This window comes from Bos indicus, chromosome 14 (assembly GCF_029378745.1).
Source record: "Bos indicus isolate NIAB-ARS_2022 breed Sahiwal x Tharparkar chromosome 14, NIAB-ARS_B.indTharparkar_mat_pri_1.0, whole genome shotgun sequence".
Classification (NCBI taxonomy): Eukaryota; Metazoa; Chordata; class Mammalia; order Artiodactyla; family Bovidae; genus Bos; species Bos indicus.
The window spans coordinates 120,356-192,444 of NC_091773.1; the positions used below are offsets into that span (position 1 = coordinate 120,356).

A 72,089-nucleotide genomic window follows, 5' to 3' on the forward strand; every position below is an offset into this window, starting at 1 on the left:
CAGACCACTGACTCAAAAATGATAACCACCCATTGGTTTCAGCAGCTCTGTGGGTGCCTAAGGCTAGAAGAACATGTTCAAGCACTCAGAGGAAAAATGGTGTGGCTTTTAATGGCACAGCAACACTGAGAGCTGACTTTTCAAGAACAAGGAAGTCAGAAAATAATGGACTGGCATCTGTAAAATGCTGAAAAACAAATAACCACCAACCTGGAATTCTATACCCAAGAAAAACACTCTTCGAAAATGAAAGCAAAATAAAGACTTTTAGGGCAAGTGGAAATGAGACAACTCATCACCCACACACATGCACTAAAAGAATATTCAGGCAGTGCTTTGGGAAAAAGAAAAGTAGTCTCTGATGGAAATATAAAAAACAAGTAGAGACCAACAATGAGGTAACTGTGAGGGTAAATACTAACTTTACAAAACAATGATGTTAACGCCAAATATACATCTAACAGTTTAAAGTGTAACAGTGACAAGGAGGAAACAGTCGTGTCAGGGAGGCAGTAAAAGTACTAAGTTAGACTTGAATGTAAAACACACGCTGTGTCTCTGAATGTGCACCCAACAACCTGACAGAGGAGCACAGAACTAGAGAAACACTTCAAACTTCTAAAAGAAGGCAAGAGCAAAGAACACAGACTAGGTGGGACAAACAGAAAACACACAGCAACATGGTGTCTACACACTGAATATCAACATTATAAACAGAGCAAACACTCTCATTAAAAGATAAAGTGTCAAACTGATTCCAGTGAAAACTGTACACTATTCACAGAGCTACATGTTAAGATGGAATATCTTTTAGACAGGTGAACCTAAAAGATACCCAGGCCAACAAGGACAGAAAACCGATGTGGCAATATCACTGTCAGATAGTCTCTAAAAAAGAAGCATTTCTAGCAATAAAAAGGAGCATCTCATACTGATACAAGTTCAATCTAGCAAGAAGATGAGGATTCTAAACTTGAATGTACCTAATGACATAACTTCAAAATATCAATACATAAAAACCAACAGAAATAGAAAAGGAGTAACAGCCAAGTTCATAATCCCAGTGGGAGACGTTAAAGACACATCTCTCGTGGAACTGGGCCCTGGTATGTAGTCACCTGCAGCCATGAAGTACCTGAAATGCGGCTGGCTCTACAATCAGATGCGCTGCAAGCATGAAACTCACACTGGATTTTAAAAACTTAGCATGAAAAAAAGAACATGAACTATTTCATTAGGTTTTATCATGTTGATTACACACTGAAATGATAATATTTGGGGTGTGTTAAAATAAAATATATTACAGGTAATTTCACCTACTTCTGCTTTTATTCAACGTGGCTACCGGAATCTGAATTACATGAGTGACAAGCCTGATCTGACTGATACACATGGAACACTGCATTCCCACTGATACATATTCAAGAGCCCAAGGAACATATAACAGAAAGAATATGTATTGAGCCATTAGGAAAGCTTGAATTATTTCAAAGGACTGAAATAATGCAGAGGATACTTAGGGATTGCAATGGGCTGACAGTTTATGGGCCCTCAAACTTCACCCAGCACGTGGTGATGATCCGAGGAGGCAGGCACCCTGCGAAGGGTCAGGCCAGGAGGGAATGGGCTCCTGTGCTGTGAGGACAGGGAGAAGCAGGAGGCAGTCTAGGAACCAGGAAACAGGCCTCACCAGATGTGGCACCTGCTGGTGATCTTGGGACTCCCCAGCCTCAAGACTACAAGAAACAACTTTCTGTTGTTTATCAGCTAGTCTACGGGATTTATAACAGTAACCCCAAAAGCCTACAATGGGGCTCTTCATGGAATTAAGCTAGAAATCAAAAAAGGGTCACTGGAAAAAGCTCCCCAAACATTGCGAAGTTAAATGACACACTGCTTGAAGAATTTCATGAATAATAATTTTAAAAAACACAATGAAAATTAGAAAATACTTTTCCATAAAAGATAATGAAAATCTGGCTTATTCAAACCTGTGGGACACAGCGACTGTGTTTAGAGGGTAACTTAAAGTCTTAAACACATACACTGGAAAAAAAGGAAGGCTAAAAATCAATTAAGCCTCTCTCCCAAGAAACCAGGAAAAAAACATAGCAAACGAAACACAAGGTAGATGGGGGAAAAAAAAAAAAAAGGAGCAGAAAACAAGCAAACAGAAAGCAAATATGAAGTTTTTTAAAAACAAAGCCAAAAGTTTGCTCTTTGAAAGAACTGATAAACCCCTAGAGAGACTTATTAAGACAAAGAGACAAAGCTCAAATCACCAGCATCAGGGGTTTTTAAAAGGGGAGACAACACATCTTGCAGATAAGAAAGATACTATGAACCACAGTTCACTTACTAACTGGAGAGTCTGCTCGCTTCAATAACTTTCTAGCAGGAGGGAAATGCTTTACTGAAATAGACCCAAGAAGACATACAAAATCAGAAAATTTTATTTGCATGAAAAAAATTACATCTGAAATTAAAAGCCTCCCCACAATAAAACCAACTGGTTTTGCCAATCAATTCTTCCAAAATTCTAGGGAAGAAAACAGTAATCTCACAGGAATTCTTGCAGTAAACAAGGAACACTCTCCAACCTTGTTTTATAAGACTAGCATAACCTTGATACTAAATCCAACCAGGAAGAAGTACAAGAAAGTAAAATTACAGACTCTGAGTATAGATGAAATAACCCTAAATAAAACACTAAGAAATAAAGTCCAACTGAAAGAGAATACATTGAGATCAGGTTGGGGTCGTTTTAGAATCACAAAAATTTTTTAAAGTTAAATCACATAAAAGAAAAATAATCACATAAAAGAAAAATTACCTGTTTCAAAATCTGCAGAAAATAAACAAGAAAATGTAATGTAATAATTTTAGTTCACAACTAAGAAAAAACTCTTAGTAAACTAACAGAGAAGAATTTACATATTTTGATTAAACTATCTACAAAAAAGCTAATATCATGTGTGATGGTGAAATACTGAAAGCTTTTCCTCTGATAATGTGAAAGAGACAAGGATACTTATTCTTACTACTTCTGTTCACCAATGTACTCAGGACTGGAGATCCTAGTCCATACAATAAGGCAAGAAAAAGTAAAGGGTTATCACAGTTTCAAAGGGGAAAAAAGAACTGATTTGCAGACATAATTGTGTGTACATAAATAAATACAATTAGAATGATTTGAAATATATGGATTTACCAAGTGAATATAGAAAAGTAAATTCTGTATCTATTAGGAATTTATAATGGCACTGAAAATATCAAGATATCTAATCAAACATGTGCAAGACATACGGCAAACTATAAACTTCTAAGATAAATTAAAGAAGATCTTAAAAAATGGAGAGCTATCTATATTGTGTTCACGGATTATAAGAACAACATAAAAGACACACACACACACAGAGTTAACCGTGTGAGGTGATGCGTATGTAAGGCAATCATTCCATGATATCTATGGGCATCAAGTCATCGCAATGTAGACTTGAAATACACACAAACTGTATCTGTCAATGACTCCTTAGTGAAGCTGGGGGTCTAAAATCAGGGCCTGGCACCTGGTAGCTGGCAGGTGTGGGAACCCAGGTTCACATGCAGGCTGTACACACTCTTAATCACAGGTGAGACCTGAAGCAACCCAGCAACTCTCTATTTTTCTTTTTCTGTTTTGCTCTGTTCCCCTTGCCATTTGTGTTTAACAGATTCCCAGTATCGAGTGAGCAGTGTCAATGCAGCAATAACGTTTCCCCATCTAAGGCAGGAGCATGTAACACCAACAGACTTCCCATCACCCCGAGATAACTGGAGTGCCCCATCACAACAGAAAGCAAAGAAACACGACAGTCCCCGAGAGAGAGCTGCCCCACGGCAGGGGGAACTAGGTCCACCAGACGTCCCAAGGGGACCCCCAGGGGTTTGGAGCCCAGGCTGGGCCCCTCAGCTTGAGGCCACACTTGCCTTTCCACCATTCTGGGGGTCCTGGCAGAAGAAAGCCAGGCCAAGGAAGGGGCATGGTGTGGCCGGCCCGTGGGACTCAGGGCAGGACTGACTTGGGTCTGTGCTGGGCTCCATGTCCAAGTCACCACCCTTGGAGTGTACAAAGCTCTTGGGATCATTGTAGGTTTTTGGCAAAAAGCAATGGAGCTGAAGTCACTTATGATGGTTTTTTAAAAAAAAAATCCTCACTGAGGATTCCCTCAGCGCCAGCCTCGGCCCCTAGTGAGATGCAGACTCCTTGTCATCCATGGCTCTGCCCACAGCCTGCCATGGCAAGGGGAGGCTACCGGACACTGGGTGCCACATGGGGTTCTTCCCCCACTTTGAGTGAAGGGCTGCACCCCCCCAGGATGAACCCGGATCAACCCTCCACCTCTGATGCTGAGGCGCCCATGCCTCCCACGACCGGAGGATCCAGCCTCTCCCGGGGTCTCCGTGTCACTGCACAAGCCTTCTCCATGCGGCCCCAGCAGGCAGGGTGAGCCCTGTGTGGAGCCTCCCAGCTCGCTGGCCTCACTGCCCGCATCAGGGCCTTGTATGTCCACTGAATGAGTGGATGAGGGCCCCTCACAATGACGGTGATGGTGACGAGGAGGAGGAAGTGAAGCGGGCTGAGATCCAAATGTCAGTCCCTGATTCAGCCATCTGTGTGTATGAACTCATTTAACCTCATGACAAGATTGTGTGTTGGGGTTGGGGGGTAGGGGGTGGGTCCTGCCACTGTTCTCACCTTGGAGCCAGCAAGTTCACTCTCAGTGTCCAGGGGTGGCTGCAGCCACTGGCCACAGACTGGACAGCTTTAACACAAATTCATCCCCCCCCCCCCCGCCAGTTCTGGAGTCAGAAACCTGTGATCAAGGTGTGGGCAGGGCTGAGCTCCCTCCAGAGGCTCCAGCGGAGGGTCCCTCTGGCCTGGTCCAGTCCTTGGGGGACGCCAGGCCACCCTGGGCTTCTGGCCACATCACCCCGACCTGTGCGTCCATCTGCACAAACCTTCTCCCCTGGGTGGCTCTGTGCCTCAGATCACCCCCTCTTTTCTTCCAAGGACATCTGTCGTTGGATTTAGGGTCCACATGCATCCCGGGTGATCTGGTGCAGAGGTCAGGAACTTACTTCCATCTGCCAAGACCTTTCATCGGAATAAGGCCACCTCTGGAGGCTGCAGAAGGATGGATGGCTTTCGGAGCCACTACTCAGCCCACCATACTTGTCATGAAGCCACAGGGCAGAGCCTCACTGGGCTTGGTGAAGGGAGCTTCGAAGAAGCAGGGCTCAGTCCTGGGGCTGCCTCAAGAAAACAGTTAGGATCAGGACACTCGGGCACAGAGACCAGATGGGCAGGGCTCGGAGGTGTGCTGGTGGGCGTGGGGCTCACCTGCAGGGAGCCTGGAGCCTGATATGACGGCCCAGGGCTGGGGGACACAGTGCATGGTTGGGAATGGACACATCCCAGCGCAGACAAGGGGAGGCAGGCCCGGGGGCTCAGGCCAGGGGAGCCCAGATCTTCCTGCTGCCCTCAAGGGGCAGGTCAGATGGGCACAGGAGGGAGCTGTGGTTTCAGCGACCTGGGTCGGAGTCCTGGTCTGCTGCTGTGTTGTCTCTGGTGAGTGACTCAGCCTCTCTGAGCCCACCGGAGAAGTGCTCGCTGGTGCCCGGGAAACAACGCATGCATTTTGGAACTGGGAGAAGAATCCTCGTCACTTATTGGTACAGCTCAATCTTTTCTGGAGGCCATAACCAATGTCTTTATATTTGATGTTCATTTCAAAGTCAGAAGTTTTTAAAAAGATATGTGTGGCAAAGGATTTAATTGGACTTGGAAAGGCTCTTCTTTCTCCTTTATGAGCATGGCCATTTCATTATCATATGAGCAATAATGATATATGACTGAATATTCACATCACCAGTGAGAATTTCCCGAGTGCCAGACTCCAAGTTAAGTACTTTAGGATAACCCAGTTATGTAATGACTTGTTTCCCAGGTGGTTCAGCAGAAAAGAACCCGACAGCCAATGTAGGAGATGCAGGAGACCTGGGTTCAATTCCTGGGTTGGGAAGATCCCCTGGAGGAGGAAATGGCAACCCATTTCAGTATTCTTGCCTGAAAAATTCCACAGAGAGAGGATCTTAGGGGCTACAGGGCTGCAAGAGTTTGACACGTATGAGCCACTGAACATGCACACAGTCGTGTAAATACTGTTGTTATCTCTGACAAATGGTGAAGCTTCGGTGTTGTTGATTAGTCATCAGATTTTGTCCGATTCTTTGTGACCCCACGGAGTATACACTCCATGGAATTCTCTAGGCCAGAATACTGGAGTGGGTGGTGTTTCCCTTCTCCAGGGGATTTTTCTGACTCCCCACATATTGTAAGACTAAACTTGAGAATTCGTGTTTTTATTTCATTTCAAATAGCCTTTGGGAATCTGAAAGGACAGTGTAGGTACTTTCAAGATGTCTTCTGCAAAACAAAGCCCTTTCGGCAAATGTGGTCATTATATCCAGGTAGGTGTTGCTGTTGTAAGTGTCACATATCAGCCAGAGGCAAATTCTGAGCTCTTCCTCTGGCAGAAACAAATTGACAAAATAAGGCAAGAAAGAGAGCTAGGAAAACAAACCACATCAACAAGTGGAAAAGCGTTCCTCATGAGACAAAGCTAGAGAAAAACCCAACATCCTTGTGGCCCAAAAACCCTCTTAGAAATGAATGTTCCATAGGGAAGAGACGAAACATGTCAAGTTCCAAGGAGAGGCAATGCCCATGGCCAGTGTAGCTTAGAGACGGCCTGACCACTCGATGAAGACACACACCAACGTAAACCCTTTGCAGACAGCAGTGACGGTCATCACCATAGTAAGTGTTTAGTCTGGGGACAACCTGCCCTGGGCTCCAATAAGCGAGCAAACCTGGTTCTCTTCCTCTGCCCCCACACCATTCACTCATAATGGCAGCTCAGGTGCTTTCGTGCCCTGCCTGCCTGTCTGGCTCATCCATGAGCTTTGACCACCTCCAGGAAAGGACTCTGCCTTCTCTTCTCTATGCACCATGAATCTGCACACAGTGGGCCTTCAGAACCTCAGGAGACTCACCCCACCCCCACTATAGCCAGACCCTCCCCAGGCATTAAAACAGCTGTGGAGTCACTTTGGCCCAAGTCCTACTTACGGATCCCTGGAGCCCACTACAGCCTCTACAGCATGATTAATCAGGCCCTTTACACACAGATTCCTGCCTGTCAGATCTGAGCTTTGGATTCATGGTCAGCTCTGTCCCTCCGTGGCAGCCAGGTGGGTCACAATGCAGACAAAGGAGCTCAGGAGCTGAGTGTCAAAGGAAGCATTGAAAGGACAGTGATGGATGCAATCTGTTGCAAACTGAAGGAGGGTCCCTGCATGTCTCAGAAACGGCCTCTGGTGTGCAGGTGTTGAGAAAGGCCCCCACAGTGCAAAGGAAAGAGGGGTACTCGGGGGCAAAGGCACTTGGCCTCTCCAGTAGCAGCTCCAGGTGGTAGCTCGTGAACAGTGGACAGCCAATGTGGTCACATGAGCGTGACGCTTATTCCCTCACAAAGAAAGAGAAAGGGGGCAGGGTGTGGGAGTACCTGGAGGATGTGGTGGGTTGGATGGAGGGATGTATCCTTCCTCTCTCCAGTGAAAATCGCTTTTTTGAGTCTCAGAGCTGCAAGAAGGCAGTTACCAAGTTAGGTCCCCACAGTATCCGTTGTGGGCTGGGTGTCTTAGCCCCCATCACATGGACAAGCCACACCATATGGCTTCCCTGAGTTCTAACAGCAGGATCTGGGGGTTTTGTTTAGGTACACACTTCCTTGCTCTAGCTGTGTTACCCCCTTCTTTGAGCCCCAGTTTTGTCCTGTAGAAAAAGGACATCGATTGCTACCTTAGCAGGTTGCTACCTTAATCCCATGAAGACTAATTAGGGTGATACTACAATGAATAGCTGGCCTTAAGAGATACTGGGCTTCCCTGACAGCTCAGCTGGTAAAGGATTCTCCTGCCATGCAGGAGACCCCGGTTTGGTTCCTGGGTCGGGAATGCTGATCCGCTACAGAAGGGACAGACTACCCACTGCAGTATTCTTGGGCTTCTCTTGTGGCTCAGCTGGTAAAGAATCTGCCCACAATGCGGGAAACCTGGGTTCAATCCCTGGACTGGGAAGATCCCCTGGAGAAGGGAAAGGCTACCCACTCCAGTATTCTGGCCTGGAGAATTCCATGGACTGTATAGCCCACAGGGTTGCCAAGAAGTGGACACGACTGAGGGACTTTCACTCCACTTTCAAGAGATATGACCTGAATCCAGATTAAACTGGAGTCTCCCAGTGTCATCTAGCATTTCTTCCCTGAAGCCAGCCAAAACCCACACAGGTGCATTTCCAGGGTCTTCACGTAGCCAGCTGGACAGAAAACCCAGCGTAGTCCAAACAAGCTGACAGTCAAGCAGGAGAGGACTCACGGGCAGACGGCTTCCCTCCGGTCTCAGGTGGAGCTCCAGGACCACAGCAGGAACTGGCGCTCTCAACCCCTGGGCTCAGCAGCACCCTCCTTATCAGGCCAGCGGCTCTGCCCTAACGGGCGCAAGAAGGTCACCAACTGCCCCAGGTGAACTCACGCCCCCTCCCACTGCTGCAGCCTGACCTCACAGGGCCCCACCCCTTCCGGCAGAGCCAGCCCTCCTCTTCCTTTGAATCCCCCTTGAGGCCTGGTCCTGGGTCCCGATTGGTCAGTGCCAATCATGGTGGCCAGGGATGGAGCACACTGATTGGCCAGGTCCAGGTCATGTGACCATACTCTCCAAGACACGTGTGAGCTGCTCACGCTCTGGCAGGGATGGAGAGAGTGCAATGCCCCCAGAGCAGGGCTGAGAGTCCGGTCACTCTGTCCGTGTGCTCAGTGTCCTGGGACATGCCTGCACATCATCTCTACACACCACTTTGTCTCCTCTGCAGACCAAATATTCATGACATACCTTTTCCCTTCCCAAGCGCTGTTTCACGCACTGACATTCAAGGGAGCACGACCTCCTTTTGGGAGGTAGGTTTGGAGATCCTCTCTTAAACTCTGGGCTTGTTCCTTGTATCATGTTAGAATAGTTTATTCAGTCTAAAAACCCTCACTGAGCACCACCATATGCTGCTTTGCCTATTCAGGATTCTTAGCTGTTCTGAGTAGAGGGGCATGGCCTAGGGGCCTCCCAAAGGGAATGAATTTTTTCCAAGGAAGTACCTGAGAGGCTGAATCACTGAATCACTTTGCTGTAAACCTTAAACAAATTATTGTAAATCAACAATACCTCAATTTAAAGAAAAGATATTCCCTCATCAAAAATGGTTCGAAATTTTGTAAAGCTTTTCCTTCAATTGTTTGTTTTTAGTATGTGTCTAATTGATTTGGTGCTGTCTTTTGAGGAAGGGATCCAACTTACTTTCCCACATGGATACCAAATTGTCCCAATGGGACGATTCCTTTGTCCTTTCTCCTGGAAATATCCTTTCTGCGTTTACACATTAAGAAGCTTCTTTTAACAATGCCAAGTATCAAGAACTTCAGATCTTTGGAAATTTGTACAGCACCCCAGAAGCATGTTTCCATTTCTGTGTCTTCTCTTCACACTTCACCATTGCCTGTTTCTAGTATACACAAGTACCCTCAGAGGGTTCTCTGTAGTGAACCATGTATGTTTCTGTGAGGACAGAGGATGTGAGCACAGAGGAGGGACTGAGTGACCCTAGTGACCACGTAACCATGCTCAGCAACCTCAATATTAAGTCTGGCTGAGACTTCCTAAGGCAAGGTCTGTGTTTCTCCCTCTTGCTGTCTGGATATGCAAAAGGATGTTGGTGGATTGGGACATGGGTCCCTGGGTCCAGCAGTGTAGAGATATACCCATAGCCTGCTTTTCCATTATATTTTCCTCCTGTGGGCTCTGCTGAGCTGCTGTGGAGATATTTCTGCTAAAGGCTTGAGAGGTAGTCAATCCTTCTGCTTCTCATCCCCTGCCCTGTCTGTACTTCTGTCATTTTTTTAAATATAGCTAATTTTCAATGTTGTTAGTCCTTGTGTCATTCTGACTCTCAGGCACCTGTGGTTTAATAGACCTCCAAGTCCCAAGAGCTCTTTGCCTGGTGGAGACCTGGAGAACTCAGGGAGCAGCCCCACATCACACTGGAGCCCGGACCAGAGAGAAGGTTCTTGCCAGGAAGGCTCCATCCCTGCTGGGGGTGGGGTGGGGTCGGGGTTCACATCTGATTGTGCATCCCCCGGGCCTTCGGTGCAGGCCCCACTCTGAGATCTGGAAAGGAGGTGGCTTCCCTCCCTGACACAGAACTAGTATTTTTTTTGTCCTTGTCATTGTCTAGTCCCATTTGGCTCCCAGGCTCTACACTTGACCCTCACCCACAGGATCAGGAGAGCCCAGTTCTAGAAGAGTTTCATACAGGGAGAGGCTCCAGGAGACACTCCAATGCCCGGGCCTAAATAAGCATTTCCTTGGAGTTTCACAGCCCTGGGAGGAGATACTGGGTTTGTGTCCATTTTACAGTTGAATATGTTGAGCCTCAGATCATTGTGTGATTTGCCCTGGGTCACTCTGCAGGTCAGTGTAAGGTGGGATTTGAATCCAGACTCTATGTCTTGGAGCCTGTGACTGTACAGGTGTTTCTGCTCATCGGTAAATTTTATTTCATGGTTGTTGTTGTTGTTGTTGTTGTTTGATGCATTTGTATATGGTACTGTTCTGTTCTCTCTCTGATGGCTCATTTTCCTGCTACATTGCTGAGTTTATTAGTTTTAATACTTGTTACTTGGTGGAGTTTTTATGGTTTCATATAAATCCTGTCATAATCGAATAATGGCAGTGTAACTTCATTTGTTCCAATGGGGATGCTTTTATTTCCTTTTCTTGCCTAGTTATTCTGGGTAGGACACTTCCACTACTATGTTGAACAAGATTGGGGAGAGTGGGCATCCTTGTACTATTCCTGATCTTTTAGGAAAATCTTTCACCTCTTTACCACTGACTTGGATGTTAGCTGTGGGCTTGTCTTATATACCCTTTAGGATGTTCCATGTTTAACCACTGTATTGAGAGATTGTACCAAAATTGATGTTACACTTTGTTGAAAGCTTTTTCTGCAATTATTGAGATGATCACATGATTTCATTCTTAATTTTGCTCATATTGTGTATCACAGTGATTGATGTGCAAATAATAAATCATGCTTGCAGGCACAGAATAAATTCCATTTGATCATAGTGTATGATTCTTTTTAATGTGTCTTCAATTTGGTTTGCTAATATTCTTTTGAGGAGTTTTACATCCGTGTACACCAGGGTTAGGGTTCTCTGGTGGTTCATATGGTAAAGAATCTGCCTGCAATGCGGGAGACCAGGGTTTGACCCCTGGGTCAGGAAGAGCCCCTTGAGAAAGGAATGGCTACACACTCCAATATTCTTGCCTGGAAAATTCTGTGGACAGAGGACCTGGTGGGCTACAGTCCATGGGTCACGAATAACTGGACATGACTGAGTGACTCACACTTACAAGAGTGCTTCTTGACATTCTTAATATCTAAATTTAAGATTTTATCTCAGTCAAAAATTACAGCCTAAGGCAAAAATGTCAAAAGTCCAAGAGTCCTTAGAAGTAAATGAGAATATGGCATAACAGATGAAAGCAAGAAGGACTCGACATAATGTACTTTTCATAAGAATTTTAGATCTTCAGAGGAATTCTCACTGAACTGAATTAAAATGCAAGCTTTAGTTTAAAATGCAAACCTTTTTTGGTATTATGTTTCTATGTTGAGACTGAAATGTTATTATGTATGTGTGAGATATTAAGCAATACTGTGTAGCTATTAAAATCATATTTTAAAATCATATTTTCAAAACCTTTAATGACATTTATAAGCACTTATAGTGGAAAAATAGCTAGGAATAGAAGATGATCCCATATAGCTTTAGATGACAGTACAAATGTGTTGAATGATAGTTTTTAGATTGTATTTATTAATTTTTAATTGAAGGATAACTGCTTTACATTGTTTGGTTTGTTTTCCTCATACAACAACATGAATAGGCCATAAGTATATTATCCACTCTTTGGTGAGCCTGCCTCCCACTTCCCGCCATCCCACCCTCTAGGTCATCACAGAGGACAGTGCTGGGCTCCCCATGTTATATAGCAACTTCCCACTAGCTAGCTATTTTACATATGGTAGTAGGTGATGTTTCAGTGCTACTCTCTCAATTCATCCCACCCTCTCCTTCTCCAGCTGAGTTCACAAGTCCTTCCTCTACATCTGTGTATCTGTTTCTGCCCTTCAAATATTCACCAGTACCATTTTACAAGATTCCATGTGTATGCGTTCATTTACTATATTTATTTTTCTCTTTCTGACTTACTTCACTCTGTATCACAGTTTCTAGGTTCATCTACCTCAGTTAAACTGACTCGTATTGTTCCTTTTCGTGGTTGAGTAATATTCCATTGTGTATATGTTCCACGACTTCTTTATACATTGTTCTCTTGATAGACATTAGGTTGCTTCCATGCCCTGGCTATTTTAAATAGTGCTGCAGTGGACATTGGGGTATATGTGTCTTTTTAGAGGTATGGTTTTCTCCGGGTATATGGCCAGTAGGGGATTGTTGCATCATATGGTAGCTTTATTCCTACTTTTTAAAGAAACCTACATTCCTTCTCCATAGTGGCTGTATCCATTTACATGTCTACCAACAGTGCAAGAGGGTTCCCTTTCTTCCATGTCCTGTCCAGCATTTATTATTTGTAGAATTGTTGATGATGGCCATTCTGACTGGTGTGAGGTGATACCTCACGTAGTTTTGATTAGCGTTTCATTAATAATGAGTGATGTGGCGCATCTTTGCATGTGTTTGGTGGCCTTCTTAATGTCGTCTTTGGATAAATTTGTTCATGTCTTCTGGTCACTTTTCAGTTGGTTGCTTTTTATCTGATATTAGGCTCGATGATCTACTTGTGTACTTTGTAGATAATCCTTTGTCAATTGCTTCATTTACAATTGCTTTCTCCTATTCTGAGGGTTGTCTTTTCATCTTGTTTATAGTTTTCTTTGCTGCTTATATACTTTGAAGTTTCTCTAGATGCCATTTATTTTTATTTTTATTTCAGTCATTCTTGGAGGTCTTGCTGTGATAAATGGCAAAGAGTGTTCTGCCTGTGTTTTCCTCTAAGAATTTTATAGTTTCTGGCCTTACTTTTGGTCTTTAATCCATTGTGAATTATTTTTGTGTATAGTATGAAGAAGTGTTCTAATTTCATTCGTTTACATGTAGTTGTCCAGTTTCCCAGCACCACTTACTGAAGAGGCTCTCTTTTCTGTCCTTTCTCCATTGTAGCTTCTTGCCTCCCTTGTCAAAGAAAAGATGCCTATAGGAGTGTGGGTTCATCTCTCAGCTTTGTGTCTTGTTCCTTTGCTCTCTGTTTCTGCTTTTGTGTCTGTACCATAGTGTCTTGGTAGTATAGTCTGAAGTCAGAAGGTTGATTCGTCCAGTTCCACCTTTCTTTCCAAGATTGCTTTGGCCCTTCTGGGTCTTTTTTCCCCCCATATAAATTGTAAAATTATTAGTCCTAGTTCTTTAAAAAAATGTCATTGGTTGTTTGATAGGGAGGAATTGAATCTTCAGATTGCTTTGGGTAGTATAGACATTTTCACAACATTGATTTCTTTCAAGTCAAGAACAAGGCATATCTTTCTATCTGTTTATTTCAACTTGGCTATCTTTCATCATACAGCCTGTCTTTCTGCATACATGTGTTTTGTCTGTTTAGATAACTTTATTCCTAGCTATTGGAGAAGAAAAATGGAAACCCACTCCAGTACTCTTGCCTGGAAAATCCCATGTACAAGGAGCCTGATAGGCTACAGTCCATGAGGTCCCAAAGAGTCGGACACGACTGAGCGACTTCACTTTCACATTTCACTTTCATGCATTGGAGAAGGAAATAGCAACCCACTCCAGTGTTCTTGCCTGGAGAATCCCGGGGATGGGGGAGCCTGGTGGGCTCCCATCTATGGGGTCGCACAGAGTCGGACGTGACTGACGTGACTTAGCAGCAGCAGCATTCCTAGCTATGCTATTCTTCTTGTTGCAGTGGGGAATGGCACTTTTTTCTTAGTTTCTCTTTCTGATTTTTCTTGTTGTGCTGTAAGTCTGCAAAGGATTTCTGTGTATTAATTTTGTATCCTGGGCTTTACTAAATTCATTGATTAGCTCTAGTAATTTTCTGGTTCTATCTATAGGGTCTTCTATGAATAGAAACAGGTCATCTGCAATCAATGACAGATGGACTTCTTCTTTTCCAATATGTGTTCTTTCTCATTTTCTTCTCTGATTGCTATGTCTATGACTTAAAAAAAAAAAAACTATATTGATTAATAGGAATAGAGTGGGCCCCATGATCTTGATGCTGATCTTAGAGGAAATGCTTACATTTTGACACCATTGAAAATAATGTTTGCTGAGAGATTTTCCTATATGACCTTTCTTATGTTAAGGTAGGTATCTTCCATGCCCATTTATGGAGTGCTTTTTAAACTGGTATTTAGTTTTGTCAAAACCTTTCTCTGCATTGATCAAGATTATCATATGCTTTTTATCTTTCAGTTTGTTAATATAGTGTATCACATTGATTGATTTGCAGATAGCGAAGAATCTTTGAATCCCTGGGATAAACCCCACTTCAACTTGGTGTATGATCCTTTTCATGTGTTTTTGTTTGGTTTTTGCTACAATTTTCCCCAGGATTTTTGCATTGATGTTCATCAGTGATGTTAGCCTGTAATTTTCTTTTCTGTGTGGCATTTCTGTTTCCTTTTGGTTCATGGTGATGGTGGCCTCGCAGAATGAGTTGGGAATGCTCCTCCCTCCACATTTTTCTGGAACAGTTTGACCAGCATAGGTATTATCACATCTCTACCATTTGAAAGCATTCATCTGTGAAGTCCCGGGCATTTCTTTGTTGGAGACTTTTGATCCCAGTTAGTAGTGCTTGTGATTGATCTGTTCATAGTTAGAGCTTGTGACTGGTGTTGGTGCTTGACTTATTCATATTTTCTATTTCTTCCTGGTTCAGCCTTAGAAGATTGTACTTTTCTAAGAATTTGTCCTTTTGTTCCAGGTTATCCATTTTATTGTCATGCAGTTGTTTCTAGTTGTCTCTTATGATCCTTTCTCTTTCTGTGTTGTCTGTTGAAACGTCTCCTTTTTCATTTCAAGTTCATTTGAGTGGGCTGCCTTCTATGGGGTCACATAGAGTTGGACATGAATGAAGCGACTTAGCAGCAGCAGCAGCATATAAGGCTCAGCAACCCCGAGCTTTCCCAGATGTGGGATTTTTAGTGCTAAAACCAGGACAGCTCTGGGCAAACCAGGATCCTGGTCACCTTAGTTCTGTGTATCATCTTCCTCAATCCTGAATGCTCCCCCTTGTCGGTCCCATCCCGTGTTTACTCTCCAATACTCCTCATCCTCCGTTTCTGCTTGCACATCACTTCTGCTGCCCCCAGGGAGTGGTTTATTCATCCTATCTAGGCGCTCTGGGGCTTCCCAGGAGGCACTGAACAGAAAGTGAAAGTGTTAGTCGCTCAGTCATGTCCTGACTCTTTTGCAACCCCATGGACTGCAGCCCGCCAGGCTCCTCTGTCCATGGAAATCCCAGGCGAGAATACTGGTACCTATGCCCTCCTCCAGGAGATGTTCCTGACCTGGGGATAGAACCCAGGTCTCCCGCATTGCAGGTGAAATCTTTACCATCTGAGTCACCAGGGGTGCTAGTGGAAAAGACCCCGCTGCCAGTTCAGGAGACCCAAGAGACATGGGTTCGATCCCTGGGTCTGGAGAAGGAAATGGCAACCGACTCCAGTATTCTTGCCTGGAGAATCCCATTGATAGAGGAGCCTGGCGGGCTACAGTCCAAGGGGTCTCAAAGAGCTGAACATGACCAAGTGACTTAGCACAAATGCTCAGGCTCTCCTGGCAGTGACCACTGTGTTCTAACAGCTTCTCTGTCTCTCTTCAAGTTATAAACTCATTAAAGACTGAGGCAGTTTTTTTTTCCCTTCTACCTATAATCTCAGAGCCTAGCAGAGATTCTGGTGCACAGTAGGTGTGCAATGAAGTTTTATTGATTTAATGACTATCAGTATCAACATATCAAGTGTCATCTATTTCATATGACTACATGGGATGTTATGGACTGAATGTTTGGGTCCCCTCCAAAACTCATATGTTGAAGTCTTAACCCCCAGAGCGGCTGTATTTGGACGTGGATCCTTTAGGGAAATGCATGAGTGTGTGCTAAGTCGCTCAGTCGTCTCCAACTCTCTGCGACCACATGGACTGTAGCCTGCCAGGCTCCTCTGTCCATGGGATTTTCCAGACAAGGATACTGGAGTGGGTTGCCATTTCCTCCTCCAGGGGATCTTCCTGAGTCAGGGATCAAGCCTGTGTCCCAATGCAGGGGGCCTGGGTTTGATCCCTGGTCAGCAAACTAGACTGTACATGCCGCAACTAAGCCCTGGTGTGATTAAATAAATTTTTTTAAAAATTGAAGTAACCCTAAATTCAACACTATACTTTAAAAACAGCATGTGCAGATTGAGCCTATTCCTGTTACAGTCACTCTATCTATGTAGCTCTCTATTCATCCTTCTATCTGTATTTGTTATAACAGTGTTCACCAACTGTGGATATTTATAGTATTTCTGTGATCATAAAGTCAGGATGATTTGAACTTAGGTAAAAAAAAAAGAAGTGGAGAAGGAAATGGCAACCCACCCAGTGTTTTTACCTGGAGAATCTCAGGGACGGGGGAGCCTGGTGGGCTACCGTCTATGGGGTCGCCCAGAGTCGGACACAACTGAAGCGACTTAGCAGCAGCAGCAGCAAAAAAAAAAAAAGGGACACCAAGAGATCGCTCTTTCTCCCCCTCCCTCCATCCCCCTCACTTTTTCCCCCTGCAGAGTCACCTAGGAAAGACCGTGTGAGCACACACTGAAAAGGAGCTCCCAAAGGGAGCTCTCAGCAGACATCCACCCTGTCAACATTGGGTCTCAGGCTTCCAGCCTCCAGAGTGGTGAGAAAACAAATTTCTGTAGTCAAAGCCACCAGCCTATGGTATTTTGTTATGGCACACCCAGCGCGATAACACAGGGCTCATACCGAGTTCATATAACCATGCTGTGACGATTGATGGGTGTGGTCACACAGGTACCCTCCTGAGTCAGAGAGCTGCTTTCTATTCCAAAACCCTTCCAATAATACTTCCCATCCCATTTTAAGAACATAAGTGTTCAACATGTCAAGATTGACAAACCTATTTTTCTATCATTCTGCTTTACTTCTGCAAACAAGTATCTTAGAATAGTAACTTCTGGGACTGGAAATGGTTACATGAATACGTGGTTCAGTTTCAAATGTATGACTAATATTTTTTGCAGCTAAGTAGCATTTTCTGTTTTCCAATGATACTTTAAAGCCCATTTGTGTTACTGAGTATGCATAATTAATTCCTCCTTTGGAAATGTCTTTGTTTTCTCCACTGAGCTGGTGATTCTTCATCGTCCCACTCAAATCCTACCACTCCCCTCCCACCCCTGGCCACACTTGTCATCCTGTTCCCTGCCTCAAAGCCTGACATCTACAAGCTGCAGCCCCCAGGCCTCGCTGTTCTCAGCGCCTCTTTCTAGGCTCTTGACCAAAGGGAAGCACTATTAGAGTGTGAAGAGAGGAGTGTGAAGGGCGGGGAGAGAGAGGGGTGGGTCTTCTCCCTCCCTCCCTCCCTGCCAGAGCCTGGTCTCCACCATGGGTGCCTTCCTCTGTCATATAGCACCCATGCCGGGTGGCCCCTCTCCTATGACCACAGCTCTGGATGGGTTCTAGGAATAGCACACCCTTTCTCTTTTGTTTCTCCAGGCCCAAGGATGATGGAAGCTTCTGCTGTTAATAGTTCCCAGTGGCTTCTCCATTCATCTTGATTCTTTTTACCTTGCCCACAGTGTGAGTTAAGGGTTAAGTTGTAACCCCTGCCCCCAATTCCTATGTTGAAGTTCTAACCCCCAAGACCTATGTTGAAGTTCTAACCCCCTAAGTGACTGTCTTAGGAGAGTGTCTCCAAAAAGGTAATTAAAGTTAAACAAAGTCATACAGGTGGACCCTAATCCAATCTGACTTGTGTCCATATAATGAGGCCCAGGTGGCACTAGTGGTAAAGAACCCGCTTGCCAATGCAGGAGACATAAGAGATGTGGGTTCGATCCCTGGGTCTGGAAGATCACCTTGGAGGAGGGCATAGGAACCCACTCAAGTATTCTTGCCTGGAGAATCCCATGGACAGAGGAGCCTGGCGGGCTACAGTCCATGGGGTGCCAAAGAGTCGGACATGACTGAGCAACTTAGCATATACACAGTAAGAGAAGATTAGGACATCGACAAGCAGAGAAGGAAGACAGTCTGTGGGCGAGGCAGCCGTCTGCAAGCCAGAGAGAGAGGCCTCAAAAGAAACCAACCCTGCCCACATCTTAATCTTGGACTTCCCAGCCTCCAGAAAATAAATGTCTGTTGTTTTTAAGCCACTCATCAATTGTGGTGGTAGCTTAGTCACTCAGTCGTGTCCAACTCTTTGTGAACCTGTGGGCTGTAGCCCACCAGGCTCCTCTGTCCATGGGATTTCCCAGGCAAGAATACTGGAGTGGGTTTCCATTTCCTTCTCCAGGGCATCTTCCTAACCCAGGGATCAAACCCAAGTCTCCTGCATTGCATGCTGTTTCTTTACCTCTGAGACATCAGGGAAGCCCACTTATCAATGGTACTTTTGTTACAGCAGCCTAAACGGACTAAGGATTTGCTACAGCAGCCCCAGCAAACTATGACACCATGGTCAATCGTCCCATCACTAAACCACTTGTGGAGCCCTGGGGATGTGCTGGTTATATCCTTCTCGGACCTGGTCTCACACAGCCAACCTCACCAAGGACACTTATCATATGTCCCTTTATCCACTCCACGGTATCTATCATCACATTCCTAAGTTTATAAATATGTCAACGTTTGTGTTGTGAATACCTGTTCCTGAAATACTGCAGGACTTACTTTCACAGTAAGGTTCCTAAGCTGTTTCTAAGCGAGGAGCCAAGTGACATCCAAGTCTCTGTGTGGAGCATCTTGTCGTTTTAGGAAAAATCTTTTCACATTTTTTACATCAGCTGCTGCTGGAAGGCCTGGGGTGATGACTGAAGTCCAGAGAGCTTTTGGAGATGCTGTGTGAGAGTTTTTGCTGCTGCTTCAGTGGCTGGGAGACCCAGTGGCTGGTGAGCTGGAACATGTAGGGAGGCCCTGGGTTCTGCATTTAAGGAGATCTAGGGAGGAAAAAAAGATACCGCTACAGTGAGTTGTTAGAACAGCAGAAAAAGCTATTTAATTCAACTTATTGAAGGAATATAAAGGGCTTCCCTAGTGGCTCAGTGGTAAAGGATCCACCTGCCAAGCAGGAGATGTGGGTTTAATTCCTGGGTTGGGAAAATCCCTGGGAGAAAGGAATGGCATTGCACTCCAGTATTCTTGCCCGGAGAAATCCATGGACAGAGAGGCTGGTTGGCCAAAGGCGGACAGAACCTAGTTACTGACCAACGACAAAGTAGTGTAAAACAATTTTATAAAATCATAGGATGGGATGGGATTTATTGAGATGTCCCAGTTTTACCACCTTCCGCCTCATTCACCCCTCAAGTATTGAGTTACTCCTAATAAATACATTTCTTTGTCTCCAAAGCACTTTCACAACCATATTTCATTTGAGCCTCAAGGAAATTGTGTGAGGTAGATAGGGAGGTATTAATGTCTCCATTTTACAAATAAATGAAACTGAAGAGCAGGTAGTTGAAATGCCAGCATTCAAGGAGCTAAAAAGTGTTAGACCTGGGCCCGGAGACTCGTGATCCTCAGACCAGGTGGGTATTGATAGAGTTCCCATCGTTTACCCTCCCTGCTAATCTGGGCATGTGCACTAAAGACTGATGTCACACGTGGACATTCCATCCAAAACTCACAGTGAGGAAGGACTTCTCAACATCTGGCCGTGAGCAGAAAATGCAGAGGAAGGGAGAGAGTGAGAGAAAGACCTAATACGAGCTGAGTTTACGGGGACCAGGAAGGGGCACATGCACTCTTATCTCAGCCCTGACTGGGCAGAGCAACACAGGAGAGCAAGCAGATGTACAGAGGCTGAGCCTCTCCAAACATTGTCCCCCTCCTGACTCCATATTCAGCTGGCAGGCCCCAGGAGTCAGGTCATCCATTACCTCCCTCTAATGCTCTGATGGATATGTTTGCAACACACAGGGTTTCCATTAATCTAGGGAAAGTCCTACTTTAGGCTTTCACTGAATCTGAAATTGCTTCAGCCATGACTGCTGTCTCCAGTGAACTGGGTCCCTCTCCTTCCACAGAGATGCCCCACACAGGCTGCTCTCACCTGCACCCTCCACCTGCCTCTCTCTCTTTATATATATCTTTAAATTGGAGGGTAATTGCCTTACAATGGTGTGGTGCTCTCTGCCATACATCAATATTAATCAGTCATAATGATATATATGTATATATCCCCTTACCCTCTTGAGCCTCCCTCGGCCCGCATTCCACCTCTTTAGGTCATCACAGACTCCAGGTTGGGCTCCCTGTGCTATATAGCAGCCTCCCACAAGTTATGAGCATACATGGGGCTTCCTTGGTGGTTCAAATGGTAAAGAATCTGCCTGCAATGAAGGAGACTCAGGTTTGATCCCTGGATTAGGAAGATCTCCTGGAGATGGGAATGGCAACCCACTCCAGTATTTTTGCCTGGGAAATCCCATGGACAGAGGAGCCTGGCGGGCTGCAGTCCATGGGCTCTCAAAGAGTCAGACACATCTGAGTGACTTTGAGAGTGAGTGAGTGTATATACATCAATGCTACCTTCTCAATTTGTCCTAGCCTCTCCTTCCCCCGCCGTGTCCACAAGTCCATTCCCTACATCTGCATCTCCATTTCTTCTCTGTAAATAGGTTCATCAGTACTGTTTTCCTAGATTCTGTATATATGTGTGGTGCATGCATGCTGAGTCACTTTGGTTGTGACTTTGGTCATATAGACCCCATAGACTGTAGCCTGCCATAATGCATATCATACATGCATTAATATACAATATTTGTTTTGCTCTTTCTGACTTTCTCACCTGCTCTCTTTACTCCTTCTCTACATCTATCCTTGGAGGCCCACCTTCTCCAAGAAGCTTGAGTGTTTCAACCCTCAGGGATTTTTGTCTCAGCTGCATTCCTGAAGCCATTATCATACAGACCCCCAAACTCAGCACTGAACATATGCTCTTCAGGACTAGTTCTCTGATGAGATGTCAGCCCCTGGAGAATCAAGCTGGAATCCCACATCCTACTGAATCTATGCTCCTGCTAGTAGATCCATGCATGCTAGCTGTGACTTTTCTGGGAAAGAGTAGGCAAAACTAGGGTTAAACACAGCCAGTCATTGGAATCCAAGAGGAAAGGGGGAAGGAGTGGGAATTAATTGTCTTCCCGTGTTGGAAGTTTTCACTGTTGTTTCAAGATCCGTGTACAGTAGCATATTCATGTTGCTCTAGGATTAGCACAAGGTACAAGAACAAACAGAAGCCTTCCTTTGTGCTATTTTAGGAACAAGGAAAATAAAATAATACCTTCCAAATGGAGGAACAGCCTAGCTTTCTGTGACACAAGAATGGGCTCATAACACCTCGGCTGTAACTGTTTCAAATGGAATCCTATTACAGTGTAGAGGATATTTATCAGTGTATTTGAGGAACCCTTTCTTCTAAGTCCCCCCAGGGGGAGATCCACAGGCTCAGGCAGGCTCCTCTCAAACTCTCCTATTCCACCCTGGCAGGTCCCAGGGACTCCCCCACCCCACCACCTCTCCTCTTGGTAATTGTCACCACCACCCCAAGCTATCAAGTTTCTCACCCCTTCCTGAGGGGCTCTGGAAACTGGTCTCTTTATGCCCACCTGTTGGACTGCACCTCACAGGCCTACAAAGCCTATATTTGCCCAGCTTCAAGACTGACGAAAGCCTGGATTGAGCAACAGAGGGCTTCCCCGGTGGCTCAGCGGTGAAGAATCCACTAGCAATGCAGGAGACACAGGAGATGGGGGTTCGATCCCTGCACCAGGAAGATCCCCTGGAGAAGGGAATGGCAAACCCACTCCAGTATTCTTGACCAGAGAATCCCATGAACAGAGGGACCTGCCGGGCTACAACCCATAAAGTTGCAAAGAGTCAGGCCTGACTGAAGTGCCTTAGCCTGCACACGTGGATCAGGCAACAGAGACTTCAGTGGTTTGACAGATGGGGAGCTTCTGTGTCTGAAGCAAAGTCCTGGAGCGACCTCCCACCCTGTGCAGCATACACCTTCAGGACGTGGCAGCAGTCTTTGCTCCTGGTGGAGGGGGAGATTGCCAGTTACAGGGGAGTTGATGTCAGATGGGCTCATCGATTACCAGGGAAACCAACAGAAAGGCACACACCTCACCGTCCCTTTGATAAGAACAATCACTAGCTGGCGCCCAAGGCAAGTATGTAGGAAGGCCAGAGTAAGTGTAAATGAAGCAGGCACTGGTCGGGCAAGGGACAGACAGAGAGCAAGGGAACAGCCATCTTGAGTGGGCTAGTCAGCCACCACCATTCCTGGTTGTCCCTGAAAAAAAGCTTCCAGACCCTGATTTTAAGACTTTAATGCCCATGATGACAAGAGGAAAGACAAAAATGGGGAATTACATGCGTGTGTGTGTGTGTCCAGTGGCTAAGCTGTGTCTGACTCTTTGCAACCCCGTGGGTTGTAGCCTGCCAGGCTCCTCTGTCCATGGAACTTTCCAGACAAGAATACTGGAGTGGGTTGTCATTTCCTCCTCCAGGGGATCTTCCTGACCCAGGGATCAAACCTGTATCTCCTGCATTGGTAGGTGGATTTTTTACCACTTGAGCCACCTGGGAAGCCTGAGGAAATATACAGAGTACAAATCTAACAGTCTTGAATTTGGTCCAGAGCACCTGATGATCTGGTTGAAATAACTGGAAATTTCCTTTATGTCAACATTGGGTGTTGTAAGCAGATAGGGGAGGGGGTCCCTGGAGAAAGATAATCAAGCTTGACCTCATTTTGGTCCAAGAGATTTTGTGATCTAAACCTGGCCACAATGCTTGCCCTTAAACAGGTCTCAGTAATTAATGATCTTAAGGGGAGAAAGGACTGCAGGCACGAAGGGAAAGCAGTCAAGAAACAATGGGTCTAGGACTCCCTTGGTGGTCCAGTGGCTAAGACTCCGAGCTCCCAATGCAAAGGGGCTGGGGTTCCATCCCTGGTCAGGGAACTAGATCCTGCATGCCACAACTAAGAGTTTGCACGCCCCAACTAAAGATCCTGCATGCTGTATGATGTGGCCATTGAAAAAGATTGGTCCACATTAAAAAATATATACCTTAAAAATTTTTTTTAATAGAGAAATAGAGGTGAGCAAGAAATAATCAACACAGCAACAGGCCTGTTTTTGTTCTTCATTTGTCTTTAGCTCTGGGGTAAAACCATCAGTTGTGGGGGGAAGGCTAAGCAGAAAATTCTAGCCAGGGTTTTGGAATTTAAGTCCAAGATTATATATATATATATATAAAATATACCATTCAGCCTCCCAAATAGGTAGTATAATGTCGGGTTGTGCCGCCAAATGTGCAAAGAACATAGAATTCCTATGGTTCTTTTTTAGTAGGGACTATGAATTTACATTTCAAAGCATCCATGTCTAAAAAAATTGGCTTCTAATGTAGTTTGCTGTAAAAAGCCAAACTATTTAGTACAAAGAGTTATACTCATGCACATACATATAGACTACATATGCACATGTGTATATTTTTTAAGAATTTTTTTGATGTGGACCATTTTTAAAGTTGTTTATTGAATTTGTTACAATATTGCTTCTGTTTTTCGTTTTGGTTTTTGAGCAGTGAGGCATGTGGGATCGTGGTCCCCCCCATCAGGGGTTGAACCTGCAGCCCCTGCATTGGAAGGCACAGTCTTAACCACGGCACCACCAGGGAAGTCCCTTTTGTTTAACTCTTAAGTAAAAACAAGAAGCCATTTGGCCACAGTCTAAATATTCAGGGAAAGAAGTAAGTAGAATTACTCCTGTTGGAAATGCCACATTAATTTATTATGCATAGCATGATCAAACAAGAGGCCACAAGACAGAACAAGCAGACTATGCTCTTTCAGAGGTAAAAGAGAAATGCAAAGATGCTAAGTCGTGGTCCTTCCTGAGAATTAATTTTGCCCCCAGGATTCTTAGCAATTAGGTCTTTTCATCTTGGAGGTATCAGAGGCAAAGGAGGGCGCACAGCACCAAATCCATGGCACAGAGTTCAACACACAGTATTCTACCTGGGGACGTGGAATCAAAAACCCAGCACTGAGAAGGAGTCATACACAGACATAAGATTTATGGAGGCCATGCAGGGAAAGAAAATATATGGGTTACATATCATACCACTCTGGATGCAACCATTTTTCACACAGCAGAAACTGAGAGAGAAGATAAAGGAGAAAGACAAAGAAAAGTGGGGAGGGGCTTTCCCTGGTGGTCCAGTGGTTAAAAATCTGCCTTCCAATGCAGGCGATGAGGGTTTGATCCCTGGTGGGGGAACTAAGATGCCACAAGCCACAGGGCAATTAAGTTTGCAAGTCACAACTACTGAGCCCGGGAGCCACATGTAGAGAGAAGCCCACACCCCACAATGTAAGATCCCACATGCTGCAATTGAGACCCACCAAGGCGATGGAAAGCTGGAATCAAGATTGTCAGGAGAAATATCAATAACCTCAGATATGCAGATGACACCACCCTTATGGCAGAAAGTGAAGAGGAACTCAAAAGCCTCTTGATGAAAGAGAAAGAGGAGAGTGAAAAAGTTGGCTTAAAGCTCAACATTCAGAAAACTAAGATCATCGCATCTGGTCCCATCACTTCATGGGAAATAGATGGGGAAACAATGGAAACAGTGTCAGACTTTATTTTTGGGGGCTCCAGAATCATTGCAGATGGTGACTGCAGCCATGAAATTAAAAGAGGCTTACTCCTTGGAAGAAAAGTTATGACCAACCTAGATAGCATATTGAAAAGCAGAGACATTACTTTGCCAACAAAGGTCTGTCTAGTCAAGGCTATGGTTTTTCCAGTGGTCATGTATGGATGTGAGAGTTGGACTGTGAAGAAAGCTGAGCGCTGAAGAATTGATGCTTTTGAACTGTGCTGTTGGAGAAGACTCCTGAGAGTCCCTTGGACTGCAAGGAGATCCAACCAGTCCATTCTAAAGGAGATCAGTCCTGGGTGTTCTTTGGAAGGAATGATGCTAAAGCTGAAACTCCAGTACTTTGGCCACCTCATGTGAAGAGTTGACTCATTGGGAGAAACTCTGATGCTGGGAGGGATTAGGGGCAGGAGGAAAAGGGGACAACAGAATGAGATGGCTGGATGGCATCACTGACTCGATGGATGTGAGTTTGAGTGAACTCCAGGAGTTGGTGATGGACAGGGAGGTCTGGCGTGCTCTGATTCATGGGGCCGCAAAGAGTCGGACACAACTGAGCGACTGAACTGAAGTGAACTGAACTGAACTGAAAGGCGATGGCACCCCACTCCAGTACTCTTGCCTGGAAAATCCCATGGGTAGAGGAGCCTGGTGGGCTGCAGTCCATGGGGTCGCAAAGAGTCAGACACGTCTGAGCGACTTCACTTTCAATTTTCACTTTCGTGCATTGGAGAAGGAAATGGCAACCCACTCCAGTGTTCTTGCCTGGAGAATCCCAGGGACGAGGAGACCTGGTGGGCTGCCATCTATGGGGTCGCACAGAGTCGGACATGACTGAAGCGACTTAGCAGCAGCAGCAGCAGCATAGCCATAAAAGAATTTAAAATATTAAAAAAAAAAGAAAAGTGGGGCAAGTAAAGGTAAAATCAAGAAAGAGAAGGATGGAGCCTCCTCCTGGCCACCTGGCTGACCCCTCGTCAGCAACTCAGCAGCCACTCAACATCAGCACTCTCTCAGTATCCCTGCTGTCTCCATGGTGATTTAATGTGATTCTGATGGATGTGACTAGTTCGTGAACGCTTCCTGGAGCTGGGCACTGTTGGTGCTAACTCCATTTTCCAGATGAGAAAACAGTGCTTCCGAGATTGTTAACAACTTGTCCCAAATCACCGAGTTGCTAAAATTGTGGGATCAGGCCATTGAACCTAGGCTGTTTCAGGCCCAAACGTGTGCTCTTGGTGAGCAAAGTAAAAAATAAGATGGTGTTTAATGGAGGAGAACATGAACATGTATTGAGTACTTAATATATACGTGGCATGTGATCCTCACAACAGTCCTGCAAGGGAGGTATCATTCCCATTTCATAGATGAAGAAATTGAGGCTCAGTGCTCACTTTGGCAGCACATATACTTAAATTGGAATGATACAAAGAAGATTAGCATGGCCCCTGCTCAAGGATGACATGCAAATTGGTGAAGCATTTCATGTTTTTATGGCAGAAACCATCACAACATTGTAAAGCGATTTTCCTCCAATTAAAAAATAAAGTTAAAAAAGTATGAATAAAACAGGGAAATGTCTTTAAAAGTTGAGGCTCAGAGAGGTTACATAACTTATCTAAAGTTGCACTGCAAAGCCCCGGTCTGGGGCACTTCACCTCCTCTGTGTCTATGCTGAGAGTTTTGTACTTTCTCTCTGAAATAAATCCTGTTTGCTTGCTACCATGAAAAAGAAAAAGGCCAGGTCTCTCAGACTGCAAAGCCCATATTCTATTTGTTAAAAATATATATTGTTGTTTTGCTCCTAAATTTTCTTTATTTATCATTATTTATTTGGCTTCTTCAGGTCTTCACTGTGGCATGTGGAATCTAGTTTCCTGACCAGGGATCAAACCCAGGCTCCCTACATTGGGACTAGTGTCTTAGCCACTGGAACACCAGGGAAGTCCCCCATATTCTTTCTTATTCTTTCTTCCAGATAGAATTCGCAGGAATTTCACAGATTGAACTAAGTAATTAAAAATCTCTCCTTTAGATATTTTTAGTTCTGCATATCCAAACCAAACACCTAGTGTATTTGTCAGAATTTGAAAGAAGTCTATTAAAGACTGCTTGCAAGAAAACCACTGTATAAACTATGTTTTATAAGTTCTTCTGTTTTAATTATTTAGGTTTTCTAAAGTTTGAAGGAAAAAAAAAAGGAGACAGAAACCAGTTTTTAATGATTTGGAATTAGGATTCATGAATACACCAGATTCTTTCTTGGTACTGGGGGAAAGCAGAGAATAAATGTGGTGGGAAACTATGAGGGTCCAGAGATTCAGACTTGAGCCTGGAATAGACATTAAAGAGGTATTTCAAGGACTTCCCATGTGGTCCAGTGGCTAAGACTCTGTGCTCCCAATGCAGTGGTGTGGGCTCGATCCCTGGTCAGGGAACTAGATCCCACATGCCACAAGGAAGATTGATCTTATGTGCTGCAACTAAGACCCGGTGCAGTGAAATAAATACTCAATAAATTAAATATTTAAAAGAAACCTCAATTATTAAAAAAAAAAAGATGCAATTCTAATTTATTTTAGAAATAGCTTGTGTGTCTGCTAGTCAACAGTAGAGCTAAGGCCAGAACCTGGGGTTTCCCAATTCTTAAACCATTGTTTTTTCTTAGACATGAACCATGAATTGCTTTAGAGAATAATCCTTTCTCTTCCTCTCTTAATCCAGAATGGGGGGGGGGGGGGGCGGGGAGTGAGAAAGATTAAAGACTTAAAAAAACAATCAGGACATCAAGAATCAAGTTATCCTGGAAGGAGGTCAAGACAGTAACCACAGAGGCTGGAGTTAAGGGGAGGAGAACCAGGCAAGATAAGGTCTTAATCTAAAGCAATTAGAGTAAGCAGGCAAGCTTTTGTTACTTGTTTTTAGCTGAACGCTGTGAACAGAAAGTTTTTTGAAATCCTTGGCTAAATCAAAACCTGCAAAGTGAGGACTTCTAACCTTCAAGAAAAAAAAGCTGAGCGTGAGACAAAAAGGTATTTGTTTTTATACTTAACTTGGTAGGGAAAAGGAAAGAAAAATAAGATGTCAGTTCAGCTGGGTCCCAATTCCAGCCCTGGGAAGCCCAAAGCCCACCCCTCTTGGTTTTATTTTTAAGAATAGCATTTTTCCCTCCCTTGGCCAAGTTCAGTGTGTAGGATCTTAGTTCCCTTACCAAGGATCAAACCTTCACCCCCTGAAAGCGTGAAGTCTTAACCACTGGATTGCCAGGGAAGTTCTACCCTCCCCACCTTGGTTTTTGTAAATAGTCCTGAAGGGCTTTCTTGGTTTCTAGACTACTGAGATCTTGCTTCCGTGTGTAAAGAGATGGAAGTCAGGCTTTACATCCCAGTAATAGGGAACAAATTTGATTGGGAATGGCTGGGTTACCATCTAACACTGACATGTCATTTTCCCCTGACCGGGCTCAGCTTCCATCCATCCGGCTGGCTTTTCTTTCATGGTCTTATTTCTTTCCTTTCTGCCCTCTGCCCCTACTCCCCTCTCCTTGCAGGAGCAGAAACAAGAAACTCTTCCTCTAATCTCCAGCCTGGCAGGTTTTCCCTCCCCTGGAGTCCAGGTGCCTGTAGCATTAGCTCCTCAGTGGCTTTCCCCAAGGAGACAGCTCCCTCCTTCCTCTTCCCAAAAAGGAATCATGGGGCCAGCTGTTAAGATTTCAAACAATTATTTTTTTCACGTCTTTACTCAACATGGGAAAATCTCTGAAGTTTAAGGTGGCACCTGGCTGTCCTGTAGTGCTTGTATTTCTTTCAAGGCTTTGTTCTGTCTGGAATTTTATTATAATAACTAATGATGGGATTTCTTTAATGGTCCAGTGGTTAAGATTCTGAGCTTCCAATGCAGGGGGGTCACAGGTTCAATCCATGGTCAGGAAATTAAGATCCCACATGCCACATAGTGTGGCCAAAAAGCAAAACAAACAAACAACCACTACAACAAAAAACTAATGGGAATGAACATACCTTGATGTTTACATAATTTTAATAAATCAACTTCAAAATGATAAAACATTAGTAATCAAATAGAGATTCACTCAGTCATATCCAACTCTTTGGGACCCCACAGACTGTAGCCCTCGAGGCTCCTCTGTCCATAGGATTTTCCCAGGCAAGAATATTGGAATGTGTGGTCATTTCCTCTCCCAGGGGAATCTTCGTGACCCAGGGATCAAACCCGTGTCTCCAGTATTGGCAGGTGGATTCTTTACCACTGAGCCACATGGAAAGGCTAGCTTCTATCAATGATTCACACCAAAAGGTGGTTCAATGAAGCAGCTATGATGAGGCAGTACTAGAATTCAAAGGGGAATCAGGTACCCTTGAAACTCAAACCTAATAATAGTAGAAAACACCACCCACTTACTTACCCAATATACACAGATTTGAAACTGTTTCTTTGAGAATGTTTCTGTTTGGGGGGATAATTCTCTTATTTGAAGGCTCTAAGTAATGACAGGCAGAGAAGATGCCTCAGTGACCTGATAGCCATGCCCTGGAGAGACAGCTGAGAGAGGGGTCCCCAACCTCCGGGATCTAATACCTGATGATCTGAGGTGGAGCTGATGTAATAATAATAGAAATAAAGTACACAATAAATGTAATGCACTTGAATCATCCTGAAACCTTCCCCACTTCTCCAATTCATGGGGAAAATCCCCTTTCATAAAACTGGTCCCTGGTGCCAAAAAGTTTAGGGATATTCAAAGGAATGTTCTTTGTCCTTCACACCCACGCTGTTTGTCTAACTGCCCCATCTCACAAAGCTTTAACCTCCCCTAGCATCACACGCCTCTTCCCACTTTGAGGGGCAGGGTGCACACCAGTGTTCAGGCCTCAGGTCCTCCCTGGGCGCTGGTGATCTGTCCTTCTCATCCTGGCTCTGTAAGGCACTCCCCTAAGTTTTTCCTGCTCCCCTGTTTCTCTAGTTCCTCCTGAATCTTCCTAGATAAACCTGTCTAAATGATGCAAGAACTTTCTATCTAATGAATCTGTGATTTTCTCCACTTTAATCACACCTGGGCTGTGTCTACCACACTCTCTCCACAGCTGCACTTGTCGTTTCTGTTTCGTTTTCAGCTTTCTATTTTACACTGGAGTACAGCCGATTAACAATGTTGTGATGGCTTCAGGTGGACAGCAAAGGGACTCAGATGTATGTATTCATGTGTCCATTCTCCCCCAAGCCCCTCTCCCACCCAGGCTGCCACATAACATTAAGCAGAGTTCCCTGTGCTGTACAGTAGGTCCTTCATTATCCATTTTATTGTCAGATTTTATTTACTCCTTATTTTCTTTATGTCCCCTAAATGAATTTCCTCAAAACCCAGTTCCTCTCCTCTCAGGCCCCATAGCTAGTATTTCATTTTCACAATCACCTTGCCTCATGTAGGAGTGTGGTGGGCGGGGGGCGTGGCAAACTGGCGCAGTGGAGGGAGGGGGCCTTAGCCACCTGCAGTCTGCGGCCTGAACAGCCACAAGGCTCCCCCAGTGGCAGAGTGGTACAGACTCTGCCTGCCAAGGCAGGAGATGCAGTAGACTCGGGTTCGATCCCTGGGTCTGAAAGATCACCTGGAGTAGGAAATGGCAACCCACTGCAGTATTCTTGCCTGGAAAATTCCATGGAAAGGAGGAGCCTGGCAGGCTACAGTCCATGGGGTTGCAAAGAGTCAGACAAGACTGAGCATGCACGCATATCATAGACACCAATGTTGAGTCAAACATCCCAGCTCACTTTTGGAGGGTTTAATTATGCCTTAATGCTCCTTATCATAATTAAGCAGAAATAGTGATTCTAATTAGCATATTTACAGAAACCACACAAGTATGCTTCCCTGGTGGCTCAGATGGTAAAGAACCCACCTGCAATGCAGGAGACCCAGGTTCAATCCCTGGGTCAGAAGATCCCCTGGAGGAGGAAATGGCAACCCACTCCAGTATTCTTGCCTGGAGAATTCCATGGACAGAGAAGCCTGGCAGGCTACAGTCCACAGGGTCGCAAAGAGTCAGACATGACTGAGCAAATAACACACACAAGTAGGTCTATATAATCGCACACTTCACCTACTCGTAGCTTAATGGTGTTCCATCTGTGTTTACTTTGCCCTGGTTTCCCTTTCAGCTTGAATGAGCACAACTTTTGAAGTCTTTAATTTATGACTGTTTTAACTTAAGCAAGCCCTGCTAGAGGGTGACAGATGGTAAATGTCAAAAACCCAGAGAGAGGGTTTCTGTTTAGCCTTTGATTTTTGTTTTGTTTTTTAAGCCAGAGAAATGTCCGATTGTGCTCATAGTTTGTCGGAGAAGGCAATGGCAACCCACTCCAGTGTTCTTGCCTGGAGAACCCCAGGGACAGGGGAGCCTGGTAGGCTGCTGTCTATGGGGTCGCACAGAGTCAGACACGACTGAAGAGACTTAGCAGCAGCAGCAGCAGAAGGAGAAAATTATTTCTGTTCTCAAAACACTATAATAATAACAAAAGTAAAACAAAGAACATGGACTTCCCTGGTGGTCTAGTGATTAAGAATCTGCCTGCCAATGCATGGGACGCTGGGTCAATCCCTGGTCCAGGAAGATTCCATATGCCCGTGTGCCACAACCACTGAGCCAGAGCTCTAGAGTCTGTGCTCTGCAACAAGAGAAGCCATCGCAATAAGAATCCTGAGCACAGAAGGTAAAGAATAGCCCCTGTTCACTGCAACTACAGAATGCCCAAGGGCAGTAACGAAGACCCTTTGTAACCAAAAATAAATAAATAAATAAATAAATCCTTCAAAAAAATCATCATCACCATGATGGCACTGATAATGGTGGCAGTGATTATAGCAGCCACCAACCCAGAGGTACTTGTATGTGCCAGGCACTGTCTCAGGAAGTATTCCTACCTTATTATTTTTTGAGGGGGGTTATACAGTGAGGCATGTGGGATCTTAGTTCCCCCTACCGGGATCGAACCTGCACCACTTACATTGGAAGCACAGAGTCTTAACCACTGGACCACCAGGAAAGTCCCGTTCCTACATTACTTTATTTAACCTTCATAATAAATTTAAAAGGTAATCGTAACTGCTTCAATTTTATAGAAGAGAAAACTGAAGGTAAGATAAACTGATAAAATTTCCCACTACTACTGTGAAGACATAAGCAGTAAGACCCAGGGTCAGAATTTGAATCCAGGACTCTCCAGCTTCAGGCCACACAGTGAGCTTCTCTATCCTGTCTCGCCACCTCTCCTGCCATATCATTATACAGTTATTCCACAACTGCAGTTAGTTTGTTCATAACAATATATGTTCTTAAAAACAGTACCCTGTTCTACCTATCTAAAACACAGAAATAATTTCCATTATGTAGGGGTAAACTATAGATTTTATCAATTATCAAAACTTCAGCCATTCCTAAAGAATTGGGAAATGAAAGTCTTTTTTTTTTTTTTTTTGAAAAGTCTATTTTTTAATTGCCCAAAATGAAAGTCTTGTTTTTTTGTATGTAAAATTCGTAAGGGTTTTTATGTGGTTGTAGCCTAAGGGAAGAGATACTGCTACGTTGAGAAGCCATTAAAGGTTTAATTTTTTTTTCCTTAAGAGATTAGGGAAGCTTTGCTCAGTAAATTGGTTTGCTTAAATTGTTTGTGAAAATTTAAAAATTCCCCAAGTTCCTCCAAGCAGAATCAGTTAGTTTCTTATCCTTGTTTCAACTGCTCTTTCTTTGTGCATGTTTCTCTTACAGGATAGTACTTCGTATTCAGTGTGGTAACTATCTGTTTCTGTCCTGGGCCATAGACTAGACTCCCAGAAAGTGGGGTTAAGACCATTGTACCCTTAGCAGCTAGCACATAACAGTATTTAATACATATTTACTGATTTAGTGAGTGATTGTAAGTAGAGTAAGAAGACATTTTACTTTTATATAATAGATGGCTCATTACAAGATTAGTGTTCAGTGTTTTGTGTGAATCCTGGCAACCCACTCCAGTACTCTTGCCTGGAGAATCCCCATGGTCAGAGGAGCCTGGTGAGCTACAGGCCATGGGGCTGAAAAGAGTTGGACACGACTCAGCAACTAAGCACAGCACAGTGCGGATCTCACTTAAAATGGACATTCAAGGAATTCCCTGGTGGTCCAGTGGTGAGGACTCCACACTTTCACTGCCAAGAGCAGGAGTTCAGTCCCTGGTCAGGGAACTAAAAGCCCAAGTCACACGGGGTGGCCAAAAAAATAAAATAAATAAGATGGACATTCATTTCATTTTTCTGAGTTTATATGGAATGAAATCTATTTTTGCTGGAAGAGATCTTGTTTAACACCACTGGTAATAAAGAATACATGATAATAAAAAAGCATTTTCAGGGGAGAAAATTTGGGCATGAATGCTCGTAACTATATACATAAATAAACATCATTAATTCTGAAAAGTACAAAATATTTGACCCATTAACAGAATAGATAATAATGAAAACTGATGACTTTTCTGTTAAGTAAACAAAAACTTTGTTCCCTTTACCCAAAGCCATTTGAGACTTTTTAAAATGGCAAATGATGAAAAAAAAATTAAATGCTTTTGTTTGCATATATTGAAATAACCAAACATCTTTTGTCTTTTATTCTGTGAATTACATGGACTGATTTTTTAATATTGTGCCAACCTTACTCTCCTTGGATACATCCCACTTGGTCATCATGTATTATTCCTTTTTTATATCTTACCAGGTTTAATTTGCAATTTTTTCTTTAATAGAAAAACTGAAATTTACTATAACAAACTACTCCCTAAAGAAATGAAATACTAAGCAACAATGTGGCAACTTTCTTATATCAGAACTATTCATCATCTTAAAATATGTGTGTGTTAGTTGCTTGCCGAGGTCCAGCCCGGCTGATCCAGGGAGTTCGAAGCGGGGACGGTGTCGGCGAGGATAAGGATACAATAGCTTCAATTAGATATTAATTAGAGATGTAAAGAGTAATAGAATGAGGATAGCTCAGTAGGAAAATTCAGTGGAGAAAAGAGGCTGAGTAGCTTGGTTTACGTGGGAGACCAATAAAACTTCAAGACAAGAAGCTTGCACCACTTACGTAGGCCACAGGCATCCTTCCGTTCTCCCAAAGGAGAGGAGACACTGAGGCCTCCCCAGTCGGATCTTAGAAGCCTAGGCATAATTAGTAAGCATGGCGGGTTCCGCGCTCCATATGGAGACTCAGCCAGAGTTTGAGAGAGAAAGTGACATGGGGAGACCAGTATTTCGAGAAACTGATCCCGATTCTCTATTTTCCAGGGTCTGTTTTTATACACTGAGGTGTTATACAAAAGTCATGTGGGGTCAGCAGTCCTGACTTTTATCAAAGTCAGGTGCTTCATACAAATGTATACAGAGGTCTTAGGGGTATTTACATCATCTTCTGGCCAGGGGGCCTGCTGACGATTTATGACCCTCTCCTTGTGACAGCGGTCAGTCAACCAGGACACTTATTTCTCCAGGGGTGATTATTCTTCAAAAAGACTCCACCTTCCGAAGGTACCAGATAAAGTTACATTCCTATAGGGTGAGGGTGTAGTGGGTTTTAATTAAGGAAAGAATTTACTTAGCCTAAGGTCTAACGTGATTAATATCAAAGGTTAATACTTATTTCTTCTATATATTCATTAATGTGTGTAAGGGCAGGGAATGTGGAGACTTAGCAACAAACATTGGCTCAACAAATGAAAAACCCTTCAGCAATACAATTTCTAATCAGCCCACTATACTTATACTAATGGTTTTCTAACTTTTCTAAGGAATCTGTTTTTAGAAGGTTTAAAGCATCTTGTGCCTCTCACGGTTGGGAGGCTGTGAGCAATCACATGTGGCCCGACAAGCCTGTCAGGCAGGCTAGAGAACCTTCAGAGGAGTTTGTAGGTTAAAACACCCTTGTCGCACCCAGGAGTTTTTGTTAACTGGAGCTCTAAGTTAACTCCTTCTCCAAACGAGGTGGTGGGGGACAGCCCCCCATAAAGTCAGAGGTGTAGGTGAGAGTACAAAGTAGTAAAGTAGACAGGCTCTGGTTATGGGGGTAGATGCTCGAGGATTTCCAGGGGGACTCCTGGGGCTCGATCCCGCCTTTGCGTATGTCGAGCCTCCTTCCTCATGACCTTTGCCACGGGCGGGCGGAGTGCCTCACGCTGGCCTCCAACAGTTGCTCAATCATGTCCGACTCTTTATGATCCTGCAGACTGTATCCCACCAAGCTCCTCCAACCATGGGGATTCTCCAGGCAAGAATACTGGAGTGGGTGGCCATTCTCTTCTCCAGGGGATCCTCCCAACCCAGGGATCAAACCTGCATCTCCTGCATTGCAGGTGGATTCCTTACCGTCTGAGCCACCAGGGAAGTGCATAAATGGTTTCTGGAAAAAGAGTTATTGTTGAAGACCAAGTATTAAAATCAGTATTACATACAATACTCAAAACCTTTTTTCATTCTACAACCTGGTTGATCACTTTTCTCTCCTCTGTCCCAGAACAGCCCACGCGTCAGCTATTGAAGCCTTTCCCTGGCTATGAGTGATGTTGAATGAGAGTTAAGGAAAGCCTTGTGATAAAAGGAGTCATAGCTATTGTAATTTTTATTTTTTTATTTTTATTTTTTTTTATTCTTCCAATTTTATTTTATTTTTAAACTTTACATAATTGTATTAGTTTTGCCAAATATCAAAATGAATCCGCCACAGGTATACATGTGTTCCCCATCCCGAACCCTCCTCCCTCCTCCCTCCCCATACCATCCCTCTGGGCCGTCCCAGTGCACCAGCCCCAAGCATCCAGCATCATGCATCGAACCTGGACTGGCAACTCGTTTCCTACATGATATTTTACATGTTTCATTGCCATTCTCCCACATCTTCCCACCCTCTCCCTCTCCCACAGAGTCCATAAGACTGTTCTATACATCAGTGTCTCTTTTGCTGTCTCGTACACCGGGTTATTGTTACCATCTTTCTAAATTCCATATATATGCGTTAGTATACTGTATTTATGTTTTTCCTTCTGGCTTACTTCACTCTGTATAATAGGCTCCAGTTTCATCCACCTCATTAGAACTGATTCAAATGTATTCTTTTTAATGGCTGAGTAATACTCCATTGTGTATATGTACCACAGCTTTCTTATCCATTCATCTGCTGATGGACATCTAGGTTGCTTCCACGTCTTGGCTATTATAAACAGAGCTGCGATGAACATTGGGGTACACGTGTCTCTTTCCCTTCTGGTTTCCTCAGTGTGTATGCCCAGCAGTGGGGTTGCTGGATCATAAGGCAGTTCTATTTCCAGTTTTTTAAGGAATCTCCACACTGTTCTCCATAGTGGCTGTACTAGTTTGCATTCCCACCAACAGTGTAAGAGGGTTCCCTTTTCTCCACACCCTCTCCAGCATTTATTATTTGTAGACTTTTGGATCGCAGCCATTCTGACTGGTGTGAAATGGTACCTCATAGTGGTTTTGATTTGCATTTCTCTGATAATGAGTGATGTTGAGCATCTTTTCATGTGTTTGTTAGCCATCTGTGTGTCTTTTTTGGAGAAATGTCTATTTAGTTCTTTGGCCCATTTTTTGATTGGGTCGTTTATTTTTCTGGAGTTGAGCTGTAGGAGTTGCTTGTATATTTTTGAGATTAGTTGTTTGTATCCAAATTGGAAAAGAAGAAGTAAAACTCTCACTATTTGCAGATGACATGATCCTCTACATAGAAAACCCTAAAGACTCCACCAGAAAATTACTAGAAATAATCAATGACTACAGTAAAGTTGCAGGATATAAAATCAACACACAGAAATCCCTTGCATTCCTATACACTAATAATGAGAAAACAGAAAGAGAAATTAAGGAAACAATTCCATTCACCATTGCAACGGAAAGAATAAAATACTTAGGAATATATCTACCTAAAGAAACTAAAGACCTATATATAGAAAACTATAAAACACTGGTGAAAGAAATCAAAGAGGACACTAATAGATGGAGAAATATACCATGTTCATGGATTGGAAGAATCAATATAGTGAAAATGAGTATACTACCCAAAGCAATTTATAGATTCAACGCAATCCCTATCAAGCTATTGTAATTTTTAAAATAACTCTTCCACCACTGCACTTTACATTTTTCTTTTTAAAAGAAATTCTCATGAAGAACAGCCATCACTGAAATCAGAAAGACTGCTTTTATCATTGTAATTATAACAATATTAATTATGCAGTTTATTACTATATTAAATGTAGAGGGTTTCTACTTCAAGTAAACACAATAAAATGAAACGTACATCAGCATGTTAAGAGCCAACTATTCATATTTCAAAAGGATTCTCCAACTCAAAAAGGATCCACTGCAGCTTTTCTATAAATAAAAAAAATCCCCGTGGTTTTAAAAATAATTTTAAAATTGTAATTTACACATAATTTTCAGGAACTCTTCTATTATACAACACAATGCACAACTGTGCATGTATATAGATCATGCCATAAAGAAAAAGCTCATACAAATTTCCCATAAGTTATCTAATTAACTGTGACTATAAGAATGAACATAAACATTGGTTGCAATGCATAGAAAACCACTAGAAAAATTTATGCTCATACTGTTTACTGTTTACAATTCTATGTAAGGACTTTACATTGCTAGTTTCTAAAGTGAAAAGAACTTTAATATGCCCATTATGCCATTTCCTAATTACTAATTTTTTGCAAACTTTTCTTTATTAATGATAGAAACATAAACATTCAGTTTGCCTGGTAGAATCACAGAAAATTTGAATTAGTTAAGTAAAATTTGATGACCCATAGGTAATAAATACTGCACATTACCCACAGAATCCCAGTGTCAGAATTGTGTACTGTAGGCATCAGAGACACAGAAATCCAGGAATCTGGAGAGAATGAGGAGCTCCAAGTCATAACCTGGTGGAACTGTGGTTTGTGAGTGTCAGATTACTTTCAACTAACATGGATATCTTGAAAAGAGCTGTTAAGTTCTTAGAACAAGGGAATTTTGAGGTCATGGTATATTTCTTTTGAAACAATGGCCTTCTCCAACTTAGTTCTAGAATTCCTAAGTAGCTGATGTTAGGAATTCTTCTTTTCCCAAATTTACCTTGGGCTTGGTAACATGGAGTTCTTTCACCATTTGAATATAATGCTTCTTCCATACACCCTGCTCATAGGGAGCTGGGGAGACATTGATATACCAGTTAAACCATAAACATTTTAGCATCCAGAGGTGATCCAGTTCAGTTAAATTCTTCCAATGCCAGCTCACCTGGAGAAACAATGTAAAAAACTATTCAGGTTACATGTCCACTTTCTCTAGGTTTTGAGCCGTCACCCTGGTACTGAGAGAACTTCTTTATTTTTTTTTCTGGAGTGGGTTGCCATGCCCTCCTCCAAGGGATCTTCCTGACCCAGGGATCGAATCCACTTCTCTGCATTGCAGGCAGGTTCTTTACCACTGAGCCACTGGGGAAGTGGATTCATGGATTCATTCATGAATGAATCAGAGCAAACATAATTTTAACTTGATAAACCAGGCCTGGAATTCACAAGTAGTTTCTTTTTGGTCCTTTTTTTCCAAATCACAACCAAGTTACCTCTTACCTGAAGTGCTTCCTAACAAGGCAGGAAGATTTTTTTTTAATTGGAGGATAATTACAACATTATGATGGTTTTGCCATACATTGGCCATAGGTATACATGTGTCCCCTCCAACCTGAACACCACTTCCACCTCCCTCCCCATCCCATCCCTCCAGGTTCTCACAGAGCACTGGCTTTAGGTACCCCTTTTTCTTTTCTTTTCTTTTTTTAAATGTTAATTCAGACAGAATCCAAGTCAACTAATATTTATTGAGCACCTATTAACCATCCTCGTCACAACCTGAAGGGTAGTATAATTAATATTCTCCCCTTGCAAATGGGGAAACTAAGCTTCAGATAAGACTTCGGAACTTCCTAAAGATCTCTGGCTATGCCAAAGCCTTTGACTGTGTGGATCACAACGAACTGTGGAAAATTCTGAAAGAGATGGGAATACCAGACCACCTGACCTGCCTCTTGAGAAACCTGTATGCAGGTCAGGAAGCAACAGTTAGAACTGGACATGGAAAAACAGACTGGTTCCAAATAGGAAAAGGAGTACATCAAGGCTGTATATTGTCACCCAGCTTATTAACTTATATGCAGAGTACATCATGAGAAATGCTGGGCTGGAGAAAGCACAAGCTGGAATCAAGATTGCTGGGAGAAATATAAATGACCTCAGATATGCAGGTGACACCACCCTTATGGCAGAAAGTCAAGAAGAACTAAAGAGCCTCTTGATGAAAGAGGAGAGTGAAAAAGTTGGCTTAAAGCTCAACATTCAGAAAACGAAGATCATGGCATCCGGTCCCATCACTTCATGGCAAAATAGATGGAGAAACAGTGGCTGACTATTTTTCTGGGCTCCAAAATCACTGCAGATGATGATTGAAGCCATGAAATTAAAAGATGCTTACTCCTTCGAAGGAAAGTTATGACCAACTTAGACAGCATATTAAAAAGAAGAGACGTTACTTTGCCAACAAAGGTCTGTCTAGCCAAGGCTATGGTTTCTCCAGTAGTCATGTATGGATGTGAGAGTTGGACTATAAAGAAAGCTGAGCGCCAAAGAATTGATGCTTTTGAACTGTGGTGTTCGAGAAGACTCTTAAAAGTGCCTTGGACAGCAAGGAGATCCAACCAGTCCATCCTAAAGGAGATCAGTCCTGGGTGTTTATTGGAGGGACAGATGTTGAAGCTGAAACTCCATTACTTTGGCCACCTGATGCGAAGAGCTGACTCATTTGAAAAGACCCTGATGTTGGGAAAGAATGAAGGCAGGAGGAGAAGGGGACAACAGAGGATGAGATGGTTGGATGGCATCACCAACTCAATGGACGCGAGTTTGGGTAAACTCCAGGAGTTGGTGATGGACAGGGAGGCCTGGTGTGCTGCGATTCATGGGGTCACAAGAGTCAGACACGACTGAGTGACTGAACTGAATTGAACTGAAGGATCTCTGGGAGTCTGCATATGAACGTTGTGTGAAGGCTACAGAAACTCCAGTTGGCACATTGCTCATTTTTTTCATGATATGCTTCTGTTTTCCCTACATGCTTATGATTTACCTAAATATATAAAGGGAACACAATGACTAATACTATATTGATGTGTCCTAAATAGCCTTTAAGATTCAATGAAGCATTAAGTATTTGTCGTGGGGACTTCCCTGGTGGTCTAGTGGCTAAGATTCTATGCTTTCAGTGCAGGGGGCCAGGGTTTGATCCCTAGTTAGGGAACTGGATTCTACGTGCTGCAACTGACACTTGGTGCAGCCAAATTAATACATTTTTTAAAAAGTATTCTGTACATTCCACTTTCATAGCATTATGGTCAATCCTACATATCCAGAAAATGGTGGAGGTGACCCTATTATGTGTAGTAGTTTTTAAAATAATTTATTCCAGGTTTTAAATAAGTCTTAGTAGAAACTAGAGTCAAGTCCATATATAAAGTTCAGACTAGGCATTCCATATCTCTTAACATGAATTGCAGAGATGGTAACTAGTCTTCACATTCATTTCATCTTTGGAAAACTGGCCTCTTTTTCAAGGTTAACTCAACAATAAATAATGTTTGAGTGCCCCCAAAAGGAGCAGAACACTCTGTAATGGAACTCACTACCCATCCATCTGTTTATCTATCTGTCCGTCTTCCTCCCTCCTTCCATCCATTGTGTACGGAGTTTCAAAGTTACCCAAACTCACGTCCATTGAGTTGGTGATGCCATCCAACCATCTCATCCTCTGTTGTCCCCTTCTCCTCCTGCCTTCAATCTTTCCCAACATCAGGGTCTTTTCAAATGAGTCAGCTCTTCGCATCAGGTGGCCAGTGTGTTATGTCCAGGATTATTTTATGAGCTGAAGATAAGACATGTAGGGGAGAGGGAAGCAGAGGTGGGGCACAAATGGGAGAAACAGTAGGTTCAGGATCTAGATGGAGGAAAAGGCTTAGAGGATCTTACACAACACTGCAGGCAGAAACAGAGATCACAACCACTTTGTGCAACCCAGAATGAAACTGCACTGCCCTTAATCCTCATATGGTTAGTTAATTCAATCAAGATGTGGGGTTTGGGAGGGAGGGGATGGGGAGAAAGTTTTTCTCAACTCTCATTCTTTTCCTCTTTTGACTTAGATCGGGTTTAGACCTGGGTAGTTACGTTGGGGTTCCCCCCCTGCACTGGGGATAGATAAAATTTTGCTTTGTTTTTGATTTTTGCTGCTTTTTGTTTGTTTAAAACTAAACAGGAATGAGGAAAGTTGAGGGTGGGGAAGCTCTTTCAAAACTGTAAGACAACCACCACCACATTTTCAAACAGCTCAAAGCTCATCTTGGTGCAATGACTTTATTGTTTACTTTAAATCTAGCTAAAGAACAATTGCCTCACAGTCAGTTCTGGGAAATAAAATAAAATGTTGAAATCTACCAAGATTGACATATGGTACACATAGATGATAAGATTATCTATTTCGTATCACATCTCCCTGGAATGATAACATTCTCATTGTGAAAAACATGGAAAATTCTGAGAAACCTGAAGAAAAACAATACCCAGAACCCTGTCAATCAGAGATGACCAAACATTATCAACAAGCTGGTAGAGTTATTTTCCTTTCTGTTTTTCAGGTATATATGAAAGCAAAATTGGGAAACTGCATGCAATTTAAAATCATGCTTTCTTCATTTTATACATAATAAGCATCTCTGTTCTTCCAAAACATGTTTTCTAATGACTGCCTAATAATTCTTTATATGGCAGAATGATACTCTATTACTGGGCATTTAAAACACTATGTTTTTTTAAAAAACAAATTGTTTCAATTTTAGAATAATATGTGTACATCAATACTAAATTCAAAGATACCAAGGGGCACACTGTAAAAAAAGTAAAAAAAAAAAAAAAAAAAAGCCTCTCTCATCCTTGTCATATAGCCACTCATTTCCCTCTGTGAATGTAACCATTGTTACTGGCTTCTTGTGTGCCATTCCAGAAGAGCAACAAATATGGATACATTCTTTTATTCTTCCAAAGTGGTAGGATAATTCTGCACCTTTGTTGTTTTATTGATGATATATTGAGGAGATAGTTGCAACCAGTCTGCTATTAGCAGACATTTCCATTGTTTCCAACCTTTTGCTACTACAAACAATGATGCAATATTCTTATATAGACATACATTTTGCATGTGTTGAAGTATACCCATCAGACAAATTCCAAGAAGTGAAACTACTGGCCAAAGGTAATCTTGGGTTTTTTTTTTTTCTAATTTTATTTTATTTTTAAACTTTACATAATTGTATTAGTTTTGCCAAATATCAAAATGAATCCGCCACAGGTATACATGTGTTCCCCATCCCGAACCCTCCTCCCTCCTCCCTCCTCATACCATCCCTCTGGGCCGTCCCAGTGCACCAGCCCCAAGCATCCAGCATCGTGCATCGAACCTGGACTGGCAACTCGTTTCCTACATGATATTTTACATGTTTCAATGCCATTCTCCCAAATCTTCTCACCCTCTCCCTCTCCCACAGAGTCCATAAGACTGTTCTATACATCAGTGTCTCTTTTGCTGTCTCGTACACCGGGTTATTGTTACCATCTTTCTAAATTCCATATATATGCGTTAGTATACTGTATTTATGTTTTTCCTTCTGGCTTACTTCACTCTGTATAATAGGCTCCGGTTTCATCCACCTCATTAGAACTGATTCAAATGTATTCTTTTTAATGGCTGAGTAATACTCCATTGTGTATATGTACCACAGCTTTCTTATCCATTCATCTGCTGATGGACATCTAGGTTGTTTCCATGTCTTGGCTATTATAAACAGTGCTGCGATGAACATTGGGGTACACGTGTCTCTTTCCCTTCTGGTTTCCTCAGTGTGTATGCGCAGCAGTGGGATTGCTGGATCATAAGGCAGTTCTATTTCCAGTTTTTAAAGGAATCTCCACACTGTTCTCCATAGTGGCTGTACTAGTTTGCGTTCCCACCAACAGTGTAAGAGGGTTCCCTTTTCTCCACACCCTCTCCAGCATTTATTATTTGTAGACTTTTGGATCGCAGCCATTCTGACTGGTGTGAAATGGTACCTCATAGTGGTTTTGATTTGCATTTCTCTGATAATGAGTGATATTGAGCATCTTTTCATGTGTTTGTTAGCCATCTGTATGTCTTCTTTGGAGAAATGTCTATTTAGTTCTTTGGCCCATTTTTTGATTGGGTCGTTTATTTTTCTGGAGTTGAGCTGTAGGAGTTGCTTGTATATTTTTGAGATTAGTTGTTTGTCAGTTGCTTCATTTGCTATTATTTTCTCCCATTCTGAAGGCTGTCTTTTCACCTTGCTAATAGTTTCCTTTGATGTGCAGAAGCTTTTAAGGTTAATTAGGTCCCATTTGTTTATTTTTGCTTTTATTTCCAATATTCTGGGAGGTGGGTCATAGAGGATCCTGCTGTGATGTATGTCGGAGAGTGTTTTGCCTATGTTCTCCTCTAGGAGTTTTATAGTTTCTGGTCTTACGTTTAGATCTTTAATCCATTTTGAGTTTGTTTTTGTGTATGGTGTTAGAAAGTGTTCTAGTTTCATTCTTTTACAAGTGGTTGACCAGATTTCCCAGCACCACTTGTTAAAGAGATTGTCTTTAATCCATTGTATATTCTTGTCTCCTTTGTCAAAGATAAGGTGTCCATATGTGCGTGGATTTATCTCTGGGCTTTCTATTTTATTCCATTGATCAATATTTCTGTCTTTGTGCCAGTACCATACTGTCTTGATAACTGTGGCTTTGTAGTAGAGCCTGAAGTCAGGTAGGTTGATACCTCCAGTTCCATTCTTCTTTCTCAAGATCGCTTTGGCTATTCGAGGTTTTTTGTATTTCCATACAAATTGTGAAATTATTTGTTCTAGCTCTGTGAAGAATACTGTTGGTAGCTTGATAGGGATTGCATTGAATCTATAAATTGCTTTGGGTAGTATACTCATTTTCACTATATTGATTCTTCCAATCCATGAACATGGTATATTTCTCCATCTATTAGTGTCCTCTTTGATTTCTTTCACCAGTGTTTTATAGTTTTCTATATATAGGTCTTTAGTTTCTTTAGGTAGATACATTCCTAAGTATTTTATTCTTTCCATTGCAATGGTGAATGGAGTTGTTTCCTTAATTTCTCTTTCTGTTTTCTCATTATTAGTGTATAGGAATGCAAGGGATTTCTGTGTGTTGATTTTATATCCTGCAACTTTACTATAGTCATTGATTATTTCTAGTAATTTTCTGGTGGAGTCTTTAGGGTTTTCTATGTAGAGGATCATGTCATCTGCAAATAGTGAGAGTTTTACTTCTTCTTTTCCAATTTGGATTCCTTTTATTTCTTTTTCTGCTCTGATTGCTGTGGCCAAAACTTCCAAAACTATGTTGAATAGTAATGGTGAAAGTGGGAACCCTTGTCTTGTTCCTGACTTTAGAGGAAATGCTTTCAATTTTTCACCATTGAGGATAATGTTTGCTGTGGGTTTGTCATATATAGCTTTTATTATGTTGAGGTATGTTCCTTCTATTCCTGCTTTCTTTAAGTTTTTAGCCATGTCTCATGGCTTGCAGGATCTCAGTTCCCCAACCAGAGATCAAACTCACATCCTTGGTAGTGAAAGCCACTGGATCGCCAGGGAATGTCCAGGAATCTTTATTTAAAAATTGGGTACTACCAAATTGCTCTCCTGGGTGTTTGCATCAATTTATCTATGAAGGTGCAACACATGAAGGTGCTTGTTTCCCCACACCCCTAACAATATAAAATGTTATCATTAAAAAAGAAACTAAATTCATCTGAGTCACAAACGATGGCATGAAAATGAGGCTAAGCATTTTATCTATTTTCGAAACATCTGCTTTTCTTTCTGTGAACTACTTGCTCACTTCCTTTGCTCATTTTTCTGCTAGGCTTTGCTTTTTTTTTCTTCTTAATGTAGATTTATAGTCGTTCTTTAAAAAATAAGAAAATTACCCCTTTGCTGGCAACATGTTTTTCCCCAGATTATTTTAATTTTGGGGGGCCACACTGCAGCAGCTTGTGGATTCATAGTCTCCCGGCCAGGGGCTGAACCTGAGCCCTAATCAGTGAAAGCACTGAGTCCTAACCACTCCCAGGGAGCTCCCTCCTGTTTACTGTCTGTATTTATTTACAGTTTTCTTCTCGATGGAGAAAATTTTAACTTTTATAATCACAACTTAAAATCTTGCTTTCTTTATTTATAAAGCATATATAATATATATACAAAATATATAAAATAAATAAAGATTTTAAGTTATACATTTTCTCTTGAGGCTCTGAATATTATAGATTACTCACAAAGTCTTCCTTCCCTAGATTTCCTTTAATTACATTTTTTTCCCCTTTAGTCATGCCTGGGGGCTTACAGGATCTTAGTTCCCCAAACAGGGATTGAACTTCTGCCCTCAGCAGTGAAAAAGCAGAGACTTAACCACTGGACCAGGGAATTCCCTCCTTTGAGTAGGGAATGGTTTTCCATAATTTCATATCAATCTTTTATCCTTCTAGAATTTTTTTCCAGATACTGCCCAATTGTCCCAGCACCAATTATTAAATACATCATCTATCTTACTGCTTTCATTTTCTTAATTTTTTTTCATTTTCTTAATTTTAAAAACTAAAGTTACCCTGTGAATGCACAGTAACAGGGAATTTCTGGTCTTTCTAGACTATGAAAAGAAATCAACAAAATGACTATCAATTTTATATCTTAAAAAATATACTTGAATACACCGTGAAATTATTTGTAAGAAAATAATGGTCAGATGCTTTTCCAACCTGTGAGCACATTTGCCCACTCTGAACTCCTTTAGTCTCACATGCTTCTGTATTTATCACATTAGCACCTTATTTCATGCTTTTCTATTTATGAATGGCCTGCACTCTACACTCTTAAGTTTTACTATGGTCCTCTGCTGTGCAATATAAGGCTATTCTGATGATGAACCATTATATACATGTGTATATATTTCCCCAACTGGCTAATACTATTTTACGGACACTTAGCAATGGCTTACTTTTTCTCTCCTGTGAGCACTAAGTGCACAGCCAGACACAAAGAGATGGGGCCAATCCAAACTGTGCAAACAAAATGCGGTGAGCATCTTGTCGGTGCTCGGTTTTGTATGCATGCTTTCTTTTTTCCCTCAAGGTTCAGTGTTTTCTAGGCTGTCTTTACAAAACACCGAACCCTGCTTCTTTATCTGTGCCTGTGCACAGTGACAAAGGCTTTGGGGGTCCAGGAAAGAAAAGATGTATAAAGATAACACCTTTGGGAGCTTGGTCATAAAATCCAGAGCTTCTGCTGGAATTTTCTCCTGAAGCTTTCAACAGCAGAACTTTTGCTGTGACAGGGAGCAGCGTTCTAACAGGACTGTCAGGATTCTTCTCCTCTGAGTGTCCATCCATTTGTCAAACTGGAAAAAAAAAAAAAAAAAGCAAAGCAAAGCAAAAAAAAAAAAAAGCTCCAGGTTTAGTCTGACACCAGAGACGCATTATGAAAGAGATAAAGAACTGCATAGAAAGTGAGTTTAGTAACTTATTCTTAACAAATTGCATGCATTTCTTTCCCTAACAAGTACACCCCATGTTTTGCCACCTACCTGTTCTTTCTCACATGTGTGTGTGTGAGCCCAAGCAAGGCCGGTGTGGACATAGACATGCACTTGACCTCAAAACTTGGAGTTACAGAAAAATTTGGGAGCTGGTCATAGTCGTAAACTGAGAATATATACAGACTTGTAAAATGTAGATCTTTAACTTCTGATGGGGCTATATCCCAATTAATCCATCATAAGTTGAAAGTATCATAAATTAAAAATGCACATAATACACTTAACCTACCAAACATTCTAGCTTAGCCCAGTCTACCTTAACGTGCTCAGAACGCTTACATGAACCCTGATGATCCTTGCTGTTGTTTAGTCGCTCAGTCATGTCCAGCTGTTTTGCGACCCCATAGACTGTAGCTCAGCAGGCTCCTGTGTCCATGGGATTCTCCAGGCAAGAATACTGGAGTGGGTTGCCGTGCCCTCCTCCATGGGATCTTCCTGACCCAGGAATCAAACCTGAGTCTCTGCATTGACAGAGGTATTCTTTATCACTGAGCCACCAGGGAAGCCCTCACATGAACCTACAGTTGGGCAAAATCATCTACCACAAAGCCTATTTTAGAAGAAAGCGTTGACTAGTTCATGTAATTTATTGACTACTACACCTGGAGAAGGGAATGGCAACCCACTGCAGTATTCTTGCCTGGAGAGTTCCATAGACAGAGGAGCCTGGTGGGCTACAGGCCATGGGGTTGCACAGAGTTGGACATGACTGACACAACTTAGCATGTATACAAGCACACTGAATGTGAAACCAGAATGGCTGTCTGGGTACTGATGGTTTTAAGTGTATTTGGCCTGTACTCTTGTGACCGAGTGGCTGACTGGGAGCTGTGGCTCAGTGGCTGCCCAGAACCATAAATAAGTATCCTACTGCACATGGCTAGCCACCCCTCCCCAAAAAAACCCAAATACAAAATTTTAAATATGGTATCCACTGAACGTCTATCACTTTTGCATCACTGTAAAGCCAAAAAGTTGCTAAGCCAAAGCATCTTAAGCCACGGACTGTCTGTACAACCATAAGAGAAGACACCTGGGCAGTCAGTCTTCACCCATAGTTTACATCAGCTCATTAGTGATTAAAACTCCAGGACCAGAAACAAACCTTTGCATTCACAATTAGAGATAAGGCAATACAAGCAAATATCTCTGAGAAGGGGGAGTATATGGGGTTAAAGTCCTGTGTGTGTGTGTGTGTTCTCAGTCACTCACTCTTGTCTGACTCTTTGCTGAGCCGGCTAGGCTCCTCTGTCCATGGAATTTTCCAGGCAAGAATACTGGGATGAGGTGCCATTTCCTATTCCAAGGGATCTTCCCGACCCAGGGATCGAACTTGTGCCTTTTGGGTCTCCTGCATTGGCAGGTGGATTCTTTACCACTAGCACCACCTGGGAAGGTCCAGTTAAAGTCCTGCTGCTGCTGCTGCTAAGTCGCTTCAGTCGTGTCTGACTCTGTGCGACCCCATAGATGGCTGCCCACCAGGCTCCCCTTGGATTCTCCAGGCAAGAACACTGGAGTGGGTTGCCATTTCCTTCTCCAATGCATGAAGGTGAAAAAAGAAAGTGAAGTCACTCAGTTGTGTCTGACTCTTAGTGACCCCATGGACTGCAGCTTACCAGGCTCCTCAGCCCATGGGATTTTCCAGGCAAGAGTACTGGAGTGGGGTGCCATTGCCTTCTCCGAGTTAAAGTCCTACTAATATGTAAATGATTGATATGATTGGAAAGGAAAAGTTGATAGGAGGGCCTGGAAAAAAAAAAAAGAGTGCCAGAGACAGGAAGTACATGCCAAAGCAATCTGGGGCATACCAAACAAACGCTTGGGTTACTTCACAATTTTCCCCAGTGATGACCCCAAACCAGTCCCAAGATTAGTGACTCATCAAAGATGAGAGCGTGAGAGCTGGCCAAAATCAAAAGAAAGGTTCTTATGGGAACAGCTAGCAGCAGAAGGAGCTGTTATCAGAGTCTAAACCTCTGTTTTTCTTCTTTAGTCCATTAGAGAAGAGAAAACAGGAAAGTTTGGGGCTACTTGTATTTTATACACTATTGCATTTCATCAATAGATATTTTCTAGTTAGTATAAAGTAATCAGAATTTTATAATACTTTAGTTTTAATCATAAAATACATTGACCACCTAAAAAGGCATGAAAGTGGAAGTGAAGGCATTTCCAACTCTTTGCGACCCCATGGACTGTAGCCTATCAGGCGTCTCTGTCCATGGGATTTTCCAGGCAAGAGTGCTGGAGTGGATTGCCATTTCCTTCTCCAGGGGATCTTCCCGACCCAGGAATCGAACCTGGGTTTCCCACATTACAGGCAGACGCTTTTACCATCTGAGCCACCAGGGAAGCCCTTTAAAAAAAAAAATGGCATAAAAGGAAAAATGTATTTTAAGCCTTATGACAAGTCAACTTCTTTGTAATCATAGGATCTATTTTTTTTAATTAGTTGGAGTACTTCTTGATTAAAACCTTCCTTGGAAGTCCAGTGGTTAAGAATCTGCCAGTGCAGTGGACATGGGTTCCATCCCTGGTCTGGGATGATTCCACCTGCTGCAAGGCAAGTAAGCCTGAGAGCCACAACTCCTGAGCCCACATGCCACAGCCCCTGAAGCACAAGCACCCTAGAGCCTGTGCTCTGCAACCAGAGAAGCCACTGCAGTAGGAAGACTGCGTCCTGCAAGTAGGGAGGAGTGGTCCCATGCTCATGACAACTAGGGAAAGCCTGCACACAGCAACGAAGACGCAGCTCAACCATAAACAAATAAATAAAAAGAATCTGCCTTCCAATGCAAGGGACTAGGGTTGATAACCTGCTCGGGGAACTAAGAGCCCACATGCCACAACTGGAGAAAGCCTGTGTTGCAACAAAGACCCAGTGCAGCCAAACCAAAGATTTTTAAATAAAACAAAAACTATTCACTGTTACCAGATCTTTTCAGCGCTCATCAATCTCACTTTGGACACTATCATTCAAGGGGGAGGGGGGACTCTCAAATGAAAAAAAAAGAAAAAAAAAACATCAGAAATCTTAATTTACAAATAAGTGAATAAAGTGTATTCATGTATGAATGTTCCCAGATTTCCTCTCCGCCTGTTTCTGCACAGTCCATATTTCTAACTAACATAATATGAGACTTCTTTCCTTTGGGGATGGGTTATTAGAATGATAGAGAAGCCAGACCAGAGTGGTGAGGGCCAGGGGAAGGACCAGCCCACGATGCTGCGGTGATCTCTAAAGCAAGGAGCCAGTGGGGGGCATATGGAGACAGGAGAGCTGCAGGGTTTTGGCGTGTAGGCAGTCTGTGGAGGTTCAGACTGTAACTGCCTTTCCAGCAGTTATACAGTGTGAGAGAACTGGGGAATGAAGAAAGGGGATCTGGTAGGTAGTGTTATGAGTTCTGAATTGGATCCCCTGTGATTTTTCTTTGAGAGACAACATGAAAATTGGTATTCATCTTTAAAATTACTTTGGGCAGTGCTACGTGCTACTCTGTAGAAACTGAGCTATGTGGGGACCCAGGATGATGAGGGAAGAAATGTTTATGGGATATAATTATCACTACAGTAAATCAGAAATAACCCCAAATGCCTCACAATAGTGAATCAGCTCAGCAACATGATAAGAGAAAATACGGCATTAAGGATGCATGGGGGCTTTGGGAGTGAGGCCATTCAGAGTCACATTGATTGAATAATTATATCGAAATTTAGAGTTACTGGGAAGATTAAAGAAATGAAAATATGTATAAAATTCCTAAAAGAGTGTATGACTCATTGTACTCATGGTAGCTAATTTTATAAACGGTGGTCCCCAAACTTTTTGGCACCAGGGATCAGTTTCATAGAAGAGAAGTTTTCCATGGACGGGGGGAACAGGCAGGTAGGGATGGCTTCGGGGTGATTCAAGCGCATTGCATTTTATTGTAGTTCAGTCACTCAGTCATTCTGACTCTGCAACTCCATGGGCTGCAGCATGCCAGACTTCCCTGTCCTTCGCCATCTGCTGGAGCTGGCTCACACTCACCTCCATTGGGTCAGTGATGTTTTCCTACCCTCTGGTCCTCTGTCGTCCCCCTCTCCTCCTGCCTTTAATCTTTCCCAGCATCAGTCTTTTCTAATGAGTCGGCTCTTCACATCTGGTGGCCCAAGTATGGAGTTTCAGCTTCAGCATCAGTCCTTCCAATGAATAATCAGGACTGACTTCCTTTAGGATTGACTGGTTTGATCTCCTTGCAGTTCAAGGGACTCTCAAGAGTCTTCTCCGACACCACAGTTCAAAAGCATCCATTCTTCATCACTCAGCCTTCTTTATGGTTCAACTCTCGCATCCATACATGACTCCTGGAAAAACTACAGCATTACATTTATTGTGCACTTTATTTCTAATGTGATGCCACTGCTGATCTGATGAGAGGTACCAATGGGTCTGTGGCCCAGAGGTTGGGGGCCCCTGTTAGAAAATATCATAGTGATGTTAAAAATAATAAGCATGAGGGGTAAATCATTAGATATACAATAATTAAATTACAAAGCATAAAGTTACCATGTTTGTACATTAACAAGGACAGGAAGCACATTTGCAAGGATTGAGGTCAGCTCAATTATTGTCATGGATGCCCAAAAGAAGAGAACAGGCTCAGATTGAAGAACAGTGATTTAGAATTAATATAAAAGAACATTAGGATTATAAAGCGCTGAAGAAATCTATAAAAGAAAACATTCAAACCTTTTCCTCTAGAGATTAAAAAGATAATTACATTGGTTTCTCATCTATTTCTCTGATTATAACAGTCAAAGATAATTTATATTTGGCTTTGATAGGTGTTCTTGCCTTGGGGGTTTCCCCTTTCTAATTGTGTTTATTTAGTCTAATAGAAAACGAATTTGCATTCCTTGAATTTCTACCAGTTGAAGGTGGGTAGATGACTGAGAAGAATGCTTAACAGCTGGGGGAAATCCCCTTGGAATTTAAAAGGTGCTGGGAATAATCCAAAAAGTAGATAATCCATGGAAGAATTAACTCTACATGAATTTGGTAATCGCCCAGTATCCTTCTCTTTTTTAAAAAAATTTCTAAATTGAAGCATTGTTATTTTACAATCTTTTAGGTATCTAGCATATTGATTTATATATGTATACACACACACACACACACACACACACATTCTGTTTTAGATTCTTTTCCACTGTAGGTTATAATAAGATATTGGATATAGTTCCTTGTGCTATACAGCAGGTTCCTGGGTTGTTGTTTTGTTTTTTTTTTCAAATCTATTATATATATATATATACATATATATATATATATATATATATATATATATAGTAGTATATATATCTGTCCCACATCACTTGCTTCAGCTCTTCAAGAAAAAAGAGCCATACCATCACAGCCAGGGATCTAATGTGTGAGGTAGGGGAGCAGCTAAGACCGTTTTCTTATCCTAGTACCATGTGTGATACCTCATTTTACAGTTAGTTCCTTTTTAATATTAATATCATATAATTACTATACGACATTGTGCTACATTATTTTATGCTATACTATCTTATATGCCCATCACTGGTGACTCAGTGGAAAAGAATACATCTGCCAAGCAGGAGACAGGGGGTCAATCCCTGGGTCAGGAAGATCCCTTGAAGAAGGAAATGGCAACTGGCTCCAGTATTCTTGCTTGGGAAATCACATGGACAGAGGAGCCTGGTGGGTTTACAGTCCACGGGGTCGCAAAAGATTCAGACATGACTTAGTTACTAAACAGCAACAATACTATCTTATATCATATCATAATTATATTTTATAGTTACTTTTAATACCTTTCGAGATTTCTTGACAATAAGATTGTGAAAATCCCATTTTCAGAGTAGTTGTTACAAGGATTCTTGCTGCACTTTCAAGATGTGAGGACCATTGCTAGGGCATCAGCGCCACTCATCGCACACCAAATGGCAAGGAAAGGAAAGTTCTCAGGCAGTGAGGTCAAGATGAAGGAAGAGGCTGTTATTTTTTTTTTTTTTTTTTTTGCTTTTTGGTTATATTATCCTGGGCTTCACTGGTGGCTCAGCTGGTAAAGAATCTGTCTGCAATGCAGGAGACCTGGGTTTGATCCCTGGGTTGGGAAGATCCCCTGGAGAAGGAAATGGCAACCCACTCCAATATTCTTGCTTGGAAAATCCCATGGACAGAGAAACTTGGCAGGCTATAGTTCATGGGGTTGCAAAAGAGTCAGTCACGACTGAGCATGCACACATGGCTAAATATAAAATACTTTTTGGATTGTCTATCATTGAATAGGTTTCACATTACATCTTGCCCTTTACTATCCAGATTGTTTTTATTTTTTTATTTATTTATTTATTTTTTTTTAATTTTATTTTATTTTTAAACTTTACATAATTGTATTAGTTTTGCCAAATATCAAAATGAATCCGCCACAGGCATACAATTGTTTTTAAAAGTGACTTTACTTCTAATATGAGATTGAGCTTTAAAGCCAATACTTGACTCATACAATGAAAATCCCAAGTAATGCTAAGTTTAAAAATCAGTATCCTTGGGCTTCCCTGGTGGCTCAGTGGTAAAGAATCTACCTGCCAACGCAGGTAACATGGGTTTGATCCCTGATCTGGGAAGATCCTACATGCAGCGGAGCAACTAAGCCCGTGTGCCACAACTACTGAGCCTGTGTTGATCCCATGCACCACAACTTAAACGAGAAGGCTCTAGAGCCCAGTCTCTGCAACAAGAGACGCCCTGGCAATGAGAAGCTTGCACACCACAATTATAGAAAAGCCTGTGCAGCGAGGAAGACTCAGCACAGCCATAAATAAAGGAAAATTAAAAACAACAACAAAAAAAAACCTGTATGCTTACTTACTTCTCTCCTTTCTTTTTTTTATTGAAAATGCATTCCTTATGCTATCAATCTGTTATGTTGTTCATAAAACACACAGACAAATAAAGCCTAAACCTAAACTGGAGAGAGAAAACTGAATAAAAATAAACTGGAAATATCCCCTTCAAACTTAATTCCTGTGGCTTTCATGGAGCTGTAAAGGTTACCATATAATCTAGTGGATTTATGGAATAAGTTTGTTGTTGGGCAAAAGAGAAAAACCAGTGAGTACCATTTATTCATTTAGAAAATATTTATTAAATGCCTGATAGCATCAAGCAATGTACAACAAGGAGCATGGTAAAACCATGCCTGACCCTATAGTTTGGCTGATTGGAGTAGAGAGATAATTAGTGATCTTTGCAAATATCAGTGACCTTTGAAATATAGGCTTCTATTAGTTATGGTAAAAGAAAATAATTAACAAGATCTTTTTAAAAGTTTGAAGACCTTGAATTTTATCCAGGGTGATATTAAAAATGTTTAACAACTGGCAATGCTATCAACCAATCAAAATCAGCAGAGGCTGCTCAGCCATACCAATGAATTCTGCCTGAATATTAGCCCTGGTTATATTAATTTAGGGATTTACATTCATAGTAAGTAGAATGAAAATGCAAAGATAGTCATTTTAAATATGTCCCTTTTTATCTATTTGCTTTTTTTATAAGTCTCTTTTTTAAGTTATTGGTAACAAAGTTAGTTTAAAAACACAAATACAATATGAGAAAAACTTAGCTAGATTTTAAATTTCGGGTATTTCTCATTTTGCCATTTTTAGTGAATTTATTTTATAAAATTTTATTATTATTTTGAATAGATATTACCTTCACATGATTAAAAACATTCACATGATTAAAAATTCAAAAGACACAAAAGGCTCTCCAGGTAAGAGTCTCTTCCACCCTTTAGACAGTTTTCCTGTCTGAAGGAAATCAATATTGCCCCTTTTCTTGTAAAAGTAAAAGTAAAGTGAAGTCGATCAGTCATGTCCAACTCTTTGCGACCCCACAATTGTAACCTGCCAGGCTCCTCTGTCCATGGGGTTTTCCAGGCAAGAATACTGGAATGGGTTGCCATTTCTTTCTCCAGAGGATATGTAAAGTCTTCCAGAAACATTGTGTACATGACTTTTTTTTTCCTTCTTTAGGTTAGTAAATATCTTTAGACTGGAGCTTGTAGACCAGCACAGAAAAGAAGTGGTGACTAAATCAGACAAACAAGAACAGTAAGATACAGAGCTTTATGATGGATTGAATGTTTATGTCACCCCTAATTCCGAAATTGAAACCCTAACCCTGTGGTAATGACCCAGGGAGGTAGGTGGGGCCTTTGAGAGGATTAGGTCATGAGGGAGAGCATTCGCATATGGGATTGCGAGCATCCATGCTCAATCGCTCAGTTGTGTCTGACTCTTTGCCACCCCATGGATTGTAGCCCACCAGGCTTCTCTGTTGATGGGATTTCCCAGGCAAGAATACTGGAGTGGGTTGCCACTTCCTATTCCAGGGGATCTTCCTGACCCAGACAGCAAACCAGAGTTTCCTGATTGGCAGGCGGATTCTTTACCACTGAGCCACCAGGGAAGCCCTCATGAATGGGTTTAGTGTCCTTTATTAAAGAGACTACAGAGTGACCTTTAGCCCTTTTGTCATATGAAGACACATGGAGAGTCTCTGAGCCAGAAAGCAGGTTCCCAGCAGACACCGAGTCTGCTAGCACCTTGATCTTGGACTTTCCGGCCTCTAGAACTATGAGAAATAAGTTTTCTGCTGTTTATAAGCCCCCGCTCCCACCAGTGTTCTGTTATAGCACCTGGAATGGACTAAGACATATGGGAAAATGAATCTCAGTAACTCACAGGGTAGGATATTCTGTCTACTGCTATATTCTGGGGCAAAGATGCTCCGTTAAAAGGAAAGAAGGCTTTGACTGTATGCTTTAAAGATGGACTATTTCAAGTTCATTATATACATCTAGAGTTAAAGAAATCATAGCATAATTTTTTAAAAGGGATCCTGATTTGTTTTTTAAAATTAAGGTGCAATTCATACACCACACCACCCAGCATTTTCATATATTCACAAGGCTGTAAAGCCAGCACTACTGTCTAATTTCAGAACCTTTTCATTACCCCCCAAAATGAAGTCCATACCCATTACAGTCAGTCACTCCTCCCCTGCTCCCTGGCCCCTAGAAACCACTCATCTATTTTCTGTCTGTATGGATTTGTCTATTTTGAATATTTCATATAAATGGAATCATATGCTAGATGGCTTCGGTGTCTGGTTTCTTTCACTCAGCATACTATGTTCAAAGTTTATGTTGTAGCATATATCAGTACTTCATTCTTTTTTCTTGCCTGTGCCTTTTAAAATTTAACCATTTTTAAGTGTACAGTTCAGTGACATGATGCCCACTCACACTGTTGTGCAACATCCCCACATCCGTCTGCAGAACTGTTTTTAAAACTCAAGCTGAAACTCTACCGGTTAAGTAACATCCCTATTTCTTCGTAACCTGTATTTTACTTTCTTTCTCTGTGAATTTGCCTATTCTAAGAACTTCATAAAAGTGGAGTCAAACAATATTGGTCCTTTTGTGTCTGGTTTATTTCACGGAGCACAATATCTTCAAAGTTCACTCATGAGTAGCTTGAAACAGAACTGCCTTTCATTTTCAGGCTGAACACTGTTCCATTGTTTGGCTAGACCCCATTTTGTTTATCCATTTCTCACCAAATGGACGTTTGGGTGTTTACATTTTTGACAATTATGAATAATGCCACTGTGAACATTAGTGTACACATTTTTGTATGACCATGTTTCCAGTTCTCTTGGGTGGAAGAGACTCTCAGTGAGAACTATAGAGGAATTTGATGAGTAATACACATTAGCCAGAGATGGATAAAGTCCCCTCATACAAACATTTGAGTTTCGAACTTTCAAAGATGCGAATGTGTGTTTGCATGTCCAATCACATTAGTTCATGCATCTGGCGTGCACGGTCATGTGTGTCCATCCACTACAGGTGGCTGTGCTTTTGTGTACTTTACAGTACAGTAGAGCAGTTTTTTAATTTCAAGCCCAGGATGTCTGGAAGCAAGCTTACAAACAGCGGAGTGTAGCCAGTTGTGTTAGTTGGGTACCGAGGCTGACTGTGTTGGATTTACGATCAAATTGGACCTATGAATTCGCTTTTGGAACAGAACTCATTCATACAGAGTAGACTTACTGTACTTTGATCATGGACAATGGTCATTGAGACCGTGTTTCCTTTGAGGAAGTGTGAAAGTAACTTAGATATGGATATATAGATTTATATACATTCCTTTGTTAATGTTCTTTTTCATTATGGTTTATTCCAGGATACTAGATATAGTTCCCTGTGCTATACAGTAGGACCTTGTTGCTTAGCCATTCTAAATGTAATAGCTTGCATCTACCAACCCCAAACTCCCGGTCTGTCCTGCTCCCTCCTCTCCTCCCACTTGGCAACCACAGGTCTGATCTCTACGTCTGTGAGTCTGTTTCTGTTTTGAGGGCAGGTTCATTGGTGCCACAGTTTAGATTCCACATATAAGTGATATTCATATGGTGTTTGTCTTTCTCTTTCTGACTTAGAATCAAGTATACTTTAAATAGTTACCCATTTTCCAAGCAGAGCTCTTCTTGCTTCAAATACTTACAATTAAAAAAAAAAAAGATGGAATGATTTCACATTTTGTGGTTCAAAATACCCATTAAAAAGACATCATTAGGACTTCCCTGATGGTCCAGTGGTTAAATATCTGCCTGCCAATGCAGGGGACATTGGCTCAATCCTTTGTGCCAAGAGATTCCACATGCCTAGGTGCAACTGAGCACAAGCGCTACAAGAACTGAAGCCTGCATGCCCTAGAGCCCTGCTCCCCAACAAGAGAAGCCACCATAATGAGAAGCCTGCTCACTGCAGCCAGAGAGTGGCCCCTGCTTGCCAAAACTAAAGAAAGCCCATGCACAGCAATGAAAACCCAGCACAGTCAAAAATAAAATAAATGAATTTTAAAAAGACATTATTAAAGGATCAATCACTAAATATTGCCAGTCTTTTCCATTTTATCAACTGAGTATAAAGAGACAGATTTTGTACCTGAAAGGGTAACTTTATTTATAACTTGGGCAAACTTTCCTTTTTCTCAGTTTCTCCATGTGAGACAATTCATCTTAGAGAATAAATAATTTTTTAAAGGCAAGAAATAAGAAAAGAATGGAACTATAAAGTGAAATCATTTTTGGAATATGAAAGGCGATGACAAAACTGACAAAGGAAAAATAGGAAAACGGACAACCTCCCTCCAAATATTTCAGCATGACTAGTATTAGAACTTGTGAAATTTATGAGTGAGTAGCTCTGTTTTTTTTTTTATTTCATGAGTTCACATACCAGTGGGTGTACATTACATATATGTTTGCATATGTGTGCCTCTGGGCTTATAGCTCAGTGTTTATCTGTATAGGTTTGTTGTTATATACCATCGAGGACAGAAACTATGTCTTATTCACCTTGACTTCTCCACTGCAGAGTGCTGTATGTGGCATATTACAAGTGCTCAAGCTTGCTGGAAGGAATGAATATGCTTGTGACAATGAATATCCTTTGGATGTATGGCTACCATGTGAGTGTATTTACATATTAGTGGAGAGGTGTTTTCCTGAGCTTCAGTCACTTGTGTATCTATCTGAATGGGTGAGGAAGGGACAACTCGAGTGAGGAGGTTTGGCAGAGGAGGGCAAGCTGGAGCCAGGAAGCAAGAGACAGCAGGTAACAGGCGTGACTGTCTCTCTGGCGCCCACCCCGCGCTCTGTGGGCTTTCAAAAGTTCCCTTCTTCCTGGCACTTTCTAAATTCTCTTGCACTATTCCTATTTAGAAACTAGCTCAGGGCTATTTCTTCCCTTTTGTGGAGGAGGATGAGGAGCTGGTTTCATGCTTCCAACAGATCTGTTTTCTTTTTTTAGACTCTCAAATTCTGCTTTCAAAGGGCAGGCAAAATGGAGACTGAAATAATTGATTCAACAACAACCTCAAGGCCGTAAAATGCCATCTTTGCTACTAACCAGGGAATATCATATATCACAGGTAGACACTTTTTATACTTTAGAGAAGAAGAAAAAGAATACCATTTTCCCCTCCCTCCTAATTAACTGCCCCTTGGGCTACTAGGACCCTCAAATAACAGTGACAGATGATCTCAGAATTTCTAGATAATAGAAATAGTAGAGAGGATTTCCTGGGTGGTCCAGTGGTTAAGACTCTGTGTTTCTGCTGCAGAAAGCAAGGGTTCAATCCCTGGTTGGGCAATTAAGGTCCCACAGGCCAATGAAGTGGTCAAAACAAGCAAACAAAGAAAAGGAAAATAGAAGAGAGCCTATAAAATAAAATTTAAAAACCTATAGAATTTTTCAGAAGACTGAAAAATCAGGATTCAGGGCTTTCATGGTGGTCCAGGGGTTAAGAATCTGCCTGCCAATGCAGGACATACAGGTTCCATTTCTGGTCGGGGAGATTCCACATGCCTCGGGGCAGCTAAGCCAGTGATCCACAACTATTGATCCTGCACGGCCTAGAGTCCACGTACTGCAGCTAGAGAGTAGCCTCCACTCGCTGCAACTAGAGAAAGCCCTCGTGCACCAATGAAGACTCAGTGCAGCCAAGAAAAAATAAAGAATAACAAAAAAAAGAGAAAAATCAGGATTCACACATTTCCTGAACCTTTCGCTTGTGTCTAACAAAGTCCTATCAAGCATCTAATTCCCCTCCTCAGTCTCGGGCACCAGCAATTTTCTGGCACACACTGGTCTCACTCTTCTCAACTCCTCCTCCACTTGCAGCCCATGCTCCACCTGGACTTTCTAGGATTCGCTATTGCCCGCCAGATGATTCTGTTCATTTTCCCTTTCCAGGTAGATTACACTTACTTTCCCTTATGTGATCCACAGGTTCCAGGGGAAGCTCTCAACAAAACACCTGCTGACTGAACAACAACAAGAGATTCAGATGTTATAGAATTTTAGGGCTAAAAGGAATCTTAGGATCTTTTGGTTTTAGAGACGATAAGCAGAGGCTCAAAGGGTTATCTTTATAGATTATAAAGAAAAATCATTGGTTCCAGACTGTATGTTCAGCTGAATAATATACTTGGTTCCTCACTAAAAAGCCATGTGGTGCAAGCGTGCTTCAAATCAGATCAGATCAGTCACTCAGTCATGTCTGACTCTTTGTGACCCCATGAATTGCAGCACGCCAGGCCTCCCTGTCCATCACCAACTCCCGGAGTTCACTGAGATTCACATCCATCGAGTCAGTGATGCCATTCAGCCATCTCATCCTCTGTCGTCCCCTTCTCCTCTTGCCCCCAATCCCTCCCAGCATCAGAGTCCTTTCCAATGAGTCAATTCTTCGCATGAGGTGGCCAAAGTATTGGAGTTTCAACTTTAGCATCATTCCTTCCAAAGAAATCCCAGGGCTGATCTCCTTCAGAATGGACTGGTTGGATCTCCTTGCAGTCCAAGAGACTCTCAAGAGCCTTCTCCAACACCACAGTTCAAAAGCATGAATTCTTTGGCGCTCAGCCTTTTTCACAGTCCAACTCTCACATCCATACATTAGCACAGGAAAAACCATAGCCTTGACTAGATGAACCTTTGTTGGCAAAGTAATGTCTCTGCTTTTGAATATGCTATCTAGGTTGGTCATAACTTTCCTTCCAAGGAGTAAGCGTCTTTTAAATTCATGGCTGCAGTCATCATCTGCAGTGATTTTGGAGCCCAGATAAATAAAGTCTGACACTGTTTCCACTGTTTCCCCATCTATTTCCCATGAAGTGATGGGACCGGATGCCATGATCTTCGTTTTCTGAATGCTGAGCTTTAAGCCAACTTTTTCACTCTCCTCTTTCACTTTCGTCAAGAGGCTTTTTAGTTCCTCTTCACTTTCTGCCATAAGGGTGGTGTCATCTGCATATCTGAGGTTATTGATATTTCTCCTGGCAATCTTGATTCCAGCTTGTGTTTCTTCCAGTCCAGCATTTCTCATGATGTATTCTGCACATAAGTTAAATAAACAGGGTGACAATATACAGCCTTGATGAACTCCTTTTCCTATTTGGAACCAGTCTGTTGTTCCATGTCCAATTCTAACTGTTGCTTCCTGGCCTTCATACAAATTTCTCAAGAGGCAGATCAGATGGTCTGGTATTTCCATCTCTTGTGCTTAGTCATGTCCAAGTCTTGGAGACCCCATGGACTGTAGCCTGCCAGGCTCCTCTGTCCATGGGATTTCCCAGGCAAGAATATTGGACTGGGTTGCCATTTCCCACTCTCGGGGAATCTCCCTGACCCAGGGATCAAACCCACATCTCTTGCATGTCCTGCATTGACAGGCAGATTCTTTATCACTAACACCTAGGAAACCCTGCTAGAACCATGGTCTTTCTATTCTGACCCCCAACCTTGATCTTCCTTATTCAGACCTCAAGCCCTACATTCTCAATGAATTGCTGCCCATGGTTTGACCTGACAGTGGGAAAAAATAACAATTAGGTCCCAGGATGACAACCTCCTTTCAAAAGGAGGTTGGGAGGACCATCGTGGTGTCCAATGACAACAGAAGGCATCAGAAAGAAAGGGGCACCAACTTGAAGGGGTGTGGAGAGTCAGCAAGAAAGTGGCAGGGGGACTTCCCTGGTGGTCTAGTGGCTAAGACTCCAAACTCCCTATGTAGGGGCCCGAGTTCCATCTCTGGTCAGGGAACTAGATTCCACTTGCTGCAACTAAAAAGATTCCACACGCCGCATCTAGAGATCCTGCATGCCATCATGAAGACCCAGTGCAGTCAAACAAATAAATAAAATAAATATTTAAATAAATAAATAATAAATAAAGTCAGTCATTGATAATAAAATCAAATAAAGAGGGTAGGAGATAGGGTCTTTAGAGGGCCAATGACCAAGTCTAAGCAGAGTCCAAGCAAATCCAGCTCTTCACCAAAAGGCGACTAGAGTCAGGTGGGAACTGATAGGCATGAGGGGCAGAAAGAGAAACACTAGACAAACTCAGATCTGGTTCTGACTCTACCCTTGACAAGGAGTATAATTTGGAACAAATTATTTAACTGTCAGGCCCTCAGGCAGACTCAGAATCTTACAGTCTCTGGTTGGGAGCAAGTCTTCATTCCAAGGCTTTGCAATCAGATTTTTGATCTTAAAAAGCTGGAAGAGGGTTGGAAGGATAAATTGGGAGTTTGGGATTAACATATACAAACTGTTATATATAAAATAAATAACCAACAAGGACCTACTTATAGTACATACACTACTCAATATTGTGTAATCACCCATAAGGGAAAGAATCTGGAAAAGAATAGATATGTATAATTGAATCCCTTTGCTGTACACTTGAAACTAACACAACATTGTAAATCAGCCATACTTCAAATAAAATTAAAAAAGAGCCCGGAAATAGTATCACTTCAAGTGGAAAACATTAGAGAGAATCATCTTTCCTTGCAGAATGTTGCAGTTGGTTTACATCACAGTTTACTCACATCACAGTTTATTCAGAGCCTGCTGTTAAGTCAAAATCCCATGGTTGTTATTTTAGTCTGTTGACACTGTGGTTGCATATTTCACCATGTGACATCATTACCATGGAGGCATCAGACATTTTGGGGCTCCTAAATTATGACCGATGGATGGTGGTTAGGTGCTTTTTCTCAGAACACCCTTTTAACTACATGTGTACTGTACTACATGTGTGAACCATATTAAAAAAAAAAAAGAAATGTTCATCACTTTCAATTAAAACACTAGATGGAAAAAAAAAAAACCTACACTAGACAGCAAAGAAATACATACTTATAAAACATTCCTCCTCTCAACGTTTTCACAAGTCCTGAATTATCTTGTAATCTGAGGATGCTATAATTTTGGCATCTACATTTGAATTAAATCTCTCTGCTTAAAGCCTCTTGTGAAGTTAAACTCCTATGAGGTTTATTTTAGACTGAAACAGTTTCATATTTTTCATTTTACTACAGAATAGAAAAAAGGCAAAATTAAAACAAAAACCAGGGACTTCCCTAGTGGTACAGTGTTTAAGACTCCACGCTTGCAATGCAGGGTGCCTGGGTTCTATCCCTGGCCAGCAAACTAAAATCCCATATGCTGTGCAGTGTGGCCAAAACAAAAAAAGAGGACCTCAAAATTACGCTGATCACTGGCAAATGCCCTGTTGTAGAAGTGTAGAAAAGCCCTTGAAGGTATCGTATGGACACGGTGTGCCCAGCTGTAAATTTAGGTATCTATTTTTAACCCCTTTCACAGTGTCAGAATGTTAGACCTGGAAGGGGCCTTTGAGGTCATCTGATCCAAGCCACTCAATTTCCAAAGGCAGGTAGTAAAGATCAGAGGCATAAGAGACTCACTGAAGTCAAGCAGGAGATTATTTAGTATAGCTGATCTGGAACCTGTGTTTTTCAAGTCTCAGCATTACTGTTCTTTGCTCGCTTTTACTTATATCTGTTTTTAAAATTATTAAATATCATTGCACTGTATACAGTAAAAAACAAAAACTCTCTCTTCCAACAGACTTCCCTCCCACTCTTCCATGTTGTCCAACATTTTAGGGGAAACCACTATTGATAGTTGGGCTTCTCTGGTGGCTCAACCAGTAAAGAACCCACCTGCCAATGCAGGAGACATAAAGAGACGTGGGTTTAATCCCTGGGATGGGAAGATTCCCTGGAGGAGGGCATGGCAACCCACTCTAATATTCTTGCCTGGAAAATTCCACGGACAGAGGAGCCTGGAGGCCTAGAGTCTGTGGAGTTGCAAAGAGTCAGACAAGACTGAGCACATGTGCACACACTATTATCAGTTTGCTGTATACATATGCAAATTCCATGTGTGTGTCTAAGTACTGATACATTCATTCACATACATATGGGTATATACACGGGCCAAGATTTTTTAAATTTGTATTATATTTAATTTTTATTGAATTATAATTGACATACAATATGATGTTAGTTTCAGGTGTACAACATAGTGATTTGACAGTTTTTTTTTTATTTTAATTGTTTTTTTTATTGAAGGATTTTGCTTGACAGAATTTTGTTGTTTTCTATCAAACCTCAACATGAATCAGCCATAGGTATGCATATATCCCGTCCCTTTTGAACCTCCCTCCCTCTGTCTCGGAGAAGGCGATGGCACCCCACTCCAGTACTCTTGCCTGGAGAATCCCATGGACGGAGGAGCCTGGTAGGCTGCAGTCCATGGGGTCGCGAAGAGTCGAACACGACTGAGCAACTTCACTTTCACGCATTGGAGAAGGAAATGGCAACCCACTCCAGTGTTCTTGCCTGGAGAATCCCAGGGACAGGGGAGCCTGTTGGGCTGCCGTCTACGGGGTTGCACAGAGTCGGACACGACTGAAGTGACTTGGCAGCCCCTCTCTCTCCCCACCCCACCCCTCTAGGTTGATACAGTGCCCCTGTGTGAGTTTCCTGAGCCATGCAGCAAATTCCCATTGCCTATCTATTTTACCTATGGCAGGCTAAGATTTTTGAAAATAGTTTTACTCCAAACTAGAACCTAACTAAACCAAACTAAAAATGGCAGGGGGGTGATAAAATGGGATAAAATGATAAAATGTTCTGAACAACAAAATAAATATCATTTCTAACAGAAATTGTTATTTCTCTTATCATTGCTCATCTAGAAATAATCATGAAATTTTTAAACATTTTTATTTATTTGACTGCACTGGGTCTTAGTGGTGCCATGTGGGTTCTTTAGCTGCAGCATGCAAACTCTTGCGGCATGTGGGATCTAGTTTCCTGAACACAGATGGAACCCAGCCCCCTGCATTGGGAGCACAGACTCTGAGCCACTGGGCCACCAGGGAATTCCCTAGAAATTCTCATAAAATTTGACAAAAGCTATTCAGGCTTCCCAGGTGGAGCCAGTGTTAAAGAACTCACCTGCTGGGACTTCCTGGTGGTCCAGGGGCTAAGACTCCATGCTCCCAATGCAGGGGGCCTGGGTTTGATTTCTGGTCAGGGAACTAGATCCCACATGCTTCAACTAAGGGTTCACATGCTTCAACAAAATTGCAACCAAATAAATTAAAAAAAGAAAACTCACTTGCTAATGCAGGTGATATAAAGGACACTGGGTTCGATCCGTGGGTCATGAAGATCCCTTGGAGGAGGTCATGGCAACCTACTCCAGTACTCTTGCCTGAGAATCCCACAGACAGAGGAGCCTGGCCAGCTATAGTCCATGGGGTCTCCAAGAGTTGGACATGACTCAGTGACTAACACACATGAAGGGGTCCTCAGTGCTATGCACGGTGGGTAGGGTGGAATTTATTCTTTGGAGCAGTCTGTTATCGCTTTTGCTTCATAGGATTAGTTTGGTATTTTAGAAAGATCATTCTGGGACCAGAATAGAGGATGGATTAGAGACAGTGAAACCAGCTGAGGGGTTACTGCAATGTGCCAGGCAAAGGGGGGTGAGTGTGTGAACTGAGAATGTGGAGCTGGATGTGCACAAGTCAAAGGAGAAAAGGGGTCTGGATGAAGAGACCTCGGAGGAAGACTCACAGAACCTGAAAACCAGTTGGATATGGAGGTGAAGGGGAGCTGGTAGACACTCCTCCTTCTCATCTCCTAAATCTTTAAAAAATGTTTATTAATTTATTTGGCTGTGCTGGGTCTTAGTTGCAGCACACAAGGTCTTTAGTTGCAGTATGTGGGACTGAATTTCCTGGCCAGTGATAGAACCTGGGCCCCAGCCCTGGGAGCAAAGAGTCTTAGCCACTGGACCACCAGGGAAGTCCCTAAGATCTTTCTTTCTAAGCAGGAACTTTGTCTCTCTTGCCAACTCTGGCCATGTAACTGGGGCTCAATTGAAGTTTTCTTTATTTTTGTTCTAAATGTATTTCAGTTTTTTTCAATTAAAATTTTTGAAGAAATCCTTCATTTTTTTTGTATCCCCTATACAATCCTAAGCAATTCCTTTTCATGTTTTGATTACCAAAATTTTAATGCTTTTTTTTCCTTCAAAGTATGATTTCAACTAAGACAATAGTTCTTATTACTCACCCGGTCATTCAAAAGCTGATGGTTTAGGGGTGTCCAGGTACTCATCTTTGTCTGCATTTTGGGACCATTTGTGTTTTTTGGAGGTGCAAATGCCATCATGAAATAACTGGATATTCTTCTGTAAGAAAAACTATGATTCATTTCTTCTGAAGATATAGTTTTTCTTACAGAAGAATATCCAGTTATTCTAAACTAAACTAAACTATAGTTTGTTTAAACTAACTAAACTAAACTAAACTCACTAAAAATGGTAACACCATATAATCTTTTTCAGTACACTGGGACAGGGACTAGGGGGAGAGTGACATTTACTGGGAGTATTTTATATGTCAGGCACTTAACAGGTTTGCTCAATTAAACCCATAACAATATGGTAAGGTGGTGGGTTTTAGCTTATTTTACAGATGAAGAAAATGAGGCTCACTTTGCTTTGCCCCGAGTTATACAGACAGTAGGTGGTGAAACAGAGAATCAGACCCAGGTCTGTTTAACTCTGTTTGATTTTCATTGGACCAAGCGGAAAAAATCAGAATCACTCTTAGCTAAGAACATACCATATTGGTCAGAAAGAAGTATTTATAAAATCACTGTGCAATCTGATCTACTCCATTTTGTCCCTTGTGACCTCCTTCTTCCTCTGCTAACTTTCTGACATCTAGCTAACAAGGGCTCTAGCTTGCTACCATATTTAAGAAGTAGAATAGTACAATGGACAAGGCCAAGAATTTATATATGGACAGATTTGGGTTTATTGAGAAAAATACACTGGGGAAAATATACAGTACACCCAGTACTGTATATGTCTGCCTTCATTTTTGTGGCCTCACAGCATGTGGGATCTCAGTTCTCCCACCGGAGATGAACTCACATCCCTTGTATTGGAAATGTTGAGTCTTAACCATGACTGCTGTTGTTCAGTCACTAAGTTGTGTCCAACTCTTTGCAACCCCATGGACTGAAGTACACCAGGCTTCCCTGTCCTTCACTATCTCCAAGTTTGCTCAGACTCATGTCCATTGAGTTGGTGATGCCATCCAACCATCTCATCCTCTCTTGCCTCCCTTCTCCTCCTGCCTTCAATCTTTCCCAGCATCAGGGTCTTTTCCAAGGAGTCGGCTCTTTGCATCAGGTGGCCAAAGTTTTGGAGCTTCAGCTGCAGCATCAGTCCTCCCAATGAATATTCAGGGTTGATTTCCTTTAGGATTGACTCATTTGATCTCCTTGCTGTCCAAGGGAGTCTCAAAGGTCTTCTCCAGTACCACAATTAAAAAGCATCGATTCTTCAACGCTCAACCTTCTTTATGATCCAATTCTAACCATTGGACAGCCAGGGAAGTCCCTGTGTATGTCTTCATTGGATTAAAGCACTCTAATTTCCATGAGGGATTACTTTTCCCTCAGTGTTTAGGGTCTGCTGGGTTGGTTAATCAAGGTGGCCTCCCCTTGCCCAGTCATAAGACTAAGCTAGGCCAGGTAACTGATGCTGGCTTATCCTTGCTTTACAGCCAAGGTGATCATTCAAAGTACCATAGATGCTCTGAGTAGACTGTTAAGCTGTTCTTAGACTCTTCTTGGAGGGGCTTCCTTGGTGGTGCTAGTGGTAAAGAATCTGCCTGCCAATTCTGGAGACATAGGAGATGCAGGTTTGATCCCTGGGCCAGGAAGATCCACTGGAGGAGGCCATGGCAGCCCACTCCAGTATTCTTGCCTGGAGAATCCCTTGGACAGAGGACCCTGGTGGGCTATGGTCCCCAGGGTCACAAAGAATCAGACACAACTGAAGCAACTTAGCATGCATGCATGTCCTTTCTTATCCATTTTGTGAGCCACCTGATAGCCTTCAATAAATTTCACCTACATTAGCTAGAAGACCCTTCTTGTAGGGGAATCCCTGGTGGCTCAGATGGTAAGGAATCTGCCTGCAGTGCGGGAGACCTGGATTCGATCCCTGGGTTGGGAAGAGTCCTTGGAGGAGGGCATGGTAACCCACTCCAGCATTCTTGGCTGGAGAATCCCCATGGACGGAGGAGCCATGGAAACAACTGAGCGACTAAGCACACAGCACACACACATTAGCTAGAATCTATTTCTGTTGTTTGCAACCAAAACTTTTTACATGACACAGTTTGGATCCTGGCTCTAAAACTTACTAGCTTTGAAACTTTTTGCAAGTAGTCACTCAGTCATGTCCGACTAACCCTATGGACTGCAGCATGCCAGGCTTCCCTGTCCTTTCCCATCTCCCGGAGGTTACTCAAACTCATGTCCATTGAGTCAGTTATGCCATCTAACCACCTCGTCCTCTGGCATCCCCTTCTCCTCCTGCCTTCAATCTTTCCCAGCATCAGGGTCTTTTCTAATGTGTGGGCTCTTCGCATCGAGTGGCCAAAGAACTGGAGCTTCAGCTTCAGCATCAGTCCTTCCAATGAATATTCAGAACTGATCTCCTTTAGGATTGACTTGGACAGGTACACACTGCTATACTTAAAATGGATAACCAACAGGGACCCATGATATAGCACAAGGAACTGTGCTCAATGGCAGCCTGGCTGGGGGAGAATGGATACATGTATATGTATGGGTGAGACCCTTCATTGTTCATGTGAAACTACCACAACACTGTTAATTGGTTATACTCCAACACAAAATAAAGTGTTAAAAAAAAAATAGCATCACCACAGACTTTCTTAGAACTTCCTGTTATTTCCAGAGTTCTTCAAAGCCTGTCCTTGAAGGGGGCACAACAAAATATTTTAAGGTAAAAAATATTTAAAGCAGATGGATGGCATTTTCAGTATATAGCTTCAGTGTTTCTGTTTGTTTGTGCCTTCTTCCTCTCTGAAGGTATGTTTCAGATCCAAAGCAGCGGTGCTGAGTTGGAGCCTGCACAGGATTTGCCTGCCTGACCCAGGGCTCCAAAAATTATAGCAACAAATATAAGACAATTTTTTAAAAATATTTATTTTTATTTATTTATCTGGCTGAGCCAGGTCTTTGTTAGGGCATGTGGGATGTAGTTCCCTGACCAGGGATAGAACCCAGGTCCCCTGGACCACCAGGGAATTCACCCAGACAATATTTTGATCCACATGCCACAACTAAGACCTGGCACAGCCAAATAAATAAAAACAAATTTTTTTTTTTAAATTAACCGTTAGTTTTGGACTTACAGAGGATTCCCCCAAATGCTAGATCTGAAATTTTGTGACTCTCACTTGACATGTAATATTCCCTCTCAGGTTTAAATTAGAGCTGCAGAGAAAGCCAATAGTTTTAAAACCTCAGGGTTTTAAACCATAGATAATGTCTTCCTGCAGTTGCCTGCTGATACCACTCCACTGGAATAAGGGGAAATAAAGGAGGTTCAGATGAGCCCTCACATTCTTAGCTCCTAACAGCTAAGTTGCAAAGATGTAAGAAATGATTTCATTACAGTATTATTAATTGGCTGCTATAAAAATACACATGAGCAGGCAAATATATAAAGCATGGTCACTGAGTCTAGATCTGCTCAGTTAAAAATCACATATTTCCTTTTTTATTGCTATTTATTCATGTTTGACATTGCTTCTATTTAAATTGATTGAAGTTGTGTGTGTGTGTGTGTGTGTGTGTTTTAATTTTTATTTATCTGTTTAGGCTAAGCCACTCGGCTTGCAGAATCTTAGTCCCCAACCAGGGATTGACCCTGGCCCTCGGCAATGAACATACAGAATCCTAACCTCTGGACTGCCAGGGAATTCCTTAAACCAATTGTTTTCAATCTTTTATTTTATTTTTTTCAGGGCTATAAAACTCTTTGAGGGTATGATGAAAACTATGAATCTTCTCCCTAGAAAAATTCATATTAACATTGCTGCTGCTGCTGCTAAGTCACTTCAGTCGTGTCCGACTCTGTGTGATCCCACAGACGGCAGCCACCAGGCTCCCCCGTCCCTGGGATTCTCCAGGCAAGAACACTGGAATGGGTTGCCATTTCCTTCTCCAATGCATGAAAATGAAAAGTGAAAGGGAAGTCGCTCAGTCGTGTCCGACTCTTAGTGACCCCATGGACTGAAGCCTACCAAGCTCCTCCATCCATGGGATTTTCCAGGCAAAGTACTGGAGTGGGGTGCCATTGCCTTCTCCGCATATTAACATTATATTTTGCTTATACCAGGTTAAAAACTTCTGTTGTAAGCTCAGAAACTCTCTTTTCCCAGTTTAAGTAGAAAACAATCTGACTGATTCTAAGCCCAATTTCTGATTAAGACAAAGCAGCTTTTCCAGGTCCTCCCTAAGGTTTTGCATGTTTTTTTGTTTGTTTGTTTTTGTTTTTTTCCTTCCTGGTTCTTCAGAGCTACAAATCATTTGAATTAGGCTCTTTTTTTCAAATCAATTTGAATAAAGTTTGGTTTTCAGGAGATGGGCCTGGCTGAGCAAAAGAGCCCTCTTGGTAATAGTCTTCCTGAAGCAGGCAAATGGAGGTATCCTGCCCTGGTTTTTGTCATTATCCTTTTACAGTTTTTTCCTCTGTCCACTCTAGAAGATGGGCAGTGTGCATATCTGCATGTCCACACTGGATCACAGTATAGACCACTCAGATGCTTTCATACAACATACAAAAAAATTACAAGACAAAGCAAGTTGCCTTCCCTCCTTCTACATACAAACCTTGCTGTTGTTTTTTCATGACCTCTTTCCCCCTTAATGGCTGTCCTTGCATGTTCCCCTTTAATTTTTCTTTGGATAAAGGGGAAGAAAAAGGGCTTCTGGCCCTTACCCCCAGTGTGTGCTTCTAGTGTCATGCTTAAAGGCAAGGATAGGTCCTCTGGTAAAGTTCCAGTGGTAACACACCTCCAATCCCATCTTCAAAGCCATTCTTCACACTGTCACCATTGCACAACTTCACTAAAGACTTATTAGGTCTGTATTACAGGTATAAAGACAAGTCTTGACTATAATGGAGATTACAGTCTACTACAAGAGGGTTTTTTTAACAAAAAAATGTATATATTTAAGGTGATGTTTTAGTATATGTACACATTGTGGGATGCTTACCACAATCAAACTATGTAACATATCCATCACCTCCCATAGTCACCGTGTGTGTGTGCATGTGTGCGTGTGTGTGCATGTGTGTGCTTCTGTGTGTGTGATTACCCTTGAGATCTACTCTTCTAGCAAATTTCAAGTATATAATATATTATTATTAACAATAGTCACCATGATCCCTGGGCAGGAAGATCCCCTGAAGAAGTAAATGGCAACCCACTCCAGTATTCTTGCCTGGAGAATCCCATGGACAGAGGAACCTGGTGGGCTACAGTCCATGGGGTTGCAAAAGTGGGACACAACTTAGCGACTAAACTACCACCACCATCACCACATAGTCACCATGCTGTACTTAAGGTCTCTAGAACTTATTCCTTTTATAACTGAAGGTTTGTACCCTTTGATCAATATCTCCACACTTCCCTCCTCCCCAACTTTGGCTAACCACTACTCTATTCAGGGAAGTATTTTTTAAAAGGTCTGTTAGTCATTTTTCAGCTCAAAAACCTTCAGAGACTCGATAATGGCTACAGAATCCTTAGCATGCTAGTCTAGGTACACCATGAATTTACCTTTTTGGTTCATCCTCCTTCCTCTCCCTTCATGCACTATCTGTACAGACACACTGAACTTCAGATCAGAGAATGTGGTACAAAACTGGTGCTTCTCTGCTAATGTGGTTTTCTGAATGTGCTCACCTGAATCCTAAACTCAGTAGTGCACAGTAGGTGCTCAATAAAACCTTGTCTCAATCAGTGGAATGAATGAACACAACAGTGGAAGTGAGTGGTTTAAGGATTAAAGCTAGTGGCAAAGAAGGTACAACTCAACATTAGGAACCGAGCACTGGGGTTAGACTCAGGATAATTGGGTTTTTATTTGGTGTTTACAGAGCAGAACACGGTTGAGTTTCTCCACTAACACACAGCTCACCCATTGTACGCTGCAGTATCATCAGAGAAGGAAATAGAGATTACCAGGAAATGATCAGGAAATAGGGTACGG

General features: G+C 42.3%; 1 long non-coding RNA gene and 1 other non-coding gene across 5 annotated transcripts; one reads left to right on the top strand and one right to left on the bottom strand.

The window, feature by feature from the left end:
• Positions 1-26,555: 26,555 nt before the first annotated feature.
• On the top strand, positions 26,556-26,662 carry LOC139187037 (U6 spliceosomal RNA). Its single transcript, XR_011570739.1, has one exon. It is a non-coding gene; the product is annotated as a U6 spliceosomal RNA (small nuclear RNA).
• A 4,638-nt stretch (positions 26,663-31,300) lies between these two features.
• LOC139186840 (uncharacterized) lies at positions 31,301-51,428 on the bottom strand. 4 transcript variants are annotated; one of them, XR_011570437.1, is made up of 4 exons: positions 48,617-48,715; positions 46,656-46,802; positions 38,347-38,511; positions 31,301-35,605 (listed from the first exon to the last, which is right to left on the bottom strand). It is a non-coding gene; the product is annotated as an uncharacterized lncRNA (long non-coding RNA). The 4 variants fall into 4 exon arrangements; XR_011570435.1 differs by lacking the exons at positions 31,301-35,605; positions 48,617-48,715 and adding an exon at positions 51,031-51,428 and having other exon boundaries at positions 37,823-38,511; XR_011570434.1 differs by lacking the exon at positions 31,301-35,605 and having other exon boundaries at positions 37,823-38,511.
• Between the last annotated feature and the right edge of the window lie 20,661 nt (positions 51,429-72,089).